At 44.3% G+C, this 56,168-nt stretch overlaps 2 protein-coding genes and 1 long non-coding RNA gene across 3 annotated transcripts; 1 reads left to right on the forward strand and 2 right to left on the reverse strand.

Moving 5' to 3' along the window:
- Positions 1 to 8,275: 8,275 nt before the first annotated feature.
- On the reverse strand, positions 8,276 to 11,401 carry LOC135373046 (uncharacterized). Its single transcript, XM_064606356.1, has one exon. The coding sequence runs from the start codon at positions 11,399 to 11,401 to the stop codon at positions 8,276 to 8,278; it is 3,126 nt and encodes a 1,041-aa protein (XP_064462426.1).
- A 19,009-nt stretch (positions 11,402 to 30,410) lies between these two features.
- On the reverse strand, positions 30,411 to 32,478 carry LOC135373041 (uncharacterized). The gene is made up of 4 exons (XR_010416241.1): positions 32,339 to 32,478; positions 31,677 to 32,047; positions 31,180 to 31,252; positions 30,411 to 30,732 (listed from the first exon to the last, which is right to left on the reverse strand). It is a non-coding gene; the product is annotated as an uncharacterized LOC135373041 (long non-coding RNA).
- Positions 32,479 to 38,360: 5,882 nt separating this feature from the next.
- LOC135373048 (uncharacterized) lies at positions 38,361 to 39,154 on the forward strand. Its single transcript, XM_064606357.1, has 2 exons — positions 38,361 to 38,620; positions 38,929 to 39,154. Exons 1-2 carry the CDS (start codon positions 38,361 to 38,363, stop codon positions 39,152 to 39,154), a joined length of 486 nt encoding a protein of 161 aa, XP_064462427.1.
- Positions 39,155 to 56,168: the final 17,014 nt, after the last annotated feature.

The following is a 56,168-nucleotide window of genomic DNA, read 5'->3' on the forward strand; positions in this document are numbered from 1 at the left end:
ACACTTGAACAGGGTGAAAAGACACTCACCATCATCAGACACGTACACTACATTCCCTCATTGTAAATCCGCTCGTCACAAAATCCACCTGCATCGTCGAACACCATTCACCAGTGACGAACCACACATCCGCACCCCATCAGAGGCAGACGGAACCCCACCGAAGCTACGCTCTTCCACTGACGGCCAACGCAATTGCTAGGAGCAGAATTAACGAGTCCACACCTGCCAGTGTCCAAGAGAGAAGTGAATCCTTGCGCCCCCTGCAGGCCGTTCTCATTGGTCGTGACGTCATCCTATTGTGTCAGGGCTACACCGTTTTTTCCACTAATGCTCCTCTGGACAATGTCAACCTGAAACAATAGTGTTGCGGTATGACGTCATGATGCAGTTGCGTGGCTCAAGGACGCGTACGCTCTAGACAGGGGACCTGTTGTTTATTGAATCACTATCCTAAGATTATTTACTTTATTCTACTATAATGATTGCATAGGGAACTATTGCAGAAAAACACCATACATGAGAGGAAGATTGTAGGAATTAAGCATTTCATTCCCAAAGTCTTACTGTACAGGAAAAAACAAAATAATGGTTCAGCAAGACATGTCCATCCCATCCGAGAGCCAGGCAGCTAACTGAATAATGACGCTTTGTTCCTCCTGAATAAAGTTGCACGCCTGTCCCCCTCGCGGTTACCCTCTGAACTAAATGAATCGCAAAATTATTAAGAGTCGTTCTAGCTCTACTCCCATTCAAGGCGGCACTATCGACATCGTCAAGAATGTTCCTTGTCAAAAAGAAGAAAACTACAGCATGTCAGAACAGGTCTGAGCATGTCAGCGCATGTTTGTCAGACAACAAGGGGGGAAAAGTGAAAAGAAACACTTGAACAAAGCAGAAAACCAACATCAAACTATTTCTAAGCACACGCACTCCTCTTATTCAAAAACAGTGCTCATCATCAATCCGTCCAGGACAATACACACCTATTTTCTGTTGCTACACTTTTTTCCAGTAACGGTCAATGCATTGCTACAGACTGCATGACGTCATCAGATCCTGTCTGAAGAAGACAGCGGCAAAGACAAAGACTCCTATTATTTATTCAATCGCAAGATTATTTCCTTTGTCCTACTCTTAATGGTATCCATTCTTACATTAAAATACTATAAAAAAGCACCGTGTATATTCACCCCAAAGGCTCATCATGGTCATTAGAATCATAACGCCAGTAAACTACCACTGCTCTTTAAAATAATAAGTGAGACCACTCAACGTCATCACAAGGCTTATGTAATATATGACCCTTTCTATGCTCATATACTCGTTGTGTGAGGCTACACCTGCGAGCAAAAAGGCGCGAAAGCCTGCAGGCAAAGTTCCATTCGCGCTCGACGGAGGACTAGACACAACGCCGCTACGGGAACATGATTGCTTTGCTACTATATTAATGATTATTGCATTGCAGTTTAGAAAGACTATTACAAAAAGTCCGTACTACGCTCAACTGTAATTTAGGAGCCTTATAATTCCACTTTGTATGGAAACTATAATTGCCCTGCTACCTGGATCACTATTAATCAAGCGCTCCAATTTTTTCTCACTTCCCATTTCAGCTTTGTCATGCAGTGAAGCAGTCTTACAACCAAAATAATTAATTTACACTGAGGGTGGCGTGCTGGGAATTTCTGTACTGCGCTCGGATGCAAGCATTTCTGCACAAATACCTGTAACAGCTGACTTCCTCAACACACCGTGCTCCTAATTACATCTAACAAACATAAAACATACAAACCCTCTTCTCACGAATTCAGCTGTACCATGCGACTTTCTTCTGCGTAAAATCGGTGGAAAAGGGAAAGGGCAACAAAAAATTCTGCGCACTTGTGCTTGAATTGCAATGACTTCAAAAACCGAAGCATACGCTAATAAACTAAGAAAAAGACACCCATTTCTGCTATCAGATAATTCTTGCATAATGCTACATACACAGCCGCATTGCCCTTGCGTAAAGAAAGCACAGGACAAGGGCACACAAATTCCTTTAAGCGAGCAGGGAAAAGGCTTAAGACCTCAGGAATAATAGCAGAGTCACCACACATCGCTACGCGGCTAACACAAGATAACAACAGGATAATAGAGGCGGGTAAAATTGCAACACTGCTAAACAAGCCCCAACATGCCATGATGACGTCACAAACCAGGAAAAAAGCACGCACACACAGTCATCAGCTCAGGAATGCACAAGGAGAGGTGCTATATTGTAATTTCTCCTCTACGCTCACATACCAGCATTTCTGCGCAAATACTTATAACTGCATACAGCTTACTCCATCAACATATCAAGCAAAGTGAATACTGACACTCAACAACATATAACAAATAACAAACAAATTCCATTCTGATGAACTCTCCTTTGCCGAGCGGCTTCCTCCTGCTCTACCTGGATGCTGACTTTCCCCCCCCCCACCTACATTCTGAGTAAAAGCAGTGAAAGAAGAAAAGAACCGCGAAAAATTACACGCTTTTGTGTCCCAATAGCTGTAACTGCAAGAAACCGTAGCGCACGCTAATAAACTGAGAAAAAACACCCATTTCTGCCACCAGATAATTCTTGCATAATGCCACATACACAGTCGCATTGCCCTTGCGTAAAGAAAGCACAGGACAGGCATACACAAATTTCTTTAAAGGGACTGTCGCATCCGGAACCGTGGTTACGAATCCAATACCAATGTGTTCGGTACACTACCACCGAGCTATTTGCCAAATTTTCTCCTTCCAAAACGGACCGGGTGATGAGGAATCGAATTTAAAAGATCCGGTTTCGTTTTGATCCTCGAAAGCGCCAGCGCCAACAACATCGCGTGATGCAAGGTGGAATCTGGCTAATCCGCTGTGAAGGACGCTGTCGTCTGCCGCCAAGTTTGGGCTGCTTTGTTTTTTTCCGGCACGTCGCCCGTCTTCACATGTGACACTTTCTAGTGACGCGGATACTATCTCTATGATTGCATCCTTCGCGTGAGATGTCGCTTGGAAACCGACGCAGCGTTCCCGACTCCAGGAAAACTTCATTCGAAAACCTTGATGTTTGATTTCGCACGCCAAGGATACAGCTACAGCCAGACCCCAGCCGAAGCGAAAATTGGAAGCAGCTACATCACTAGCGGGTATCCAGATGAAGCAAGGAGTGTTCATGCTGTCCGTGTATGCTCCTCGCATTTCACCGATAATGTGTACCTGGATGAGAACATCATGCAAGTGCAACTTGGATTGACACAAAAAAGGAACGAATTGAAACTTGACGCCGTTCCGACAGTGTTCCACGAACAAAGCGAGCCAGCAACTTCGACAGTAAGTCACAATGTCTATGTAGTTTCCCAATCGGGTCTGTCACTCTTGCGCGTGAGTAACTTAGCAGCAAAAGACGAAATCGGTACAACGTAAGGTATCCCCTAACCTATGATTAATAACTAGATAAATAAAATACAATAAACAAGTAAAAGAACATGACGTCATTCATATGCGTGAACGTGGTTGGCTTTTCTCGTTGTCGGACGCGTTATCATGAAACTTCCCCTGTTACTGAACCTGTGACTTTTGTGGAATGTGGCAGACATAATTGGTTTTCATGTGTATTACAGCTGCAGGCAGCTCGACAGGATCAAGCGCAAGTGGTACGTATATTACTTAAATACATATAATGTGTTTACAATTTTTGGACACAGAACAATTCGCAAACTATGAACCCCGATCACTAAAAGGAAGAACTGACGCTGTTTGTGTGCTGGTGTTAGAAACAGGCACTATATACAAACAGTACCTCTGTCCGTAACATAAGCGCCATAAACCACTTCCTAGTTTCCTTTTATCTCTCTGTTTGTGAACTGTTTGTGTGCTGTAGGGCGGCGGTTTTTGCGGTTGTCGTAGTCAACTTGAGGTGCACTTTCGACATTCTGTGTTATAGAAGGACCAGGTGCTGCTGATCCAAGTCCCATCCATCCATGAAACGGCATCAAACAATGTACGTGTGTGCATGGCAATTTTGCTGAGAGACCCGGTTTTTTCACTAATGCCTTTACGACGCCTCTGACAAATTAGGATCTTCCAGAACAGTGCTTTCTTCATCCAAGTTCAAGAAGTAAAGAGAATGACTTCATGGCTTCTACTGACATCTCACAGCTACATGCTAAGACGAAATAACTTTGAAGAAGGAGATGAAAAAAAAAAAAAAAGAAAACAAAAGGTCCTTTTCAGGTCCATCCAAATCTTTGTGCAGAGGCTGACAACAACAACGGTATTGTGAGCTGATGAATGATGCTGATGCAGCGTTGAGATTAAGCCCTTGTTTCCTTTTTTGCAATGCTATACATTACTGTTGGTTAAATGTAAAATGATGCACCTACCTCCAGACATTAAAGGGGCTACCAGAGATGTAGTGTCAATTCAACAGAAAAGCTGCATGTTCTACGAGGCACTGTCACATAAGCATTGGCCAAATTTGCTGTCCTGTGAGCTTTGATAGGATATGCCGTAGATTGTAAGAGGCCTCTTACTGTAAAGGGAGGTGCATTATTCGAGTAGTGGGGTCTGAGGCATGAGGGTCATTTCAGGATGTACTAACCCTTCCAAAATTTTACACTTGGTTGTGCCCAGAGATCGATCCAGATCCCCTCCCCCAACTCCCCGAGTTTTTTTCCTGTGTACCACTGTTATAATGAAACCGTCCAATTTACTGTCCAACCGTCCCGTTTTCATTGCAATTGAAGTACTTACAAAACTGTTTATTTATTTTTTTATTTTTGTGAGTCCCCGCTTCAGATCCCAAGGGACATTGCCAGTGTGGTGCACGCTGATAACTGTCTGTGCATAGCAAATAATAAATATCTGTGCGTGAAGAGTTGGATGTGGACTTGTGCAATGGCTCTTGAATGGACAACACTCAGCCAACACAAAGATTTATTCACATTTGCATAACTTATTGCCTGTCATTATAATAATAATTATTATACATAGACAAGAGGTAATGCTCTGCCAAGGATCTCTGAAGTTACAGTCTTGAAAGCTGTTTTCAAAACAGTGGTGCTAAAAAAATTGGATCAATGGCAGGTATCAAAATTTGTTTTGCTGTACCAAGGCAGAACAATCTTTCGTGGGAATGACAAATTTTGGACATTCCCAGACAGATGTATCACTTACTATGATAATGAGGTGCAACTGTACCATTAGTGAGTTATGAAACGTTACCTGAAATTATTTGACGTGTTATATCCCTCACATGCTATAATACTGCCAATGATAAGAAGCATTACACTACCATTAAAAGTATAACTGTCACTTATGGCCAGGTAGTTTATTGCTCCTGCCTATTCCTTTGCACTTCTCGGGATTACTGTGGTAACACAGATTCTGTTTCACACTTCTCAATTGGAAACTACGCAAGTCTATTATCGTGTAGGTGTGAACAGGAAATGAGGCACACTAAAGATGATAGTCCTGATAGGACCAGGATGGAAAAACGTTGGCGAATCATGCGGACGACACACCCAGGTATCTGTCGTCTGTTTCTCGGTCCAAGGAATCTCCAAACTCAGCTTGTAAACACATAATAAGCAGTGAACCTGACGTAGCTGTAAAAAGAAAGGACACTTTCCTAAACGCGTAGCACAGTTAATTTCCTGACAATCATTCTAATTCTAACCCGGCCCTTGAGTTGCACAGTTGGTTAGAGCCTTCGTAACTTCCATGGGGCATTCGTCGTGTGTGCAAACAACGACGACAACTACAAAAATAATGATTGCTCGACGTGCCTATCTATCGTGGGCACAGTAGGCGAAGACTGTGATCGTCGCTGCAATACTGCGGTGGATACACCACCAGAAGTTCTGGCCGATGACAGAGAGCTGGGAACAAAGTGTGATGCGTGCGTGTGGCGCGTACCGTCATTGCACAACTCTGCCACTTCACCAACACTGCAGCATATAGGTACTCATCCGGTTCCTGGGGAGCACAGACGCCGCACAAACACTTGCATTGTTTCCTGCGTCGTTGTGCGAATGTCACGGGATTAAGTATTGAGCACTCCGATCATGAACGTACCTAAAGCAGTGGTCCTGAGGCTCGTTCTGTTGCGCTAACGCAGCTGCGGCACGTACATCACCAGCGACTTGCGGAAGGAGCAGATCCGTCGAATATGGGCCGTCACCAAACATGTATATTCGTCACGGGAGCTATTACTAAAGGCATTTGAACAGCACGGTTCGCCACTTCCGCGTTCCGAGTCCGCCATCTCCGTATGTGCCTTCGCCTTCGTCTCCCTGACCTTGCTCATGCAAGCTGCAAGCCGCGGGGACTGCTCTGGCTCGCCGCGTTCTTATTGGTCAGATTCCTTGTGACGTTGCTAAAGATTCTCAGCGGGGAGTTCCGCTTGACGACCGCATCCGTCGTCTGCTGTAGCGCCGCTTACACACGAATTATGCAAAAAGTATTCCGTCGATCGGAATGGGACTTTCGGAGTCATGGTCAGTGAAGGACGGGGAATCTCATTTCACTGTGGTTTCGGAATCGATCTGTGGTCGATGCGACTGTCCCTTTAAGTGAGCAGGGAGCAGCGTGATATGACGAGGAGGCTTGGGGCTCTGGGAGAGACATCGCTGCGACAAAGCCAGGACAACCTGGATGCTGACTTTTTCCCCTCACCTACATTCTGAGTAAAAGCAGTGAAAGAAGAAAAGAACCGCGAAAAATTACACGCTTTTGTGTCCCAATAGCTGTAACTGCAAGAAACCGTAGCGCACGCTAATAAACTGAGAAAAAGACACCCATTTCTGCCACCAGATAATTCTTGCGTAATGCCACATACACAGTCGCATTGCCCTTGCGTAAAGAAAACACAGGACAGGGATACACTAATTTCCTTAAGTGACTAATTTCCTTAATAACGCGCGCGGCTCGCGCCCCGCGCGAGCCGCGCGCGTGCCCGTTCTCGCGGTTTGGACTCCCGACGCGCGCGATTCCCCGTGCGAGCGCAACGCGTGCCCGTTCTCGTGGTTTGGACGCGCGACGCGCGCGATCCGTTACCCCGAGTGAGCGCACTGTTTTATCACTGTTTGCCTTTTCGTGTGACACGAGTGATACATTTATGCACTATTGCGTGAAATAGTGGTTTAAAAAAATAGGTGTAGTCGCGTTTGCATTGCTATCTGTAGGACAGGACGAGCGTTTTTAATGGAATTGCCTCACGAACCTGGTGAAGTCTTTGTTTAGGACAGGGTATTTTATGAGTGCCCGACGCCGGTCCTGTTGTTGTTTGTTAGCGCTGTTCAAGCTTTGTTTTATTTGCAAAAATTCATACTTTATGGTAAAAAGCTGGATAGTGTTCTATCAGTGGCAGTGGGGTTGTTTGTTTGATTTTGTTGGGTGTTCGATATCTTGATGAAGTAAGCAGTGCTTAATCTTGCAGGTTTTTGAGCAGAAATGCTGGTATCTGAGCACGGAGTAGAAATTCCTATATTTCTCTGCTCCCTAAGAAAATATGTGCGTCGTTTTCCAAGCAGACCGCGTTTAGTTTACGCGAAATAGAAAAGTGAAGTTGTGTATGCTCTATGACTTTCTGTCGCAGGCTTAGGCCTTTTCCCCGATGAGCAGTATTTTGTATGCGATGTCGCCCGTCTGGACTTGTTCAGTAGTGTTGCCATTTTTACCCTTCGCTAATATCTTGTTGCTGTCATGTTGTGCTAGCCGCGTATAGCGATGAGCGGTGGTTCTCCGATTATTCCTGAGCGGTTCGACTTAAGCCTTTTCCCTGCTCACTTAAGGATATTAGTGTATCCCTGTCCTGTGTTTTCTTTACGCAAGGGCAATGCGACTGTGTATGTGGCATTACGCAAGAATTATCTGGTGGCAGAAATGGGTGTCTTTTTCTCAGTTTATTAGCGTGCGCTACGGTTTCTTGCAGTTACAGCTATTGGGACACAAAAGCGTGTAATTTTTCGCGGTTCTTTTCTTCTTCCACTGCTTTTACTCAGAATGTAGGTGAGGGGAAAAAGTCAGCATCCAGGTTGTCCTGGCTTTGTCGCAGCGATGTCTCTCCCAGAGCCCCAAGCTTCCTCGTCACATCACGTTCCTTTTCCGAACATACCTCATACCTTTATTCACGATGACAATGTGTCCTACATTAAAACGTTTTCCCAAAAGAAGAAGAAAAACCCCGTTCTTGTGCTGCCCTCTGAGAGTTCTGCAACATACTCCCTTCCGAAAAAGCACAATGAGACCCTTACACCATTTCGAGAGGATACAGAAGCTGCACCGGTCGTCGCAGTACTGTTTTGTCTGGCAGCTTCACTGCGCAGGCCCGCACCACCTTGTCCCGCCCCCAAAACACAGTAGCAACTCTTCCTATCTTCCACATGTGTCGAGGAAACTTTTCTTCGCTGATCAACACCACATCGCCCTCCTTCACTGGCAAAGACTTATGTACACTCCAACTATGAGCTGAACGAAGTTGTAGGAAGTACTCTTTCAGCCACCTCTTCCAGAAGCTGTCAATAGCTCTTTCGTGCTTTATCCAGTTAGCTTTAACTTGTACACTCGTTGATCGCGGCGTTGGTATAGGAGCCACTGGCAAACACGTGAGTCTCTTTCCCGTCAGGAAATGTGCGGGAGTTAGAGGGGAAAGGTCTTCTGGGCAGTCACAAAGATAGGTAAGTGGCCTTGAATTTACAACTGCTTCAACTTGCTGTAAGATTGTAGTCAGTTCTTCAAACCCATATCTGTTACGATCCAGTGTCTTCCGGAGGGTCCCTTTCACTGTTTTTACCAAACGTTCCCAGAACCCTCCCCACCATGGAGCATATGTCATGATAAACTTCCATGTTATCATTTTCTCTGTACAATAGTCGTGAAAACGCTGTCTTTGCAAAGTGTCGCAGAAAATACTTATGTCTTTCGACGCCCTCTTGAAGGTTAGTGCATTGTCAGTGTATATCACTTTAGGTATGCCTCGCCAAGCAATGAACCCGGAGAAGGCTAGCAGGAAGCATTCTGTGGACATTTTAGATACGAGCTCTAAATGAATGGCTCGAGTTGTCGCACATGTGATGAGCAAAATGTAGGACTTTTCGTCGCGTACTGCTCCTTTGAAGAAAACAGGACCGGCAAAATCAATCCCGACGACTTCAAATGGCGTACCGGCTTCTACTCGATCCTGTGGTAATGGAGCCATTCTTGCTGTCGCTGCTTTAGCGCGGTACCTGGTACAACCCCTGCAGTGAAAGATTACTTTTTTCACAATCTGTCGTCCTTTTGGAATCCAAAATCGCTCCCGAAGTTCAGTTAGGGAATCTTGCACTCCTCCGTGCAGAACCCTCAGGTGCACTGATTCCACAGTCAGTACCGTAAATCGATGGTCGGGTGGAAGCAGAATCGGGTGCTTTACTGTTCCTGAAATTTCCAAGAAATGAAGACGTCCGGAGATCCGCATGATTCCTTCGTTGTCAAGAAAAGGTGCTAGCTTCACTGCAGCCGAGTTCTTCTCTAACGCCTTTCCCAGACTCAGGGTTTGCTTCTCGAGTCCATACCTTTCCTCTTGAGCTCGTTTCACCCAATAGTTCTCTGCCCAACTAATGTCTTCTGTTGAGAGTGCCCCAAAGACCCGTGGGTTACCTGGTCGGCTATTGTCGACGAACCGTTTGATCCACGCTGTCACTCTGGGAGCTCTACGCAAACTGCTGAATCGGTCGAGATCCAGTACAGCGGGAACTCCTATATTGACAGAACTTTGCAACGTAGTGGAGTCATTGTGCACATCCTCTTGATCAGTAAGGTCCTTTATTTCCGGAAGCACCGTTTGAGCAGGCCATTCGTCTTCGTCCCGTTCGAGCCACTTTGGTCCGTTCCACCATGTGTCACACTTCTCAAGCGTTTCAAGTGACTCCCCCCTGGTCAATAGGTCAGCTGGATTTTCTTTCCCAGGACAAAATCGCCAAGCTGATACGTCGCTTTTTTCCTGGATCTCAATAACTCTATTTCTTACAAATTGTTTCCAACGTAACGGAGAACCTGGTACCCAACAAAGGGTGATTGACGAATCTGTCCAGTATACGCAGGTCACTTCCTTCAGTCGCGTCAAAGCTTCAGTTATTTTCTTTGATAGCCTCACTCCCAACAGGGCGCCCATAATCTCTAGTCGTGGTAAAGTTAGGGCCTTCAAAGGCGCCACCCGAGCCTTTGCAAACACAAACCCGACCTTCGCTGTTCTTCCATTTGCAATGGCTCTTAAATACAAACAGGCTCCGTATGCATAAGGACTAGCGTCGCTGAAGATGTGAAGCTCATACTTGAAGTTGTAATTTCCGTCTGGAACGAGACACCTATTTAGTGCGATGTTGTCCAACTTTGGCAGCTCCGACCACCAGGTATGCCACAGCTCTTGTATATTTTCGGTCAAAGGCGTGTCCCAATCAAGCTTCTCCTCCCACAAACGTTGAAACAGCATTTTGATTCGAATGCTGAACGGAGAGAGCATGCCCAGAGGGTCAAACAGCTTCGCTGCTGCGCTCAGAATTCCGCGTTTACTGCTGATGAGCGCTACGCCATCCTCTAGCATGCGTTTGCCTGATACCTTGAGAGTATCACCGTACGTGTCCCACAGTATACCGAGAACTTTCCGATCCTCCCTGCAACTCAGGGTCCTCTCTTGTTTACTGTTGGTGTCTTGGTCACCAAACTGTTTTCGTACCTCTTCTGCGTTTGAAATCCATTTTCGTAAATTCATGCCAGCTTCCTGAAGGATAGATGAAGCGTCGTTATATATCGCTATTGCTCCATCCACCGTTGATGAACCCGCCAATAGGTCGTCCACGTAGAAACTATTGACAATGCGCCGTGCCGTCCGTTGGAAATGCCCTTTGACGTTGTCTAGGTGATGTCTCAGTGTGGCCGCCAAAAGAAAGGGGCTCGCTGTCGTTCCGAAGGGTGCACGTTTCATTCTCCATACTTCCACCGGATTCTGAGAAATATCTTCCGTAGGACCATCTTGACACCACAGAAATCTCAAAGCGTCCCTGTCCCTTTCTTGGACCTCAACCTGAAGAAAGGCTTTCTCAATGTCTGCTGCCAGACCGATACGGTACATTCGGAAACGTATCAAGACCGGCAGAAGATCCGTATTCAGACTGGGTCCTTTTTCCAGGCAATCGTTAAGTGAAGCTACGGTAGGTGCATGCGAGGATCCATCGAAGACAACACGAAGCTTTGTGGTTTCTGATTCCTGTTTGACCACAGCTTGATGCGGCATGTAATAGACTTGCTGAGGTTGTTTCCCGTTCTCTGACTCGACGAGTACCTTCTCCGCATGTCCGTCACTTGCGTACTTCCTCATCGCAGCGTCGTACTCTGCCATCAAACAATTTCTTTAGCTTTTTTAGGAGTCCGTTGAGCCGACTCTCGGCTACTTCCAAATTATCGTTAAGGACGAAATCGTTCTTCCAAGGTAGAGTGACGGCATATCTTCCGCCAACCTTCTGTACGGTTTCCTTAAATTGACAAAGAACTTTGTCGTCGCCTTCATCATTACTATTTCCGTCCGTAATACCCAGATGCTCAATTTCCCAAAACATCTGTAATGACGCCTCGTGAGTGGCATCAGTGCGAAGCACACAAACTAGAGTGCTGTCTTTGTTCTCGAGTGAAGATCTAACTGATACCGGTCCTTGAAATGTCAACAAGATTATTCTGGGCATTGCTTTGCCGCACCTGCCTCGTCATGATCTTCCACGTTTGATCAGAGCCTAAAAGCACGCCAATTCCGTCTTCTGTCCGTACCCCTGAGAAGCAACACTCATCGGCTAGTTTCTCTTCACTTAGAAGAAAAGTACGCACGTCCTCGTTATCCAATGGGCATGTCACAAGATCTTCACAAATGAATGGTACCTCGATTGCTTCAAAGACATGTACTTCCCCTCCGTATTGACTGCGTAAGCACAGTTTGACCAAACGCCGACGCTGCTTCTCCCTTCTGGAAGTCCTGTTCCCGAAAGTATTTATCGTGACGTCTATTTCTCCGGCAGAAGGAAGATTCAGTTCTCTGGCAATATCTTGGCGTACGAAGGTTCGTTGACTACCGCCGTCAATGACTCCCCTGAGATATAGACTGCGACCTTCAAACTCGGAATTGATCTCTTTCAGCTCTTCAAGGTTCACGCGTAGACGTTCCAACAAGCTTTCGACGGTCTTCCGATCATTAGGAGTGCTGCTCAGTGCGGTCCTGGCTTCTCCCACAAGCCTCGTAGCTTGTCTCCCTCGCGACGTCCTCTTCACCTTGAGACGTTCCATAGTCGATCGTAGGGCTCTGTTTATCCAACAACCAGTAGATCACTACAGACAAAGACTCCGTTCGTGAAGCGTTCCCGGGTTTCGGCACCAATTTTTTATGTCCTGGCTTTGTCGCAGCGATGTCTTTCCCAGAGCCCCAAGCCTCCTCGTCATATCACGTTCCTTTTCAGAACATACCTCATACCTTTATTCACGATGACAATGTGTCCTACATTAAAACGTTTTCCCAAAAGAAGAAAAACCCCGTTCTTGTGCTGCCCTCTGAGAGTTCTGCAACACAGGTAGAGCAGGAGGAAGCCGCTCGGCAGAGGAGAGTTCATGAGAATGGAATTTGTTTGTTTTTTGTTATATGTTGTTGAGTGTCAGTATTCACTTTGCTTGATATGTTGATGGAGTAAGCTGTATGCAGTTATAAGTATTTGCGCAGAAATGCTGGTATGTGAGCGTGGAGGAGAAATTACAATATAGCACCTCTCCTTGTGCATTCCTGAGCTGATGACTGTGTGTGCGTGCTTTTTTCCTGGTTTGTGACGTCATCATGGCATGTTGGGGCTCGTTTAGCAGTGTTGCAATTTTACCCGTCGCTATTATCTTGTTGTTATCTTGTGTTAGCCGCGTAGCGATGTGTGGTGACTCTGCTATTATTCCTGAGGTCTTAAGCCTTTTCCCTGCTCGCTTAAAGGAATTTGTGTGCCCTTGTCCTGTGCTTTCTTTACGCAAGGGCAATGCGGCTGTGTATGTAGCATTATGCAAGAATTATCTGATAGCAGAAATGGGTGTCTTTTTCTTAGTTTATTAGCGTATGCTTCGGTTTTTGAAGTCATTGCAATTCAAGCACAAGTGCGCAGAATTTTTTGTTGCCCTTTCCCTTTTCCACCGATTTTACGCAGAAGAAAGTCGCATGGTACAGCTGAATTCGTGAGAAGAGGGTTTGTATGTTTTTTGTTTGTTAGATGTAATTAGGAGCACGGTGTGTTGAGGAAGTCAGCTGTTACAGGTATTTGTGCAGAAATGCTTGCATCCGAGCGCAGTACAGAAATTCCCAGCACGCCACCCTCAGTGTAAATTAATTATTTTGGTTGTAAGACTGCTTCACTGCATGACAAGGCTGAAATGGGAAGAGAGAAAAGATTGGAGCGCTTGATTAATAGTGATCCAGGTAACAGGGCAATTATGGTTTCCATAGAATGTAGATTATAAGGCTCCAAAATTATAGTGGAGCGTAGTACGGACTTTTTGTAATAGTCTTTCTAAACTGCAATGCAATAATCATTAATATAGTAGGAAAGCAATCATGTTCCCGTAGTGGCGTTCTGTCTAGTACTCCGTCGAGCGCGAATGGAACTTTGCCTGCCGGCTTTCTCGCCTTTTTGCTCGCAGGTGTAGCCTCACACAACGAGTATATGAGCATAGAAAGGGTTGTGGAAGACGACTGATCAGACCAGGGAGATAGGTAGAACTGACTGTTTTATTCCAGAGCGCGAGGGGAGACCGCGCTTAGTGGCGCGCGGATATGGCCGCTACAGGGCTCCCCCCCCCCCCAGAAACGACAAGGTCGCTCCAGGATACCCGTTTGGTGGGTTTGGGAGGTAGGTTTAGTTGACAGGTGGGGGTGGGGCCCGAAGCGGTAAGGAAGGGAGGCTGAGTGTCGGATTCGGTGAAGGCGGGTTTGAGCCGATCGATGGACACAGTTTCCCGACGACCACCGTGGTCGATGATAAAGTATTTGGGATGGCGTTCGATCACGTGGTGGGGACCAGAGTAGGGGGCTGTAGAGACCGTCGGAGGGCGTCAGTCCGGAGGAACACTTGAGATGCTGATCGGAGGTGGGGTGAAACGAAGGTCCGACGGGTACTAGGAACTCGAGGGGCAGTTGGTCGAACTCGGGAGAAGTGGTCGCGAAGGTGTCCGACATAGGCCGTTGCTGTCAACTGAAGGTTGTCAAGCGGCTGGGGGTCGAAGAACTGGCCTGGAATGCGAAGGGAGGCCCCATAGACGAGGTCTGCTGGTGTGCATTTCAGATCTTCTTTCCAACCACTGCGAATGCCCAGCAGTATCAGGGGAAGATATTCGCTCCATTTTGGGGCTGTCATCGTAGGACATTATGGCGGCTTTGAGGTGACGATGAAAACGTTCAACAATGCCGTTAGCGCACGGGTGATAAGCTGTGGTGCGACATCGGGTGGTACCAAGAAGCCGAGACAGAGCAGAAAAGAGTCGTGATTCAAACTGACTTCCCCTGTCGGTGATTAACTGAGATGGAACTCCGAAATGGGAGTCCCAAGTTGAGATGAATGCTTGCGCGAGGGTCTCGGCTGTAGAATCAGGCATCGGGTTAAACGGTCGATGCACGTCAGGAGGTATCTGTTGTTATGAGACGGAGGCAGGAGATCGACAATGTCTATGTGGACATGGGCGAACCTTGCGTCAGGCAAGGGGAAGGTCGACAGGGGAGACGCGGTGTGCCTGTGAACCTTTGCCCGGTGACATGCGAGGCAGGATCGCGTCCAGGTGCGGATGTCGGTGTTCATCGATGGCCAAACGTAATGGGTGGCTACCAAACGTTGCGTGGCTTTGACTCCAGGATGAGAAAGGCCATGAAGCGATGCGAAGATGGACCGCCTGAACGGTTTTGGTACAAATGGTCGGGGCGAACCGGTTGCCGTGTCACAAAAGATAGGCTGCTGGATACCGGAAAAGGGGATAGGCTGTAGGCGGAGGGACGAATTGCCGGATCGGATGTGCCTAAGTTCTGGGTCCAGCTCTTGCTGCTTGGCAAGATTGCCGAGATTGATGGGGTGTCATGGAGGGAAAAGATCCTACTGAGAGCGTCGGCGGGGACGTTGTCGGTTCCTTTAACGTGCTGGAATTCAGCGTTGAACTCAGATAGGAAGGCGAGGTGTCTGATTTCGCGTGGGGAATAGCGAGAGCTTCCAGATTGAGACGAGCAGGCCAGCGGCTCATGGCCTGTGAAAATGACAAATGACTTGTCTTCGAGGTAGTAGCGGAAATGTTTAACCGCTGTGAAAGCGGCGAGAAGTTCGCGACCAAAGGTGCTGTATTTCTCTTTCGCAGGAGATAGTTTCTTCGAGAAAAAGGCCAGCGGCTTCCAGTGGCCGCCAATACGCTGCTGTAGCACCGCCCCCGTGGCTTGGTTGGATGCGTCGACCATGAGGCATGTAGGAGCTCCACTTACGGGGTGACTTAAGGAGGCTGCTGAAGCCAGGGCTTCCTTTGCTTGGCGGAAGGACTGCAGGGCTTGTGGAGGCCAAGTGAGCCCAGCAGAGTTGGGCATATGTGCCTTTAGGAGTGCTTCTAGCGGTCGTAGAACAGCAGCACAGTGGGGGACGAAACGACAATAGAAATTAATCATGCCAAGGAACCGGCGGAGCTGGCGGATGGTTGTGGGCAAGGGAAAATCCTGGACCTGCCTGACCTTGCTTTCTAGGGGAGAAATTCCGTGTGCGTTGACCTTATGGCCCAGAAACTCCAGCTCAGGCACGCCGAACTCGCATTTAACGACGTAGATGAGCATTCCAGGGTCAGGTAGGCGTCGGAATAAGATGCGGAGGTGCTCTGTATGTTGGTCGGGAGAAGCACTAGCAACCAGCAAATCGTCGAGGTAGGCAGATACAAAAGGAAGGCCGCGCGTGATGTTGTTGATAAACCGTTGAAAGGACTGTGCAGCATTTCGTAGGCCGAAGGGCATCCGGAGGAATTCAAAGAGTCCGAAGGGTGTTACAGTCGCAGTTTTCGCGATGTCTTCCTCAGCCATGGGTATTTGATGGTATGCCTTGGTTAAATTGATTTTTGAAAACGTTGTTGCTCCTGAAAGGCCGGCGGTGAAGTCGGAAATGTTAGGAAGAGGGTAACGGTCGGGAAGTGTTTCCAAGTTTAAGGCGCGATAGTCTCCGCATGGCCTCCAGTCGCCAGTTTTTTTGGGGACCATGTGAAGAGGTGACGACCAAGTGCTGGAAGACGGTCTGACGATACCAAGCGCGAGCATATGGTCGAATTCCTGTCGCGCAATGGCCAGCTTCTCGGGGCTCAGACGACGTGCTTTGGCGAAGACCGGCTGACCCCGCGTGACGATGCGGTGCACGACAGGGTGCTTGACGGGTTTCGTCCAGTCGCAGGGGGCAGTCAAGGATGGAAACTCGCGTAGGAGCTCCGCAGAGGCGGTGTCCTGGGGGCGGGGTTTAGTAAGACCTGCCGGTGGTATGCACGTTGAAACGCCGTTCACAGAGACGCCTGTAAGGTTGTCAAGCAACACACGCCTAGCAACATCGGCCATAAGGTTATTGTGCGCTAGGAAATCGCTTCCTAAGATGCAGTGCGTAGTGTCTGCCACAAGAAAGACCCAATGGAAGACACGACATAGCCGAAAATCCAGAGGCAAGGATCGGCGATAGTACACTGCAATGCGGGAACCATTTACTGCGGTCAAATACATGATAGGGGTACGTCGCCGATCTTGGCTAGATGCGGGAGAACACTGACTTCAGCGCCAGTGTCGACAAGGAAATTCTGGCTTCCGGACCGATTTCTGAGATAGAAGAGGCGACCGTGGCGCGTTGACTGGGGTTTCCTGGTCCCCGTTAGGAATCCCCGGTAAAGTTTCCCTGCCAGCGGCATGGTGATTCGCAACTTCGTGCCCTGCGACCGAAACTACCAGCAGACTGGTCGACGGTTGGATGACGATGGCGGTGTTGGAGAGCGTACTATTCTGCGGGACTGTCCAGCACGGCCAGGAGGGTGGCTGTTGCGGCGCGTGGGCCTGTTGAAGGCGTCGGCGAGCCGCTTTATTTCATCACGCAAAGCGATGAGTTCCGAGTTTTCCGAGGACGCCGCTGAAGAGCTGCCGGTACCGCAGCCTTCGGGTGAGGTTGCGGATGGGTGCTGTTCACCGCAGAGAGAGTGTGCGCAGAAGCTTGCCCGGATGCAATTTCCTTACCTTGTCGGCGCGTGCTGCGAGGGACGGAAGGTCGCTGTCGTCCGAAGCGGATAAGACAAGCTGTACGGACGGAGGCAGTCGAGAAAGAAAATCTCGCGAAGGAGCTTGGGGTCGAAGGTGGAGCTTCCGATCAAATGCTGCATTTGCCACAAAACTTGTCAGAGCTTGCGGTCGCCAAGAGGCTCGTTCAGTACTAATTCTTGTAAGCGCTGGCGGTCAGAGGGAGAGGTTCGCTCGACGACGGCAGTCTTCAAGGCGTCGTACGAAGCATCAGCGGGAGGACAGTTGACGATGTCTGCCACCTCGATGAGAATATCTTCGGGGAGGGCGGACAAGGCATGGTGAAATTTCGTTACTTGGGATGTGATGTGCGCCAAGGTGAACTGTGATTCTGCTTGCCGAAACCATATGTCCGGGCGTGAACAGGTAAAAGGCGGCAGTCGTACGGCGAAGGAGGATACCAAGGGCTGCGTACCGTTGCCGTCCATGATCACGTTCGGGTCACCAGTGTGGAAGACGACTGATCAGACCAGGGAGATAAGTAGAACTGACTGTTTTATTCCAGAGCGCGAGGGGAGACCGCGCTTAATGTCGCGCGGATATGGCCGCTATGGTCATATATTACATAAGCCTTGTGATGATGTTGAGTGGCCTCACTTATTATTTTAAAGAGCAGTGGTAGTTTACTGGTGTTATGATTCTAATGACCATGATGAGCCTTTGGGGTGAAAATCGCTAATATGCACGGTGCTTTTTTGTTGTATTTTAATGTAAGAATGAATGCCATTAAGAGTAGGACAAAGGAAATAATCTTGCGATTGAATAAATAATAGGAGTCTTTGTCTTTGCCGCTGTCTTCTTCAGACAGGATCTGATGACGTCATGCAGTCTGTAGCAATGCATTGACCGTTACTGGAAAAAAGTGTAGCAATAGAAAAATGGTGTGTATTGTCCTGGACGGATTGATGATGAGCACTGTTTTTCAATAAGAGGAGTGCGTGTGTTTAGAAATAGTTTGATGTTGCTTTTCTGCTTTGTTCAAGTGTTTCTTTTCACTTTTTCCCCCTTGTTGTCTGACAAACATGCGCTGACATACCCAGATCTGTTCTGACATGCTTTCCTTCTACATGTAGTTTTGTTTTTAACAAGGAACATTCTTGACGATGTCGATAGCAGTGATGGCCACTAACTACTTCTACAGTAGTTTAACTATAGCTACTAACTACTTCGTGATGGAGTAGTTTAACTAGTAGTTTAACTACTTTTCAGGGGAGTAGTTAAAACTACTTTAACCACTGCAAAGTAGTTTAACTACACCTATAACTACTTAACGTTGTCCATCAACACCAATCCCTTGTAGTGTTCTTGGACACCTAAATATGAATCACAAGCAATGATAAACTTTGGCTCAAGCCACTTCGTTACGATCGTCAAATACAAAGCTTGCGGCGGGATTCTTTCTGTGCCTACGCGATAAACTAAGTTGCATAATTATTTCACAGCAAATGAGGCTTCACTGGACAACAGTGTTGCGGATTTAAATCTGAGGATTTGATTTAAATCCATCAAAGGGCTCGTGGATTTGATTTGGGATTTGGTTTACGGGGAAAATATGGCGACGATTTGGATTTGGATTGAATCACATTTTTGACAGATGATTTGGATTGAATCACAATTTTGGCAGATGATTTGGATCGTGTTTTTCGACGGAATTGGATGTGTATTTGGTCAAGCTCCTGAAGGAAAATGGTTGGATTTTGACTGCTGCGAAATTTGACGTTGACGGGCGGGCAGATTCTTTGTCAGTCGTATCTGAGGCCGTCTGTGTAATTACGTTTTTACAAGACATTTGGCTGAATTGCATTTCACATATGTTTACACATGATGCAATGCAACTCTTAATGAGGAGAAGGTCTAAAAAATGTTTGGATTTGAGATGGCTTGCCTTGCATCCCGCCATCTCGGTTCCTAATGTCCCACCAAAAGTTCTGTTTCGTTTAAAAAGAAGAAAGAAATCCCACGATTTTTTGATTGCGTGAAGCAGCCTACAGACAGTGCTTGTAGACTGCTTCAAGTTTAAGAGCAGTGGTTTGTCTGTCAGACAGACCACCTCTAAGGTCTATAGCCATCTTCCGTTCCGAGCACTAAAGGTACGTCATGCAATACTCTGACACACATAATCACATGGGTAGTTCGATGTCTAATTCACAACGGTATCACAGCTTTCTGTAATTTGTTAGAAATGGAACGCATTGGAGAAAGCACACCACTGGTCCACTGAGCTCAGGCTATGTACGATGTAATGTACAGGCAATGTACAATGGTTCGAGAAAAGGACTACCATACACGTATTTTGTCTGTTTTATTGGTTCTGAACTGCGACTGATGTCGCGTTCTGGTGTCCCAGAGATTGCTATAAGTCCCGAAATGTCCACATGAGAACCAGTCCTATGAGGTCACTGTGTCCAGGAACATAGGAATGTGAATGTTGGTTGCCCTTTTTCATAGTGGCTTGCTTATGGTCAACTTGGTGCCACCGCATAACTCGTACCGCAAGAACGAACGACGGAATAGTCCTCTATTTACGCGAGTGTACAGTAAAGGATGATGTTGTTTCCCCTCTCTGCTATTGGATGTCCGCAGTGGCCCGCTACCCGCTGCTTTCGGAAGTAGAGAAAGATGTATTTGCAGTACCTGCAAGTTCTGGAGCAGTTGAACGAGTGCTCTCTGCAGCCAGCCTGATCAAGACCGCGAAAAGAAACAGGCTGCAGCAAGCTACATTGGAGCAGCTGGTCTTTCTCAACAAGAACCTGAGAGAATAAGCCTGCTTACGCATGTTGGGCGGATGTACTAATGAGTTTGTTCTGCGGTGTGCAGCACGCAGCACGCAGCCAACACAACTGCGGTGTGCAGCACGCAGCCATCACATTTAACACAACATAATTCCCGGCAGTTGGCTTTAACATATGTGTCGAGTAAGCGTATTTGACAAATATGTTACTCCGATATCCACGTGAAAATAAAGTGTCAGTGTCAACCTTCGCATCGCAATGTTGGCTTTTCACTCTTCACTGCAGATGAGATTTATAGGTGTTTATACCATGTCACGGGTTTTATCCAGCGAATGCATGCAGTAATTGTACCTTGTAGACATGGTCAGCTACATGCTACAGTTATTTCGGGAGCTTTAGCCCACAGATTCGTTGACGGATTTGATGAATCCTGATTTAAAACCGGATTTGATTTAGCACACCAAAGACAAATCCGGATTTAAAATGATTTGATTTGTCACCTCAAGTTTAAATCCGGACTTGATTTGGATTTGATTTGCGGTGTTCCGAAAAACATGGATTTGATTTAATTCCGAGTTGACTCGTTAAATCCGCAACTCATTAAAAGTGAAGATTTAGTACACATGCACGACGCAATTGCTCTGCACCTCCGTTCTCATCAAACAAGTAGCCCACGGTAAAAGTCAGAAGCACAATCGTCCGTAAAGCATGCGGCAAAATCGGAAGTAGTTCGCGCCTTCAGTAACCTAACTACTGTAGTTTACTACTTGAAATAGTAGATTAACTAGTAGTTACCACTACATTTCTGCAAGTAGTTGATAACTATTTTTTAACTACAATCTGGTAGTTTAACTAGTAGTTACCACTACATTTCTGCAAGTAGTTGATAACTATTTTTTAACTACAATCTGGTAGTTTAACTAGTAGTTTAACTACATGTAGTTAACTACTGGCCATCACTGGTCGATAGTGCTGCCTTGAATGGGAGTAGATCTAGAACGACTCTTAATAATTTTGCGATTCATTTAGTTCAGAGAGTAACCGCGAGGGGGACAGGTGTGTGACTTTATGCAGGAGGAACAAAGCGTCATTATTCAGTTAGGTGCCTGGCTCTCGGATGGGATGGACATGTCTTGCTGAACCATTATTTTGTTTTTTCCTGTACAGTAAGACTTTGGGAATGAAATGCTTAATTCCTACAATCTTCCTCTCATGTATGGTGCTTTTCTGCAATAGTTCCCTATGCAATCATTATAGTAGAATAAAGGAAATAATCTTGGGATAGTGATTCAATAAATAACATGTCCCCTGTCTAGAGCGTACGCGTCCTCGAGCCACACAGCTGCATGATGACGTAATACCGCAACACTATTGTCTCAGGTGGACATTGTCCAGAGGAGCATTAGTGGAAAAAAACGGTGTAGCCCTGAGACAATATGATGACGTCACGACCAATGAGAACGGCCTGCAGGGGGCGCAAGGATTCACTTCTCTCTTGGACACTGGCGGGTGTGGACTCGTCAATTCTGCTCCTAGCAATTGCGTTGGCCGTCAGTGGAAGAGCGCAGCTTCGGTGGGGTTCCGTCTGCCTCTGATGGGGTGCGGATGTGTGGTTCGTCACTGGTGAATGGTGTTCGATGATGCAGGTGGATTTTGTGACGAGCGGATTTACAATGAGGGAATGTAGTGTACGTGTCCGATGATGGTGAGTGTCTTTTCACTCTGTTCAAGTGTCTCTGTGTTTATTTTCTTCTGTTGTGCAGCAGTCGTGCGATTTGTCCTGACATCTCCTGACATGCCCCGACATGCATGCTTTCCTTTGTTGACGCTTTGTATTTTCTTTCTTTTTTGACAAGGAACATTCTTGTCTTGATGATGTCGATAGTGCTGACCTGAATGGGAATAGTGCTAGAACATTTCTTAATAATTTTGCGATTAAATTAGTTCAGAAATCAACCGCAAGAGGGACAGATGCATGACTTTATAGAGGAGAAAAAGCATTACAATTCAGTTCCGTGCCTGGCTGTTGGATGGAGTAGACGCATCGTTCTGCGCTCCTTGTTACCCGTACTCTGTGTTGATTTGTTGAGTACCTAGTCCTCTTATTAGCCATTGATGGAGTTACGTGTTAGGATATTTTGTTCTTTTGCAAGTCTCATTTAGTAAGACTTTAGAATTCCTACGATCAGTTTTCATGCATGGTGCTCTTCTGCAATAGTTTCCTATGCAAATGTTATAGAATAATAAAGAAAATAACCTTGGGATAGTGATTCAATAAATAATAGGTCCCCTGTCTAGAGCGTACGCGTCCTTGAGCCACGCAGGTGCATGATGACGTCATGCCATGGCTTCGTTGCAGATTGACCTTGTCCAGTTGCGTCGACCGTGTGAAAAAAAAAGCGGTATAGCCTTAGGACAATGGGATGACGTCACGACCAATGAGCAACGCAAGAAGAGGGCGCAGGAATGCACTTAGCCTCTCGCAGAGGGCGCTAAGAGCGCGCGTGCATGCGTAGCGGCCGTGGTGCGGCGCCCCAGTCACTTGCTCGCTGGATCTCGTGGAGCGCAAACGTGTCCTCGGTCGCTCCGCAGTCCCCACATGGCTCAGTTTGTGCCTGGCTGTCGGATGGAGCAGTCGCATTGTTTTGCGCTCCTGTTGTGGTGGGCTGATTTGTTGTTAGCTATTGATGGTTAGCATATTTTCTCTTGCTTTCCCAGCCTCTGTACTACGAGTGTTTTTCTCCTCGCACGTCCAGAGCTGTCCCAACCTGCCCAGACATGTCATGATGACGTCACAGGATGTCCGGAACTTGTGGTCATAGCTGCGATGCTTTGCAACCTGCCTCTGTGCTCTATCGCCCGGCGATGGTCAGCGGCCGTTCCGTACCGCTTTCTTCACGATGGCGTCGTTGATCTTCAACTAAACTCCTTCTCTCCACTCTATCTCTATCTATTTTTTCTTTTTCATGGACACAGGTTGCCGCCAACGCACAGGGTGGTCTGGACACGAGTTAGATGCTCTCCAATTAGTGTGATGACTCATTGGATGATGCTGATTAATGTGGGGGATCCCAATTAGCTCTAATTGCTAATTAAACGTGTCCAGAAGCCTTGTAGCGTTTGCGGCAGTCTGTGTCCAGTCCATACTACTAATGCTATAGATGTTAGAAATATTCATAACTTCACTGTCACAAGAGCAGTCTTGTTAAAGCAACAGTTCAATAGTTAAGGGGGCTGCCGTTGAGCACTGGCAGACTTCGCGTAATGACAATTCTGACCCTTGTAAAAGGCGTGTTTCATATCAAGCGATATTTCATTTGAAAAGAAACTCGGGGCGCACAGGTATTACGAGTACAATTGAAAATGCAGCCAAAGTAACATACAAGTAGAGCACGAATCCCAACAGGGACCAACTTCAAAAGTTCTTGGATGTGACGGAGCAGGGCGGATTAAAGGCGGGGGGGGGGGGGGGGGACCGCCCCCCCAGAGAGAGTCAATAGGACGAGTCCTGTACATTGCAAAAAAACTCAATTTTTGCTCTGGTTTACTTTTTCCTCAAAGACGCCCCTCCCCCAAAAAAACTGACCCCTAAATCCGGCCCTGTGATGGAGTGCTCAATATGGAAGGGTCACGAATATTACTTACGATTGTCATCCTCAAGGACAGCCTGTTCCTTGCTGTAGTGAGCTGTCTCCGTCTTGAACGATACACCAACTGTGAGGAGATGCCGATCTAGTTTCTCAAGATCTCTCCTATCACTCACGTAGCCGCTCCAGTACTCCCCATCGAGCAGATATATTAGACGCGGAAGATCACCGATGCAGGTATACCGCATCCGACGTTCGCGAAAACAGGAGGAGGAGAAGAGAAGTGGATATCACGTGACTCAGTTCTAGAGGAGGAGGAGAAAGAGAGGGTCACGTCACACGACGCTAGCCGCCAGCATTTAGCATTTAGAGCCTCCCAGCTTAGTGATGGGCGATAGTCATCCAAACACAATCGATAGTACTATCGATGGTTGAGATGATTACTCATTTGACTATCGATAGTAAGCTGGACACAGCCGAAACCCGCTTACTGCAAAAATGTAGAAGAAACTGCTCCCAGTTGTGTTATCAATCTAATCAAACAGTTTTCGCTCTTTTTTCATGGAAAACAAACGAATTTAAAAAAAAAAACGATTACATAAAGCAGAAGAACTGTCCGTGAAAACGGACTTGTTCTGCTTAAACCAACAAAGCAGAAAACGCAGAAAAAGATTTCGTGGATTCTTGTGCGTTATGTGCATGGTTAATCTTATTCAAAGCGGTCGCATACGCTGTAAATTTTTTTAGTAGTTTATGTTACTGTCACAGTTCAGAAATGCCAACTTTATATCCGACATTTCATATTTCATGGACATCATATTCAGAAGTTTTTGTTTCCGATGGAAATACGTTCAACTTTTAAATTGTGAGTGACTAAACGATAGTTTGCATGAGCGAAACGCGACCACAGATGATTTCGTTTTTAAAAGTAACATGAGTGAATTTTTAAATTCGTGGTCAACAAGCTTTTGAGAGTTTGCAGGAGTAAAACGCGAAATCGGAAAGTTCAATTTTCAAAAGAAACCTGCTCAAATTTTAAATTTGCTGTGAACAAACTATTGATAGTTTGCAGGAGCAAAAGCAAACTCAGAAGGTTTCGTTCTCAAAAGAAACAGCTAAAATTTTAAATTTGCAGTGAGCGAACTAGTGATACTTTGCTGGAGCGAAACGCGAATTCAAAAAGTTTCGTTCTCAAAAGAAACCTGCTCAAGTTTTAAATTCGCAGTGAAGGAACTCTTGATAGTTTGCAGGAGCAAAAGTAAAATTAAATTTCGGAGTGAGCAAACTATTGATAGTTTGCAGGAGCGAAACGCTAATTTCGCAGAAAGTTTCCTCTGCAAACTGAAACAAGCTAAAATTTTAATTCGGAGTGAGTAAAGTATGGATGGTTTGCAGGCAGGAGCAAAACGCAAAATGCGAATTCAGGGCCCGCTTGCACGAAACTTCTGCTAGGATCCTAACCTTGAGGAATGTCCTTCAGCGTAGCCTTGCTAGTGCTTGTCTCACGTGCTACTGACGTAAATTTTTTTATCAGCGAAATGCACTGCCAGAGCTGCACCAAAAGGAAATGCCTCAAGATTAGGATCCGAGCAGAAGTTTCGTGCAAGGGGGCCCAGATGCGCTGGATTGGATTGACTTTGCTTACGCGACGTCAAGGTCGGTGAAGTGCACCACATATACCTCTACTGATCTCTATAGTATAGGCTGGATCGCGCATAGGGTGCTCCACAGCGTGGTCACCGGCCGCCATATTGGTGGGCCCAACGCATTCTGTTGTCTGCATTTAGTTCAAGCGGGGCTACCCGTATTTTTTAAAATTTACTTTAAACTAAAGGGCATGTCATGCCAGTTTGTTGCAGCTTTGAGTACACTTCACACGGACAGAGAAAGAGGAATAATTTTTCACAGGTAAGCTCTTTATTTTGAGGAAAAATATGTTTATTCGTATCGCATGCATCTGATAACTCGGACTTGTTTGCATTGCTACTTCGCTGGTGCCATTACGTACTAAGAAAGTATGTGTGGCTGTTCCTATAAATCTCAAAACCATGTATTTTCTATCAACAATGCGCTTGTGCTTGCAGGTTCCCGTCACAGTCGCTCAGCTGTGCCGAAGAAGCGGATGCAGAACCTGCGCCAATATGCCAATTTGTTCCACTGTTCTTTTAATTTGTGAGGTACAATGAAAGTAAATAAACTGTTGTGTTAACCTCGTCGCTTCTACAGCGTGTGCGATAAGTCATGCATGTGCATGCATGCTCTTCGTGCACAGCGCTTCGAATTTCTGTAATGAAATACGCTGACAGCTGAACAACTGGAAAGCACTCGTGACAATAACGTTATTTTAAGATGAGGAATGAGGAGTTTCATCGCCAGGGCCTATACCCCATTGCTGGTGGTGAGCCCCTTCAGAATAAGGATCGAGGTCTTATTGTAGAACACACACAGACACACTCGCAGAACATAATACGATAACGGAAAAAGTCAAACGAGAGACACACAATACCAAACCACATAATAACGAACGAGAACCACGGAACACCACACGGAAACCGAACAACAAACGAAAACAAACAAAAAATATAAAAATGGAAGTACCTTACAATAACAAACAGTGTGAAACATTTTTGAGCAAAAATAATTAATTTTATAAGTTGACATTCACCAAATTCACCTTCATGCGTGTGCGCCCTGTGCACGACAGTTACGACCCCTATTCGGAACACAGGCACGGAGAAGAAAAAGAAGGCAATTACCATTAAAAACTAGAAGAACATGGCTGAAGCACGTTTGGAATACATCAGCATACTGATTCCTAAGAAAGATGCGTGCTAATCAGCAATGAGGAGCGTTTAAAGCGCACTAAATACTCCAAATCAAATCGCTTCCCATTGTTTCCTATGGGTACAGTGATCCTTCTAGAGCACTGTACTATGGGAGCAGCCGGCGCCAGTGGGCCCTCCAACATGGCGGCCGGTTGCTGCACCTCTCTCCCACCCGCCCCTCTTCTATGCGCGATCCAGCGTTTATACATAGAGATCAGTGTATACCTCACGATACTATCACGATACTCTTTCTGGTCAAACCCTCGTGGAGTAGACGACGTTTCCATAGCGCTCCGTGTTTTTAGGAAAGATTGGATGAGCTACTTTTTAAAGTTCATTTCGGGTTCAGAGCAGAAATAATTAATTCTCGAATGGGTTGATGAGTTGAGCAGGCAGTTCAGTTAACGTAAATTTGCAGATTTTCCACGAAGATTGCAACTTCGGTTGTGGTCTTTTTCTGACACGGAAAATTTTGCTATTGCTCTCACTCATATCTCTCAATGAAGGTCGAGAAACATATTAATTCATTCTGTTACGCAATCACACGATCTAGTGATGCGTTATAAAGTAATGACGCTTTCGGTAGCTATTGCGTGAGGGCGAAACTTTCCAAACGCGTGATTTCCTCGTAGCATGCTGTTTGTTGCAATCTGAGCAGATGAAATTACTTGGTGATTCTATTACAGAGAAGACATTCAGACTTCAGAAGAAGTACGTTTAGAAATCCTGCGTTGTGATCATGATCATCTGAAAGTCGTCTCTGGCGGTATGAGAGACGGGGGATACACCAGCTATTAATCGTATGACTCGATCGTTTTCGGTGAAGAAATACCAGAGCAATTAGTGCAACCGTAGCGAAATTGGGACGCCTGCAATAGCTCCCCGAACCTCCCGTGCGCGAAACACCCTCCTTCGCCTTCACGATAGGCACGTGATGAGCGCCACCACGCGCGTCACTATGTGACGCAAGTAGAAAGGACGCTCCTCATTGGACCTGGGATCACATGATCGAGGTGAGCAACATCGCGCAGGCCGGATCGTCTGCTACCGCTTCGGAGACGCCATGCGTTCTCCGGCTACGTGATGTCCGAAACGGAGGGTTTGAAGGCTGTCCACGACACAACCACGATTTGTTGGGACCGCAGACACCACGGGAAGAACGAGTGGCGCAGCCCGAAATTAACTGCGCTTGTACAGCGAAAACCCCGTGCTTACCGACAGTATGCAGCTTGTCCGACAGTTTTCATCGCACAGTTGGTTCAGTGGCTAACAGGTGGCGCCACAATACCGCCGCCATCGCTTGCTTTCTGCTACTGTGAATTCTGAGGTTGCACAGAAGCCACGGATATATTACTCTTGTGATCGTAATCTTATTTTCTCAGGCTGCATATATGCTTTGTTTTTCTTAGAAACCGTGATATAAATCATATAAAGAATAGAAGTCAACAAGAAACAGCTCGCAATGTTCGTAGCAGACGGTGTCATGTTGTGACGTATTGTATTTTATTCTATGTGATATTCGAAACATCCATATGTCATGTTATGCATTTAATTGCTTCGTTTTCATAAGTCATTTTGAACGTGTTGCGTAATTGCCGTTCCCACGAAATGCCCAGCACCTGTTACAGTAATAAGCCACTTGACTCAAGGCGAGGCCGAATTCCCCGAAGAGCTGTGACAATGAGAACAACCGCAAGGCCATTGATGTATGAGCTTCAATAGGGCAAGTCACTTTTACTGAATGCCTACGGAGGAGGCAGATTAGGGACTGGTATCCCAACACAGGAAACGAGCGACCCACTTCCCAACGAAAGAAAGGCACAGCCGCTGCACGGCCACCTTTGTATTTGTTAATCCTGCTCGCTTTTCGATTGTATCTCATTACGGCCGAAGCCTCAATACGGCCGATAATCCTGTAATCCCCAAGTGTCTCATTACGGCCAAAGTCTCAATACGGCCGAAGGTAGTCTCATTACGGCCGAAGATGTCTCATAACAGCCAAAAGTCAAAATGTGTATTGTAACGTGCATTGACATGCAATGTTGCTGCCAGGTATGGATATACATTCCAGAGGGTATAAGCCATGCAGTGTGCCCTTATCATATATATAAACATATTGTGTGACAATCAGTATGTTAACATACCACAGCACAATGCAGCATATTGTGTAATGTGTACACCCCAAAGGTAGTGTTGATGTTCCTGTGAAGTAGCAGGCTACTAGGTGGAGTTAGCTGCTTGTGGAGAGCTAGATGAACATCGGCTTTGTTGTGACATTTTTTGGAGACATCTTACAGTCATTGGCCAAGAAGGAACACCTATCTCAGTCGACGTCAGTTTATTTCCATTCGCTTTACAATGATACAATTCCTGCTCCTGGAATGAGTAGACCTGCAATAAGCAAAGAGCAACCGTGAATAGGCTAGAATATTTAAAAAACACAGGCATTTGACTCTACATGGCTGGTTTTAATGTGCACAAGCTGCATACATGTTGATGTGTGTCTGTTATTTCATACAAGGCTAACATAAACCTTCATCTAGACAAAAAAATGAAAAAAATGTGACTTCCAGGTAAACAAATGCATAACCATGAGATAAATTTAGTTGCATTAGTTCATTCACTTAATGGAAACATGTGAATATGAAACAGTGATACATTACAATTCATGAAATGATGCATGCATGACTTTCCTTTTCTCGTTTCTTCTTATAAAAGTAGTGCACGAATTAACTCTCCTGCACTACTATACAAAATTTTTCGCTTCACAACAGAACAGTATGATACAATTGGTAATCTTAACAGCTCACCTCTTCAGCCAAGACTCCCTGGGCGGCAACATCCTGTTAGCCATGTTGTTGTCTTTTCCGGAATCCTTCGCGTACCCACATAACATGACTGAAATGAAAAATAGCTATAAATAACAATGTACTTAAATGACTTCCTCTTGAAATATTTATTGTAATCAGATATGCTTTTGCGCTGAGTACAGTGCAAAAGCCTGCGCAACATTTGCAGATGTTCCCGGTAAGCAATTCGAGGAGATCAAGTATGCCGACTTGTGTGCACATTTTTGAACAAATATGACGACAAATTTTAACAAATGAAATATGGCTCACAATGGTAAATGCTGCTGTACGGTGCGGCATTATCGGTGTCTTAACTACGAATGAATTTGTTGTTCCTAAACGCGCAACGAACCACAAACGGTGCAAATCTACAAACACATACCCACCTACATCTATTACAGGCACTTCGGCTGTTTTGATTCAGTCAAATTACTCGTATGAGAATGCAACTATGTGTGGATAACACACTGCTAAGCCAGACAGTCTACGAAAGCATAACTCACCAGAATTCTTCGTTCTCGGTCTTGGTCAACACAGCGCGATATACGTTGGGACTATGACGATTCATTCAACTCAATTTTCACCGGAACAATACGCGCTGCTCGAAAGACAACGACGGAAAATAAAGTGCCGCTTAAGTCCGCTAATTTGAACGTTACAGCACTACAAATCGATAGATAATATTATTGCGTCGTAAACTACAACGGCTCGCTAACACAAGAAACGATAGATACACTCTAAAAAAAAAGGTGTCATACTGACTCCTTTGCGGGGGTAAAACACCCTCACTCCCATGTGCAAAATTATAGTCTTTTTGAGGAGTATCTGCAACTCCGGGAACTATGGAGTAAAATTTACCCCTAAAGTACAGAGTAAAAGTTACTCCCAAACAGCTCCCTATTTACTCCAGCATGTCGAGTGTAAAAGCAACTCCATTAACATAACTCCTTTGTGGAGTTATGCTTACACTACATAAGGCGTAAAAATTATGCCCCTATCCTGGGGTGTACATTACTCTAATCAACTTTTTATCTTGAAAAACATACAAGGAAGTGTTGTAAAACAGTACGTTTAAAAAACATACATTTATTGTGCCTCTGATACAGAGCAGAAATTGAACATTACAATGCACATTACACGCTATGTACATGGAACATAATCATATGCCTAGAAACAACACAAACAAACAGTTAGGATCTAAAGTGATTAACAGCACCTAAAGCGTTCCCTAACCAATGCAACATACTTCAGGTTGAAGTCTTCGTGATGTTTCAATGCGGTCATTTACTGGACAGGCACGTCCCTTCGCCGTGATACAGCAGGACTGGAACTTGAATGGGTTTCTCGAGCATTTTTGTCAGATATAGATCATTTTTGTCTTAAGCGACACCGCTAAGGGGAGAGAAACGATAGCGATATATTAGGAAGTTATGTTACATTCCTTTCTATATGGCCTTCTCAAGTAGTATCAGTCAAGTATGCAATGTAGACCTATTAATCTAAGGGGCAGAGTAATTTTTTCCATTACTGAAAGTTAGAGAAGAATCAAGTCAAACAGAGCACATACACACCAAAATTCAGAGCTTGCTTATTTGCAAACATTTTACTTCCTTAAATATAAGGATGGGACAGATAGTAGGATGCACTGTAAAAACCATAAGAATGTAAGAATGTGTGTGCCATCCCAGACCTGCAGAAATCACAGTGTTTGGGATGAGCATATTGGTGTGCGAGTGAATCTCCAGCTTGTTCATCTGTTGCAGCTTTCCTAAAATAGGTATGTGTGCGCACTTTGCTGTATATCTATTATAAAGCACATGAAATAAAGTAAGGACTTACACAAGTGAACAGGTCAAATTGATCTCCCTCACCAGATGAGCAAAGACATAAATTACTTCTGCTGTGAAATAATCTGCAACATAAATATAGGCAATGAGAGTGGCGATATATGATGCTATCATATGTCAAATATTTTTGCTAATTAACCATTTCGTATGCCAAACAAAAATAGTGCTAGGAAAATGAATGGTTTGAATCATACGGGGTGGAAAAATTTATTGATGCTAGTACAGTGCTACACAAAAGTTTATGGAACACGCTCCGGCGCCTTCCTCAGAGTGACACGCAGGCAGCTAACGGGGCTGCATGAACTTACAGACATGTGCCTAGGTAACCCAATCATCTGTTTGCAAGTCTATAGGTGCCATTTGCTGCTGGCATGTCACGCTGAGGAAGATATACTCCGTAGCGTGTTCCGTAAACTTTTGTCCAGCACTGTGATGTGATGTAATAGAAGAAGAAAATAATGGGGATTTAATTCACTGCATTGGACCTACCATTTTGTTCAACTGTTGCCCTTCTCTTCCTTGCAATTTGCATAGTACTTTCTTCCTTTGTGGAGGTGGAGCAGCGCTATTTCATCGTCTTTTCCACTGTGCTGTGCACACCACTGGTCAATCTGAAACTTACTAACAACAGCATTAGAACTCAACACTGACACCACATATGATCAACGGGATACATATGAATGAAATATTAATACAGAACAGCAGTAGTACCTACCCCACTGAAACTTACCAGGGCAGGGGACCTCCTTCACACCACCTTCACAGTTTGTCACTTAAATGTCATGCCAAGCTATGCTGGCCTTTCAGGGGAAATTATCACCTTCGTCATCTGCAGTGCGTGCGATTAAAGCCAGACTATTCTGCAATATAGTTAACATTGGTAAACATGTACGCAGTGTCCTTGCTAAAATCACATTTCAACTATCGTCATTCAGATGGCCTGATAATTGTCAAAATTCCTTTAGCGGAGTTCCTTTAGAACACAACAAAAGGTACTTCCAAGCTTATGAAAGGAAAGAAACTCTCAACCATATATTTGTGAACAAAGTACAGGCCAACGTCTACCGTATTTTGTTAGCAGTGTCCCCAAACGGGTCCTCCTTTCAAAGCAACGTATACGTGTAAGTACGTTTCACAGGACGGAGACTTACCTTGAGTACATAGTGGTAGGACACGCAGCTATATGACTTGCAGTCGTCGCATTCATTACGCCTCAGCATGCTGAAAAACGTTACTGTTGGGAGAAAATAATATTCAGCGGTCCAACAGACCGTTAACAAGTCTCTGCACGACAAGCAGAGAGAGACGCACGCCGCAGAGCTCAAGCGCTCAAACTCAACGGCCTCGATATCAGTGTTGCTAGACTGCGCAATGACAAGGAGGAAAACTGTCGAGGAATTTGCAGATGTGCCGCGCTTAACTCTCCCCAGAGAGTAAAGCGCAGGTTGAAGGAAGTTATTAAAGCATCAAAACATGAAAATGCAAAAACGAGGAGTTTCAAGGGTGTTTGGTGAGAGTTCATCCGCAGCACGGGGTGTAAAATTGCTTAATACTCTCTCTCGACTCCCTTTTTTTTTAGAGTGTACCCAACGTTGCTAGACACCATCCGAACTTCCGAAGTGAGAGCGTGAGAGTATATATAATAAGATATCAAAACACGAAAGGAAGAGTATTGATCGCCCCTGCTTCTATAGCATCCAAAACGTGATTAGCGCTGAGATGAACATGCATGTCCATGACGCGAGTTATTTTCACTGATCAAAAAGAGGTCACGTGGGATTGCGTGACGCTTGCGAAATGTGCAGCTGTGCAGCAATGTGCGGTGAACATCATGGCGAAACGAAACTTTTAAATCGTGCATTGCACTTCATGGTAGCTGCAGGAAACGAAGCAAACTTATGAGACACTGGATTACAGGTATGTTGGCATCTTTTTCATTCCTGCATATCATTTCACATTACACTATACGTGAATACATGGTGTCATGTCATGGGTGTCATGTCTCACGATGCTGGGGAAGTATAGTTGCATGGGGAAGTGTGCATGGTTCTAGACCTTTAATTTTTGATCGCGTAATCGAAATATCGGCACCTCTCGCAGTGTGGCTTGCATGTGACCAACCAAGTGCTGTTCCCTTACTAGCGCTTCCTACAAAAGACAAAACGAAACATGTGGGAATGTATATTTTTGATTACTCATATATAACAAGAAAATGTATCGTTTTCAGGTTGCTGCCACTACTCCATGTGCCCGCAATTGTCTTGCGTGTACGATTACACTAACGACGTCGCCCACCACGGCGGAAGTGTTTTGCGTACACGCGTTTCAGCATGAAGCCTGCAGGTAACATCTGATGCTTACCCTTCGGATATTCTGAATTTACATATTGTAGCTTAGAGGAATTCCGAATGCCCAGAGTGACCCACACTTATAACATTGTGACATCAGTGCAGTGGCATAAGCTCTAATGTAGTGCCCCACGAAAATGAACAAGGGGCAGTGGTTTATCCAGAACCCCAAGCACGAGAGGGGTGTTGGAAAAAATTGTGGGGGGAGGTCATCATTATAGTTACGTCATTACACCTTAACATATCATTACAGACGTATCTGAAGCTGAAATCGCAAGGGCACCGCCTCTAGGGGGTGCACAGGCAAAAAAGTTAGGGGGGTCTGGATAAAGCACTGACGAGGGGGACTCCTCCACCCCATGTCAAGCCTCATAAAACACCTCCTGAAATATTTTCCTGGCTATGCAGCTGCATCATTATGACGTAATTGTCATTGCTGTCCATAATTCTTGAATATGTTTTGAATATATGGAAAAAAGTCTGCTTGACAGCATATGTCTTATGGTCATCATCAAACAAGAGCATATGTCATTTTGTTCAGTACCTCATGTACTTTTTTTTTAATTTCAGGTGGACGTAAATTGTAGAAGGCAACTATTGGAGGAGAAGATCATGGTCGTAGGTCATGTGGCTCCTGGAGCTCCCAGTGGGCTCCCTTGTGGAGTACTTTTCAGAACACACACACAGTTCGCTCACAGAACCAACGAGTAGGATGTTGCTTGAATACTGAGAGATAATGGCGTAACACATACAAATATCGTGTGACACATATGACAATAAAAACATTTTTCACGAGGGATGCATGAAACACTGTCGCAATATTGTGTGTGACACAAGCCGTGGGGGCACACTGCCTCGGACACATTTTGGGAAGCATAAAACACAGTATATACACAGCTAATATGGTGGATGCTTCTTTTTTCTTTTTGGCCATTATGAGACATCTTCGGCCGTAATGAGACTACCTTCGGCCGTATGGAGACTTTGGCCGTAACGAGACACTTGGGGATTAAAGGATTTTCGACCGTAATGAGACTTTCGGCCGTAATGAGATGTTACCCGCTTTTCCTGGGAACTATAACACTTTCGCTCTCAGTACGTAGAATTCTGTGTTTGCATTTGATTTGCGGAAGCTCTGTAACCCCTGATTGGATGGCTCATTACACGTCAGTTCCTGACGCTGCAATTGAACGAAAACTTGAGAAAGGGAGTTTGTCCTGGTTAATTATGTCTTGATTGGTCAGAAAATATGATGTCACATCGTAGGCAGCACGTGACGCCAGTCCGGCGAGAAACCTTTAAAAGCTGAAGTTTTCTTTGTGTTATTTATTCTGGATTTCAATCTGAAGTCTGGTCTCTACGAGACGCCATGTAGATACTGTAAATAAACTGCTGTCTTCATCGATCATCGGCTGACTCTTCGTTGACCGCGTCCACCACCGAATCATCATCGGATCACCACCACCGATTCACATATTTCACTGACGGTTTTTCCTACGAACGAATGAGGGGCTCTCTACCACCAACGTCACACTAGAGTGGGTGTGGTCTGCAGTTGGAGCGCTCCGGCCTGTCACCGCTGCAGCGATTTTCCAAATTAATTGCACCGTGGTGAAAGAACTTTGGACAGAAATATTTTGTGGGAATGCTTTTCACATACTGCTTTACAAGATGACAGCAGTTTTTGGCCATGTTAGATACCACTTTAATGCTCCTTTAAGATTGGCCAAAAACTACACTTACGAGAACAACGTTGCGGTATATGGTGACAAATAAATGTAGGGACAGGAAAGAGATAAGTAAGAGGAAATGCAGAAAATTTCATGAGTCAGCCTTTCGCTTGAAAGTAATGATGAAGACTAGGAACGATATTTTTTAGCACTATACACGGCCATGAGAGCTCTAGAGTCTGTAGTTTATGGGCCGCAGAAACTTTTCACGCATTGCAGATCAGAAAGGAAAAAGAAACATGAATAGGTAAAAAGAGAAAACATCACCCCTCCCTCTCCCCGCTTCCGATTCAGCAAAAACGAGTATGTAAGCAGATATGTAAACGGGTGTGTAAACGGGTATTAGCTAACTTAATTTACTGTTACATCTTTCCCCGCAAGTTGTACCCTAAGAAATGTTATTGTATTGACATCATGTTGAAAGATCTATCAATTGAAAATTTTACGGTTCTTAGTGCTTGATGCTCCACAAATCTCATCGCTCATCGGTGTACACCTCCAATAAGGCTATTAGCGAATGGTTTGTATTTATTCCCGCATACCAAGTCATCGCTGTCTTGTAGACAAAGAAAAAATACTTTCATTCACTTCTCGTCAAGTTAAGGCAGCGCCTCCTCCATTACTCAATGCCTCTCAATTTGGTCAGAGGTGCCGTACTGCGCATGCGTATTAGTTCACGTTCTCTCGTTTGACGGCGCCACTACCCTACACCCAGGTCTGACGCGCGCTGACGTCACCTGCCGCACATGTTCGTGTTTTTATGTTTTCTTTGTAATCACTCGCAAGGAAGTGCTTGCTGCACACAACGGAACAGTTGGAAGTAGTGTTCGGCCCTCAATCTTTCCTCGCTATCACTTTCTACCACTTCTTTCGTAACGCGAGGTCCGCAGGCCCCTCGTGAAACGATACCCCTTGCTCCTTTTTCTTGGTCCCAGAAGTAAAAAAAAATGGCAGAAGTCAGTACGCAGTACCGCATTTTTCGAAACGTTCGAAACCGCGCTTATCGAAATCAGACAAGAGCGCATAACAACGACAAGGGGTATAGGGAAGTGGTGCCCTCTGCGTGCCCTCCGCGGGAAACGGAAGCGACTCGGCGCATCTGCAAATGGACAGGCATTGAGTAATAGAGGAGGCACTGGTTAAGGGTCCCCTTCCATGAGGAATATAGTCATCCCAAAATGCTGCGTGCTCGTATCAGTCTTCTTGACCCAAACAGAACAAAACCTCCCGGGTGTTCCTATGGATATCCGTTCACGGAAATTCGGATCTCCCTGGGGGACAGACATTTTTCCGACGGACGTCCCCCACATCTCCGAGTGGCCACGGTACGGACTTCCCAGATATATCCGTCGTTTGCCCTCACAGAATGTTACATGGAGATGTCTGGACATTGCACGGACCTACTTATATACATGCACACGTTGTGTGGATATACAAACACCCGTAGAGGAGATAGACATTTATCCTCAGTTTCCGTAGGAATCAGCATTTTTCTGCCTGCCATTTTTTTAATCCCCGCCACCGCACCTTTTAATTTCTGTTGCTCCTCTTTGTTTCTCGTACATGCCATGACGGAGAACGAACGCAGCGTTTTAATCAGAAAAAATATATATAGAAAAGCTCCGACAGGACCACCCAGCCCCAGAAGCTCACTTCGAAAGGCAGTGCCATTTCCTTCCAAAGACGGAACAGATACCATGCTTGTCTCGCGAGCATCCCCATATTCCAGATACCTTCTCGCCTGTGAATAAAAATGATGGGTGAGTTGTCTAACCTTAATTCGATTACGCACGCATACAACAACGAAATGAGAAATTGCTCGGTGTATTAACTCGCTATCAAGACAACGTCTGTGTTTCCTACTAGTTTTGGTTAGAGACATATAGCTGGTACATCGAAAGCCAAACTTCGCAGTGCTACATTGCCACCCGTGTCTCTCTCTCCCGCAATAAATGATCCGTGTAACATCCCGACAGGGATCTAACTCGGACAATTCTTGAAACAGCCGAAACCGGACATCCGGTGGATACAGATCCTGGGACGTCCATGTATGAGGCTCCCAGGGATATCCGACGGATATAGATTTCCGGAGATGGACCTTGGGATCTGTTTCGGACGTCCACAGGAGAAAGTGTTCTGTCTGGGAAGCTGTGTAGATCATTCTTACACACGAACAGAGTGCAAAGATTGCAGTCAAGGATATTTAAATGAGAACCTCTGTTTACGCACGCAAAATGCAAGCACCAAAAAAGAAAAAGTTCTCACTTCCAAACACCCGCAGAAACACTATGCAATCCATACGCGCAGGCAGCGGCGGTCACGAAAGTCTCCCCCCGAACGATGATGCGCCGCCACGCGTCTTCGGGGCGTCTAGTTGCAAAAACGATTAGGGCACACAACCAAACCATAGTGGACAACATCCGAAAAGCGGGACGGAATTCAGGAAGATATCTGTGGCAACATATCAACTCACTACAAGAAGAAGACATAGCTGAACACCACGGGACCGTCAACATACCTGGACCAAACAACTGCGCAACAAAGGAGAGGCTCGGACAGTATTTTACAAGGCAACAAGTATTGTTAAATAACAGGCGGAAGACACCAGCCGATCAAAGGACGAAGGTACACAAAGTCGTCAACCGAAACGAGGAATGTCCGTTATACCTATACGACAAGATCACGACTGGAGAACTCAAGCGCCACGTTATGAAAATCCAGACAGGAAAGGCGTCCGGCCCTGACGGTGTCCCAAATGAGCTTTTAAAGGTACTTGGAGACACCGCATTGGAGGCGATAAGAGAAGGCTACAATACCGTGCTCACAACAAAGAACATCCCCACAAATTACGAACGAGACTTATCTGCAAACCCGGAAAACCAAGCTCAGAAATTATTTCTTACCGCCCGATAACAATACAGAGCAATCTGTATAAACTCTTCGCCTCGATTCTGAACACAAGGCTACAAAATTACTGCGAACATAAAAAAAATATATAGCGAGGCCCAGAATGGGTTCCGCCGAAATAGGCGAGTAAGCGACAATATATTTGTCTTAACACAGCTCATCGAATTGGTAGGAAAAGAAAGGAAACAATGTACGTTGCCTTCCTAGACCTTGAGACGGCCTATGATGCTGTAGACCACAAAATCATGATGAGAAAGCTTGAGGAAATAGGACTAGAGGAAGAAGAAATTGCAATTCTGGAAAACCTCTACAAGGACTGTGTAACGGTCTACCAGTTGGTACCAAACAAATACTCGGCGGCGACGAGTTTCTGCAGCGGTGGCGGTTCCACCCTTCGCTTTCGGTGCAAGGGGGCTCCGTGTCTGTCCGAGGTGTCCCTCCGTGAACAGTACCCCTCCCATCTCTCATCACTCCCATCACTCGTCTCATGCTGCATCGAATGTAAATAGTGCATATCCCTCTTGTATCATATGAAGTGTAGCAATGTATATATCGCCCCTCATAGCCTCATAGCTCATAAATTGTAAATATTGTTTTGAGGCGCTGTCCATGTACTGACCGTTCCACGTCGTATTAAATTTTCCTACAACAACCAAACAAATCGAACTCCATAAAAATTGAAGTGTGACTAAGACAAGGATGTCCCATGTCTCCCACCCTCTTCAACTTATACGTTAACAATCTACTCATACAAAGGGAGGCACAAGGGATCAACCTCACAACAAAAACGACCACTGGACAATCCGTCGAGACGACAATAACGGCACTCGCATCTGCGGACGACATAGCCTTGATAGCACCCTCGGCGGAAGCTCTGCAGCAAATGCTAAACATGTGCACAGAAGAGGCCCACAAGGACGGCCTGAAATTCAATCCATCAAAAAGTGTATGGATGGCCGTTCAAAAGCGAAGAAGAAAATGATCCCTCCTTTCTCCTTCAAGGCAACCGAGTAGCTCACGTTCAGGAATACAAATACCTGGGAATTACTCTGACATCGAAAGAACAGTACCTCGGAAAACACGAAATGGAAGTAATCAGAAGGTCAAACAGGTTAAAAGGACACTTGTGGAACTTATAGCAAGGCACTCCTACAACCAATATAAATAAGTCGGAAGATTGCTTTGGAAGACGACCGCGGTGCCTGCCCTCACATTCGCAAATGATGTTATCGTCTTCTCCAAGGAGACGATCAAGACCTTAGACCGTCACCAAAGAGAACTCGGAAAATGGATATTGGGGGGGGGGGGGGAAACTTCGCAACGGCTAACGCGGCCATACAAGGCGAAATGCCGTGGTCAACTTTCGAAACACGGGACGCAGGGTCAAAGACACACTATTTAGGGCGCCTCATACACGCACCGGACACGTCATTAGCCAAAAGGGTATTCCAACACGTCCGCTATTGCGGGCTAAAGTCGGGATGGATCAAGAAAACAAACCAGTACGACAAGAAGTACAGCGGCGGTACAAAACGACACACAGCGCGCGGAGAGAAACGAGGGACAAAAATTACCTCGGAAGAAATAAACAAAATCGAAAACGAAGACTGGAGAAAAACGTATCGAAGAAACAAAGCCTCCAATGGTACGGCAAGCAAAAGCTGAAGCCAGAAATTTGTCACGAATACAGAGGAGACAGAAAAAGCGCGCTACTCTTCCAGGCACGAACGGGATGCCTGCTAACGAATGTCAGAAGAAGCGAACTATTCAATAACGTCAACCCAACATGCACTTTATGTGGAGAAGAAGTGGAATCCCTAAAGCACATCATCTTCGAATGTACAAGAATAGAAGCACAGGCACCGCAAGTCCACACGAGCCACAACGATGACATGGACCATCTCTACCAGCAAACTGAAACTGAAAATGAAGTAACATCGTCAAGTGATGCATTCATAAAGAAAGTACAGCGCCGACTGGTGGAGTGTAAGCGAAGGAAGAACGAAGCGACAAACCTTCCGCTGGTCATGAAGAGACCCTGACCTCTCTATTCTGTTGTTGTTCTCTCCGTTTTTCTACACTCTAAATCGTTTCACACCTTTAAAAGTGTAAAATAGGTGTATTAACAAAGATCACACCCCTTTCACACCCTACAACTTTGTTTTGGAAGTTCCTGAGGGTGTGACAATGGTGTACAACACCCTCAGGTGAAATATGGTGATAAGTGTGTCGCCTGGGTATGTAAAGGGAGTATGTTTATTTTCGTTCACATGAACAAAACTGAATACAACAACAGGGAATGGAAAGTTACATTACAAAAGTGCCTGGCGTGGATTTAGAACACATCTACCATCTAGTAATGTATGCAGATTTAGAAGATCTGTTGAGATAGTGCTTAAATTTTTTAAAACACGTTGCTTCTCATTGCAAGACAGAACAAATACATGATAGTACTCATCATATTCAACTGTAGTTAATGTTTGTATGAGAAAAATGGTCTATCAGAGTTAATAACATATACGCCTGCAATCTCAACGAACACAGGTAAGTCCTCCTCGGAAGATGTGTGATGATGTGTGGACGATGTGAAGCAAATGTGTTATCATTATCAACTGCACATTTTACATAGACTATAGATTCTGCGGGAATATCACGGTCATGAATGTAACTCTGGATTGCTTCTGGGGCATGTTGAAGTAGTATCTCCTTGGAGCCATCAGTAGATGTAGCATTTCTGATTAAGGGCTGCGACCACACATACATTTGATAAAATTGATGTCTTCTTGCTAATGAAAGGGTTATGTTCTTAAAATTTCGAATTTTTCTAGCAACATCTTTAAAATGCTGGTGTTTCCCTTCGAAACGCATACACCATACATACAGCTAGGAGAGGACCAAACGTCCTGATGAGTCGCGGATAATGAACAATGTAACGCATTTTACAGGGGATCAATATTTGTCGGTACAACACTGCAAAGCTTTGACGAAACGAATAAATGCAACGTTCTAAGTAATGAACATGCATATGGGAAAGATGCCTGCTCATGAGAAGGTCTACAATTTTACGAAAAGCTATATACAGCTGCTATGCTTCATTGCCATGCACAGCCATACATGATTGTCTGTATGTCGGCTACGCCCGTTTACACACATATTTAATCACCTTGATGTGCATACATATATGACCGTCAATGTGATTATATGCAATATGCTGGTAATTGTGAATACACAGTTACCAGCATATTGCCACGAACCCAGTAGTTTTATTCGGCGTTACACCCTTTACACCCCAATTGCCATGAGGGTGTTAAAATACACCTTAAAAGGTGTGCGCCATGAACATTTCGATTTACACCCTGTAAGGTGTAAAACGATTTAGAGTGTACTGTCCCTTGTCTTGTACATATCTTAGTTCATATCTTTCCCTTCTCATCTCTACCTCTTTACTCTTTTTACCTGTGACTCCATCTGGTAGTCTGCCCTGCATCGAAAGAACGTGAAGAAAAACAATTTACAAGTTTCCGGCGATGCAGAATCAAAAATAACAAAGACGGTTAAGAGCATCAACTGTTTACTATATACATTAAAAACAAGACTTTCGTGCAGTAGGTTGCACTTGTTCAGGTTTGAGGACCTGTTACAAGTGGTGAAGCATATATCAAAAAACCAAGTCACATGGTACAAGAGAAAAGGGTAAGGATGAAGAGAACTACAAACGCGATACAAATATCAACAAAAATGAAAAACAAAACACAATCAGTAGGAGGTGGCTGGACAAGGTCAGACGGACATACAGACGAGTCGGAGTTGTACGTGGAGGAAACCAATGAACAGCACATGAATCCGCTCCTTGCAGTAGAGTTTCTCCAGCAGCTGGAGCGCCCTCAAAGGTATATTTAAACAGGTAGCGCAACTCCCATAGGCCCCTGTGTCTTCAGAATGACGCCATGATTGAAACGGTCAGCGCCATCCATCCGTTGCGCGGACTACTACGATTGTAAATAAATGAGTCAGAGATGACGTCACTAGTATGAATAATAATTAGTGCATAATTAGCCATGCACGTTTACATTGGCCCACTTCACTTGCTCTGTATTCCTTTTTCCGCGCCCAGTCAACAATACCAGACGAGAACACAGAAAAATAAAGCATATCAGGTTTAATGAATCATATCAATTCCAAATACATACGGTTATCACAGACTCCAAACAGAAAGGCATCGTGATGATCATACAGAAATTAGGAAGGCTCACATAAGGCCCATTTCTCACCCAGAGCTATACGTACACCTAGTGATTGGACATTTGCATTTATTCAATGAGTGACCGTTATAGGTCCATTGCAACAAAACACGACATCGTTGGTGCACAGTTGGTTCCTGCTAACACACTATCATGGCCGCTCGTCCCATGACGAAATCTTTTTTTTCGTGGGCCCAGCAACAGGGGATGCATTGTATTCACCTGTTCACACGTGTTAATCTTGGTCCACAGCACGGAGGTGCGAACGTCGCTTCCTATCTGACCCAAAGAGTGCACGAACTCCGTATTACAATGCACGGACACACGGTACGGACACAGAGACGCACGGATAAACACCCCCAACTGTGACACATGCGCAAAGGAGCAGGATACGGAAATGTACTGAGTGGTAGATGATCTCGTATATGTGCACGAGCGGGGCAACAGAAAGTTTTTTCTACATTGAAATTATGAATAACCTATTAGTAAACACACAAGCGACGCCCATATTGCAAAGTTTTTCTGTTTACAACCGTACCTCTACTGTCAACACCCAGGATCGCTCGCGCCTCTTGCTGGTGGCCTTGCCGATGGATCTGATTTGGTATTTTCGCTAGTTTTCGCTACCAGTTTAGATATACCTTGCGCCCTCTACCAGCCACGTGTTAACATTTGAGTAGTAACTTCGGGCGGGACTCCTCCTTTCCTTCGGTTTGACTTGTCTCGCTAAATCATCCACTCAAGCGAAGCTTATTACAATCGCTCAGTACAGCGCACCTTTATTTAGTGCCTCTAGGTTAGACAAAGTTACACTGCACGTTTGTAATTTTTTGTAATGAAACATGTATAAGACGCGGCGAGCTTGCTATGCATGACCCTAGCCAGGCAAATCTCGCCGAAATGAAAAAGGAGTCCAATACTCCCAATTTCTTCCGTGGGTTTTTGACATTTTACGGTTGCTGGTTTTTACGGGTTTCTTTTTCTTCTTATGCTTTTTTTTTTTTCGGTGGGTTTTACTTTTCCACGTTTCTGGCGGATAGGTTGGTGTTCTCGTTTGATACATTCCTTGTGGAATTCGAGGGAGAGGTGAAATTGCGGTACTACACGATTATCCTGATAGGAAAGGCCCGTAATAGATAATAATGAGTTTTAGCATACCGTACACTGTCGCTTTTGCGTATACGTAAAGGATAGCGTCTTGGTTCTGCGCAATGCGCTGCTTATGTCTTGCGCGTGCGAACCACCAACGCTTTCCCTTACGTGCGCAAAGGCGACAGCGTATGTTATACCACGGTTATACTGAAACTCACTATTAAGTGTGCAGCAAATCCACCCCTCTCATCTCCTACAGGGCTTTCTAAACGGGAACAACGCAAAACGGCGTCAGTGCATGTGTCTGTGTCTGACTTTTTAGCTCCCCGGCGCTGGGGTTTTAACTCTTTTAATCATGAGCCTAAAGAGACATTACGTAATTATTAAGCTAAAGGTGCCGTCATATGTCTACTGTTCAATGAAAGACTGTCTAAAAATTGCTGTGTAGTTCTGCATTTTCGAAATTTCATTTTCATTTCGAACGTTTCTGCAGAATATACTATTAAAGTTGTGCAATGTGCTCTCACAGACATAATTTCGTTGCTACCAGAGAGCCACCAGGCCAAGGAAACGCCAGCTCAGTATCCGCGGCAATTTTAATTGAAATTCATTGTCACCTGTACCGTTTGTGAATAGTTTATGCAAACTCAGGGACCAACGTAGCCGTGACCTACCTCTCCGCGTGTTTTAACTCTGCATATCTAACAAAAACCATAAAAATACTATAACCGTTCAACCGCAACATAACAATTGGGCAAATCGACAACTTCTGAGATTACATGGGCGCGGAAATAAAATTTCGCAAAAGTCAGGGATTTTGGCATGAGTCCAAGCCAGCACACGTTACGGCAATATGACAAATGATGTGCATTCACAGATCCTTGACCCTTTGACAGCGCTACTTTGTCCAAAAAAATGTCCAGGAAGTTCATGGGCCAGAAACCGTGTCATAACAACAACCAACAACTTTAGCTACAGTATTTCTAAGGCCAAGTAGAGCAGGAACAGCCGCAACGCAGTCAAATCGTGTAGTCAAAGCAAGCGAGGATACGCACCCTTTACTACCCAACATTTTGCGCCGCGCCGGTAGGGGACATACGACGCTGGCTCCACCTGCGTGGTGCAAGGAGCGGATAGGCACAGCAGCCAGTTGGCGCAAAAGGCTTTAGAATGCGTACGGGGAATTAGGGCTCAAGGGCGAAGGATTGAGGGCACACAGCACCTTGATGGCTAAGAGCTTCCAGACTCTGGGAAAGTAACGCGGAGTTGGTGTCTTACTGATTGTGTATCATCGTGTATGATGTGAAAAATGGCAGACACGTGATAATACAATAAATAGACTCATAGTATAAAGGACTGTAATAAACCGCCGTACACGTTGATGCCGTGCGGCTGTAACGTTGCAAATTTCGAAATGAAAAAGGATTCTCGATTTTCGCGTTTGATGTCATTAGCGTACCCGGATTCTAAAATGGTGATAAGTATATGCGTATGCAGATCATGTCCCGGAAGATTAAAATGTAGCGATACAGGTGACTGACGTTTATTAACAATATCTGATTTATGGCCAAAAAATCTTTCACGGATGGTGTTACGTGTTTCGCCTATGTATTGTTTATTGCACAATTTGCATGTAATGAGATAGCAAACATTGAATGAGTTAAAGTGAAGAGACTGCCGAATAGAGAAAACGAAACCATTAACAGTGCTACAGGTGGAGGTACATGTTGCAATAAATAAGCAAGTTTGGCAGCGGTTGCTCTTGCGAGGAGCGCTACCGGGACTCTGTTGATTATTGCGAGAGGAAGTGAGTAAGTCGCGCATGTTACGTGATCTCCGAAATGTAATAGTCGGAGCATTAGGGAAAATGTCTTTGAGATATTCATCGGCGTGGAGTATGTTTAAATGGCGTTTGAACACAGATCCTACATTACGGAGTGCGCGGTTGTAAGGTGTAATGAAAGTACATTTATTATGACTTGATGCCTTATTGGATTCACGAGAAAGCAACCTTTCCCTGTCTAGGGAGGTGGCTCTGGCTAGGGCATTGTCGATGAGATTTTCCTTTCCTAGACAGGGAAAGGCATAGCAACATGGATCTCAGCATGGACCACAGTAAACCACACACGAAGTCTATGGTACAAAACTCAGTCTAAAACTGGATTGGCTTTGCTGCCAAGCAGGGGGTCTTGTGTTTTGACTGATGAGTGTTGAACTGGCAGCAGGGTGTTGAAGGCCACCTCATTCCTTCCTTCCAATTAGTGATTGTTGGTGCTGTGGCTAGAAAATAGAACAAAACATGTCAGAAAGCATTATGTAGCCTGCTAGTTCTAACTAGTTTGTTTAGTGGCTATGCACACTCTTTCACGGGATGCCTGTGTGACCGCATAAGAGCAAAAACTGTATCAACACTGATCTGAGAGACACATAAAGAAAAGAAGCTGCACGTACAAAAATCGCAGGACTGTTACAGCTACATAACACGAATTGCAGGAACAGCTGAAAATCTGTTTGTGCGTGACTACCTGATGTGGACGCTGCCAGGATCTCGGGGAAACGAGGATGGAACAGCGGTCGCTGTGAAAGACACCTGGTGAAAGTACATCAATGTGACAGGCGTTTTCTGTTGATGCACGAGCTTACCTGGTCGAGCAGGCGACTGCGAAGCACTCCATGATTGGCGCAGCACTTGCATCACTGCATGACGCTAAAACAACAACTGTGCTGCTCTCACAACTTTGGTGCAAAAAACCTGTACAGGATAAAAATAAACACTGTGTATATTATAAAAGACAATACAAAGCAAGAGCTGTATCACCACGTCAAATATTATAAGGTTTATTCATATGACGTCATCCACAGGAGACCGCCACTGTCGCTAGCAGGCAGATTTGCTGCCATCGGCCACCATATTGTAGGTCTCAGTCAAGCTGTTGCCCATATTATACTCGTCGTATATCTGGTGTTTCAAACTTGCCGCTCTGTGATTTGTAGAATATCCAAGCAATTTCCATGTTTTCGGTGTTAACAGTCACCTAAAGAGCATAATGCAGCGAACAAATGCAAGGACGTAACATGGAGGGACCTATAGTATGGCGCTGAGGTGACTTCAGTGAATAAACCCTTTAGGAACTCAAATCTTGCACTACTGCCAGATAACTGTTTGGGTGAAGTAAGACGGAATGACATAGGCACGCTGTTCTCCATACAATACCAAGGATGTTTCAAAACGACTAACCACAGAGATACTAGTTTTGTAGAGTTTGTTGAATGTTTTGTCTGCTGCCCATACATGTTGTGCGGTTCTTTAAAAAGCTTCTGGCAGTCCTTTCTTCTACATCGCACTTCCCTACTGACTTTCACAGCATCTGAAAAAAAGTTCGATTTCGTTAACCACACAACAAGCATGTTAATGGAAAGCAGTTAGAGACTTCCACCAACTCTGTTTGCAATACTTTGTTTACAAATATTTAAAGAGGCTCCCTCTAGAGTAAGATTAGGGGGCACATCGAACATCAGGAACATTGGAGGACAACAGGCACACGTCAGAGACAACTGCTTCCCCTTACCTCACAGGGAACTGTTAAGCTTATGTGCAAATAGATGTTTCGTAGGGTAGGTTACCACTATTTTCATATCCACCGATGCAAGGTAGTCCAAGCACCTATAAAAAGAAAAATGCAGTTGCTATGAAACCATGATATGCAAACAAAAGTACTTGCGCAAAATTTGCAGTCTGTGGTTTCACGACAACCGAAGTCGGGCTGACATGACAATGAACTAACCAGCATTTATGTTCCGGCGTGTCCGCCCTGCAAACCGTAACTGTCGACTTTCGTTTACTCAAGACTTCAACAGTCATCGAAAACTCCTGAATCTCGATGGTTAATTAGTGATCCCGTATTTGTTTTAGCACCAAGACGAACCAAGGTACTTACTGAAACATTGTACTGCCGAACACACAACGTTAATCACTACTTTGAATGCAAGTGCAGTCAGGCCAACTCACACTTCCAATGCGCTTCAATCGGTGATACGAAGCCGAAATAGATAAAGGAAACGATATTCCGATATTATGCCACGCATCTCTATTACATGCGATTTGGTACACAGAAACAGGCACATACTTTTAATGAAGAGTGAACCACCCCTTAAACTTGAAAGCCGGAGAACAAAGAAACGCTGTCCACCAGCGTACTCTGGGAGTAGTATGGAGGGGGGTCCTATTAACTTGCGGTCCACTTAGAAACCTGGACCCCTGACCCCTACCCCTGAGCCCTGCGCATATTTTTCCCTGCGCGGCGCGTGTGCGGAGGGTTGTCCACGTGATTATCGGCGGGGGAGGGCTGCGTGCGCGCTTACCCTCTCACATTTTTCAGCCTGGGCAGACTTCTTTGGCCGACTTCACATATTTTTCCGATACAGCAGTGAGCGGTTTACATGCAGACACATGCAAAGAAGGGTCATACACAAAAAAGGACAAGTGAAAATATATTTATTAATGCCATTCAAGTTGAGATATATTTATTAAAGCCAATAGTGCTGGGGATTGTGCCAATTGTGATGCCAATCAGGTGAAGGAGAAAAACCCAGCCAAAAAATCTTCACCACCTGTAACAGGGCGGTGCTCGGGTGGAGGGTTGCTGTGGTGGGCGGAGCGTGACGGGAGGGCTGCGTGCGCGCTTACCATTCACCCTGGGCTGACTTCTTCCACCATTTTCCTACTTGGGCCGAATTACTTCCCGCGACAGGTGGGCGGTGCTCGGGTGGAGGGCTGCTGTGGTGGGCGGAGCGTGACCGGAGGGCTGCGTGCGCGCTTACCCTTCACCCTGGGCTGACTTCTTTCACCATTTTCCTACTTGGGCCGACTTCCTTCCCGCGACAGGTGGGCGGCGCTCGAGTGGAGGGTTGCTGTTGTGGGCGTCGTGTGGCTGGAGGGCTACGTGCGCGTTTACCAGTCAGCCTGGGCCGCCGACTTTCGTCATTTTTCAGCCTGAGTCGATGTGAATCGTAATTTTTCCAGCTACAACAGGTGTGCAGTTTACATGCAAAGGATAGCCATACACAAAAGTACAAGTGAAAATATATTTATTAAAGTCATTAGGAATTATGTTAACTTAGCCAAAAATCTGAAATAGAAGGAACACAATACACGTAACAAAGAATATACTTATTACAGGTATGATACATTAGCATTGAATAGTTATCACAAATCAAACACAATATTTTTATTAACAGTAATCACAAGTTTTCAATGAATCAGAATTGATAGCGCATTTAATCAAAGAAGACATTCTTAATCTATACGATTACGATCAAAATTACAAATTGTATTATAAATAGAGCCTGAAGTTTTAGGGTTTTACCCGATTCTTCCCCGAATTTGCACCCCGAATTAAAGGTTGACACTTAAGGGTGAAACCCGATTTTTACCCGGCAAACTGCCTTCACTGGGACGTATGTAGGAATGCAGTAACTTACTCGTTTGGCAGCAAGTGCAGTTACATCACCGTTTGTACCAAACCAGTTCAGTTCGTTTGTAATAGAGCCCGATTTCCCCCCAAATTTAGTGTACTCGAAAGTTTTTTTTCACCCGAATTCGCATGAATTTAGTGCACACGTTTATTTACCCGATTTTTACCCCCCGAATTCAGAAATAAATATTTCCCGAAAACTTCAGGCTCTAATTATAAAACGTCTAATACTCCTATACGTGAGAACCATCAGTGCAATAGCGGGAAGTTCTGATAATTGTATGCAGTTAAATATGAACAGCACAGACACTGGAAGACTATGGGACACGAACACAAGAGGAAATAAAATCTATACCACTACATTGGTTAATCAAAACAACATAGTAATCTATCGTTCAGAAAATGAAAAAATCAAACTCATCAGGAAATAGACATGTTAAAAATGAACTTCACCACATAGCACGCTCCTAGCCAACAATCAGAACAAAGAACGACACGAACACAAGATGAAATAAAATATATACCAATACAAAGAAGATATTCCACTTCACCACATAGCACGCTCCTAGCCAACAAACAGAACAAAGAACGACACGAACACAAGAGGAAATAAAATCTATACCAATACAAAGAAGATATTCCACTTCACCACATAGCACACTCCTAGTCAACAAACAGAACAAAGAACGACACGAACACAAGAGGAAATAAAATCTATACCAATTCAAAGAAGATATTCCACTTCACCACATAGCACACTCCTAGCCAACAAACAGAACAAAGAACGACTCGAACACAAGAGGAAATAAAATCTATACCACTACAAAGAAGATATTCATAATCAAAACAACATAGTAATCTATCATTCAGTAAATCAAAAGAAAAAATCAAACTCATCAGAAAATAGACATGTTAAAAATGAACTTCACCCCATAGCACACTCCTAGCCAACAAACAGAACAAAGAACGACACGAACACAAGAGTGAATAAAATATATACCACTACAACGAAGATATTCCTGATCAAAACAACAGAGTGATCTATCATTCAGAAAATCAGAAGAAAAAATCAAACTCATCAGAAAATAGACATGTTAAAAATGAACTTCACCACATAGCACGCTCCTAGCCAACAACCAGATCTAATGATATCTGACCTGATTTGTTGAAGACGGGTGCCGATAGATGTATGGAAGACCAGTGAACACGAGCGACAAGAGGAAATAAAATCTATACCACTACAAAGAAGATATTCTTAATCAATACGATTACAATCAAATTACAAATTGTATTATAAAAAGTCTGAGACGTGAGAACCATTTTTGCAATAGCGTCAATATCTGTCATAACATTTCGAGCGCAATAGCGAATCTCAGTTTCATATTCCAACATTACTCAACTTTTAATTTCTTATTAAGTGAACAGCATAGACCTAAGGAAATAACGAGAAACAACACAATCAACAGCTACAATTAATGGAGAGCCAAACCTGCGCACCATCCAACACATAGAGAAATAATAGCTAATCAATCTATCAAAGGCGAAATAGCACAGACTTAACGCTGAAGAACAGAGGAACACGCGGCGACACGTAAACATCAACAGAGGAAAATAATCTATCATTGAACCATCATAAAAACGACCAATATACAATTTTCATTCTAACAAACACTACGAACCTTGATGGAGGTATCCAAGACGTAGAAAATATGCACTGTTTTCACTCTTTTCCTCAAAGCCAGGAGACTTTATGTCTCTATCTATGTGACCATAGCACCACGCATGCTTTATCACTCAAAGGGTTAGGGGCTATATTACTTCGTCCAGCAAACGGGACGCTCTAGAGGTCAGATAAAAGAGTTCAAAGGCGATATATTTTATTGTGCAGCGCAAATAGATGTCGATATCACTCGCTGGGGTCACTATCATTTCGCATCCTTTCCCTGAAACGGAAATCTTTCGTCAAAGTGGTTGACAAGTCGGCTAAGTTTGTAGAGATGCGATATTGTTATTGGAGATGTAGAGAAAGTCCAAATTATTAATTGGTAGCAATGATTTAATTACATCAATTTTTGTAATATCTTGCAATAGAAATTTCTAATGAACCACACAGAAATATCAAATGTAAAATGCAACTCAGAGTTATGAGGCATTCCAATCTTAGAGATACTTACTTATGTCAATCGAGTGAACAATTGAAGCAAATGCAAGACAATAATTATTTCAGGCAGTAAGTTCACAACTCATAGAGCATCAGACGAGTGAATACTTGAAACAAAGTCAAAACAATAATTCTCACGACAAGTGGAGATTATAGCATTCTAAACTAGATAATAAAATTTTAATCAATAAAATAAACATAGATATGCTTTTAATTAAGCGTAGATGTGCACTTGAAAACAGAAGAGACAATTGCTCTACATTGAAAAGATGGACAGATTTTGTACTCGATACCATAAGTCATGGGAAGATGTGATAAAAAACTGCTTCGAAAAGGAGGAGCCTCGAAACGATTTCATTATCGCTGCATTTCAATATGTCCTAGACATGGTCGTATTCGGGGATATAATACAAGCTACAGAACTGAATGTACAAGAATTTATATGTCGAATCTACAATACTTCTAAAAATGTCTGCACATCAACGTCGGAAGGGCCACTAGGATTGATGGCGGAGTTTTTGAGATTTGCTAACGAAGAATTGAAATACACTAGACCAGATGTAATTGTAATCATTGCAATGGGCATTGCATTCATCAAGAAAGCAGTCGGATCAAATTATCATATACAAGCGGTCTATATCGCACGTTTGATTACGGATTTGTTGAAATTACACATATCTGAGATGGAAAGTACATAAAATCTTATCACGTGATATGTTCCAATACCATGGCAACGCAATTATTTTCTTCTACCTGTCTCTGCAACAATGTCGAATCAACAGAAATTCAATATTGTCGTGCAAGGTCTGATGTATTATCACCTGTTGAAACTCAACAAACATATCAATTGCGGTGGACCACCGGACGATTTTCATCTAATACTCTCTTGTACGCCATTCAAGAATCTTCATACAAAGAAAGGAAACATCAATAAGAGACTGTGCAAGTTCATCGCGACAAAGTGCAAGTTGTTGAAGAAATACAAACACGGCGACAACATAGGGCCTGCGTTAATCAATGCTGGGTTCAAGCGCCCAATAATCAGAATAAACTATTTAATGTCTTCGGAATTCATCAATGAAGACAACAAACGAAAACTTCAAAGTTTGAAATAGAACTGTAATTTATCGAAATAAACAAGTGTATAACTGAAACAATAAATGTAATCTTTGTCATCATTATAATGAATTCTGCGCATCACAATGAAAACACCTTATGATTAGATTGAAGATCGCTAAGGAAACGAATATTCCACAATTGTGCAAGAATTCTCATATGGAATGAGACCCGACCACCAAATAGGTTTTACTCGACTACTCTCTGTACAAGTTCATCACCCAAGGATAGAATTGCCGGAGAAGGATCTGTCATTGAAATTTAGAGACATGATACATCAGTCTATGATTACAAAAAAAAGGATCACTAATCTCATGTGAAAACTTATCATATTTCTCAATCAGTTGCACAAGCCTAGACATAGTAAAAGAAGAAGAAAAGGCGTCTTTGCAAAGCAACTCGATTGGAGTACGGAACAAATAAATAAATATTTTTGTCAGCACAGTTGTCCCTTTGTATGACTGGATAGGAAAAATGAGCCGTCCAAGATATGGCAAAACGGGAAATAAGGCAAGATAACTGATCGTGGCGGGATAACTCAAAGCGTTCGCGACACACTGTCATCGACTTTTACAATCGCATTCGGGTTCAGTGCATGGGAGATAATACGAAGCCTTCACGAAAAGCGAATCTATTATCAGATGCCACAATGCAAACGAATGATTTTACGAGTATGACGGGCAGGCCAAGTCTACATTTCTAATCATGTAGTCTTCGTAACACACGGCACACAAATGTATATGAAATAATTTCCAAGTGGCAATCAGATTTTGGGAACAGCGGATCACACAACAGCCATCAGATGTGCTTAACCAATATACAATGAAGATGAGCGTTATGCATAGACACAATGGAAGATATGTTATATTAATTATAATAAGCAGATCAGCACAGGTCACACATAAACGTAGATCCAATTCACAAAATATACTAGAGATTTCCCGTAACCATACAGAAAAACTATCACATTATTTTAGTGTCATAGCATCCGGGCACTACAAATGGAAAGGCCATACTTTAATTTTATAAGTCTTTAGCTCATAACATTGTAAAACGCAAATTCCACACTAAAGATCATTTTCTTCTTTAAATTTTCAAAGTCGAAACTGCACGCTATTTCTTGCATTTTTCTAAAGATATAGATTAAAAAGTTGTGCATATACTCACACATACTATACAAGATATTTGGTTGTGGATTAATTGCTAAAATTTATCGGTTCACATTCAGGAGAAGTGGTGACTACCACACATCAGTAAGAGTTTAATTACAATCTGAATAGGTATCGCGATTTATGATCAGTGTTGTAGAATGTGTAATTTCACAATACGCAAGCTTTAGGTCGCTCACATTGACGAGCACTCGTTCACGATGTCAGAGAAGTTATTCGAATGGATTGATATTTTATGTATACACTATAACATAATGCGAATTCTTTATGTCGTGGATATTAAAAGTTACGAATATTTTTCGAACGAAAATTTACTTAAGACTCGAAGAAAGGGTCACCCGCGTCGACGAACCCGTTTCGGCAACACGCTCGCGTGCGGTACCGCGTTAACACGTCGGGCGCAGAATCGCGTTCGGTTTCGGGTACGGCATTAGGGAAACGCGGCCTGGCGTGTTGCCGAAACGTCTTCGTTATCTTATCAGTTATCTTGCCTTATTTCCCGTTTTGCCATATCTTGGACGGCTCATTTTTCCTATCCAGTCATACAAATGGACAACTGTGCTGACAAAAATATTTATTTATTTGTTCCGTACTCCAATCGAGTTGCTTGTCAAAGACGCCTTTTCTTCTTCTTTTACTATGTCTAGGCTAGTGCAACTGATTGAGAAATATGATAAGTTTTCACATGAGATTAGTGATCCTTTTTTTTTTTTAATCATAGACTGATGTATCATGTCTCTAATACCCCTCTCCACGGGCATTTCTCGAATCCGATCTGCATCGAACTTCCCGAGCACGCTCGAGTTTTGACGCTGCTACACGGCCGCCTTAAGTTATGACAGTTTACCGGGGTCGAGGATGCAAATGGCGGCCGTCGAGCCGTCTTGAAATTCTCAATCCTGTTATGGGGACTGTCTTGAGTCAAGCAGGATCAAAGTTCGATCCTGTTTGGAAGCAGCCGTGTAGCACCATCCGATCTGCATTGGGTTCAAGCAGGTTCGGTCGAGCAGGATCGAAAATGCCCGTGTGACAGGGGTATAAATTTCAATGACCGATCCTTCTCCGGCAATTCTATCCTTCGGTGATGAACTTGTACAGAGGGTAGTCGAGTAAAACATATTTGGTGGTCGGGTCTCATTTCATATGAGAACTCTTACACAAATTGTGGAATATTCGTTTCCTTAGCGATCTTCAATCTAATCATAAGGTGTTTTCATTGTGATGCTTAGAATTCATTATAATGTTGACAAAGATTACATTTATTGTCCAGTCCAGTGGTCCACCGCAATTGATATGTTTGTTGAGTTTCAACAGGTGATAATACATCAGACCTTGCACGACAATATTGAACTTCTGTTGATTCAACATCGTTGAAGAGACTGGTAGAAGAAAATAATTGCGTTGCCGTGGTATTGGAACATATCACGTGATAAGATTTTATGTACTTTCCATCTCAGATATGTGTAATTTCAACAAATCCGTAATGAAACGTGCGATATAGACCGCTTGTATATGATAATTTGATCCGACTGCTTTCTTGATGAATGCAATGCCCATTGCAATGATTACAATTACATCTGGTCTAGTGTATTTCAATTCTTCGTTAGCAAATCTCAAAAACTCCGCCATCAATCCTAGTGGCCCTTCCGACGTTGATGTGCAGACATTTTTAGAAGTATTGTAGATTCGGCATATAAATTATTGTACCTTCAGTTCTGTAGTTTGTATTATATCCCCCATTAGGACCATGTCTAGGACATATTGAAATGCAGCGATAATGAAATCGTTTCGCGGCTCCGCCTTTTCGAAGCAGTTTTTTATCACATCTTCCCATGACTTATGGTATCGAGTACAAAATCTGTCCATCTTTTCAATGTAGAGCAATTGTCTCTTCTGTTTTCAAGTGCACATCTACATTTAATTAAAAGCATATCTATGTTTATTTTATTGATTAAAATTTTATTATCTAGTTTAGAATGCTATAATCTCCACTTGTCGTGAGAATTATTGTTTTGACTTTGTTTCAAGTATTCACTCGTCTGATGCTCTATGAGTTGTGAACTTACTGCCTGAAATAATTATTGTCTTGCATTTGCTTCAATTGTTCACTCGATTGACATAAGTAAGTATATCTAAGATTGGAATGCCTCATAACTCTGAGTTGCATTTTACATTTGATATTTCTGTGTGGTTCATTAGAAATTTCTATTGCAAGATATTACAAAAATTGATGTAATTAAATCATTGCTACCAATTAATAATTTGGACTTTCTCTACATCTCCAATAACAATATCGCATCTCTACAAACTTAGCCGACTTGTCAACCACTTTGACGAAAGATTTCCGTTTCAGGGAAAGGATGCGAAAAGATAGTGACCCCAGCGAGTGATATCGACATCTATTTGCGCTGCACAATAAAATATATCGCCTTTGAACTCTCTTATCTGGCCTCTAGAGCGTCCCGTTTGCTGGACGAAGCAATATAGCCCCTAACCCTTTGAGTGATAAAGCATGCGTGGTGCTATGGTCACATAGATAGAGACATAAAGTCTCCTGGCTTTGAGGAAAAGAGTGAAAACAGTGCATATTTTCTACGTCTTGGATACCTCCATCATGGTTCATCAGTGTTTGTTAGAATGAAAATTGTATATTGGTCGTTTTTATGATGGTTCAATGATAGATTATTTTCCTCTGTTGATGTTTACGTGTCGCCGCGTGTTCCTCTGTTCTTCAGCGTTAAGT

Source organism: Ornithodoros turicata, unplaced genomic scaffold (assembly GCF_037126465.1).
Source record: "Ornithodoros turicata isolate Travis unplaced genomic scaffold, ASM3712646v1 Chromosome20, whole genome shotgun sequence".
Classification (NCBI taxonomy): Eukaryota; Metazoa; Arthropoda; class Arachnida; order Ixodida; family Argasidae; genus Ornithodoros; species Ornithodoros turicata.

What these genes read in the sequence shown, in the direction of transcription:
- LOC135373046 (XM_064606356.1), bottom strand. Translation starts at nt 11,401, where the DNA reads ATGGCAGAGTACGACGCTGCGATGAGGAAGTACGCAAGTGACGGACAT.
- LOC135373048 (XM_064606357.1), top strand. Translation starts at nt 38,361, where the DNA reads ATGTACGTTGCCTTCCTAGACCTTGAGACGGCCTATGATGCTGTAGAC. An exon ending in GAGGTGTCCCTCCGTGAACA is followed by an intron (nt 38,621 to 38,928) that starts GTACCCCTCCCA and finishes ACTCATACAAAG; the next exon opens with GGAGGCACAAGGGATCAACC.